At 43.2% G+C, this 72,089-nt stretch overlaps 2 protein-coding genes across 2 annotated transcripts; one reads left to right on the forward strand and one right to left on the reverse strand.

The window, feature by feature from the left end:
* Positions 1-8,704: 8,704 nt before the first annotated feature.
* On the forward strand, positions 8,705-28,904 carry LOC132874785 (renin receptor-like). The gene is made up of 8 exons (XM_060911184.1): positions 8,705-9,107; positions 17,706-17,831; positions 18,169-18,296; positions 20,707-20,802; positions 21,682-21,735; positions 23,061-23,210; positions 23,580-23,699; positions 28,222-28,904. The coding sequence occupies exons 1-8, from the start codon at positions 8,705-8,707 to the stop codon at positions 28,414-28,416; spliced, it is 1,272 nt and encodes a 423-aa protein (XP_060767167.1). The 3' UTR covers positions 28,417-28,904.
* Positions 28,905-35,882, reverse strand: LOC132875048 (uncharacterized). The gene is made up of 5 exons (XM_060911636.1): positions 35,799-35,882; positions 35,309-35,653; positions 34,063-34,164; positions 33,457-33,539; positions 28,905-31,022 (listed from the first exon to the last, which is right to left on the reverse strand). Exons 1-5 carry the CDS (start codon positions 35,821-35,823, stop codon positions 30,942-30,944), a joined length of 636 nt encoding a protein of 211 aa, XP_060767619.1. The 5' UTR covers positions 35,824-35,882; the 3' UTR covers positions 28,905-30,941.
* Positions 35,883-72,089: the final 36,207 nt, after the last annotated feature.

A 72,089-nucleotide genomic window follows, 5' to 3' on the forward strand; every position in this document is an offset into this window, starting at 1 on the left:
AGGACACTCTCAATGGTGCCCCTGTAGAAAGAGCACATGATGGGGGGGGGGGGGGGGGGGGACTCGTGCACTCCTCAGTTTGTGGAGGAAGTAGAAGCAAGTTTGAGCTTTCTTGGCCAGCGATTTGGTGTTGTTGGACCAGGAGAGGTCCTCAGCGATGTGCACCCCTAGGAATCTGGTTATTTTATGCAGGTTAACTTATTGTGTTGACAGTGGGTGTCCCTGCAGGACACATTTTCTAACACTGTGGTGCAGGTTGTCATTCCCTGTAAGTTTAGAAAAGCAGTGTTGGAACTGGCTCATAATGGGGTACAGTGGTGCTTGAAAGTTTGTGAACCCTTTAGAATTTTCTATATTTCTGCATAAATATGACCTAAAACATCATCAGATTTTCACACAAGTCCTAAAAGTAGATAAAGAGAACCCAGTTAAACAAATGAGACAAAAATATTATACTTGGTCATTTATTTATTGAGGAAAATGATCCAATATTACATATCTGTGAGTGGCAAAAGTATGTGAACCTCTAGGATTAGCAGTTAATTTGAAGGTGAAATTAGTCAGGTGTTTTCAATCAATGGGATGACAAATCAGGTGTGAGTGGGCATCCTGTTTTATTTAAAGAACAGGGATTTATCAAAATCTGATCTTCACAGCACATGTTTGTGGAAGTGTATCATGGCACGAACAAAGGAGATTTCTGAGATCCTCAGAAAAAGCATTGTTGATGCTCATCAGGCTGGAAAAGGTTGCAAAACCATCTCTAAAGAGTTTGGACTCTACCAATCCACAGTCAGACAGATTGTGTACAAATGGAGGAAATTCAAGACCATTGTTACCCTCCCCAGGAGTGGTTGACCAACAAAGATCACTCCAAAAGCAAGGTGTGTAATAGTTGGTGAGGTCACAAAGGACCCCAGGGTAACTTGTAAGCAACTGAAGGCCTCTTTCACATTGGCTAATGTTCATGAGTCCACCATCAGCAGAACACTGAACAACAATGGTGTGTATGGCAGGGTTGCAGGGAGAGAGCTACTGCTCTCCAAAAAGAACATTGCTGCTCATCTACAGTTTGCTAAAGATCATGTGGACAAGCCAGAAGGCTATTGGAAAAATGTTTTGTGGATGGATGAGACCAAAATGGAACTTTTTGGTTTAAATGAGAAGCGTTATGTTTGGAGAAAGGAAAACACTGCATTCTAGCAGAAGAACCTTATCCCATCTGTGAAACATGGTGGTGGTAGTATCATAGTTTGGGCCTGTTTTGCTCCACCTGAGCCAGGACGGCTTGCCATCATTGATAGAACAATGAATTCTGAATTATACCAGGGAATTCTAAAGGAAATGTCAGGGCATCTGTCCATGAACTGAATCTCAAGAGAAGGTGGGTCATGCAGCAAGACAACGACCCTAAGCACACAAGTCATTCTACCAAAGAATGGTTAAAGAAGAATAAAATGAATGTTTTGGAATGGCCAAGTCAAAGTCCTGACCTTAATCCAATCGAAATGTTGTGGAAGGACCTGAAGTGAGCAGTTCATGTGAGGAAACCTACCAACATCCCAGAGTTGAAGCTGTTCTGTATTGAGGAATGGGCTAAAATTCCTCCAAGCCGGTGTGCAGGACTGATCAACAGTTACCAGAAATGTTTAGTTGCAGTTATTGCTGCACAAGGGGGTCACACCAGATACTGAAAGCAAAGGTTCACATACTTTTGCCACTGACAGATATGTAATATTGGATCATTTTCCTCAATAAATAAATGACCAAGTATAATATTTTTGTCTCATTTATTTAACTGGGTTCTCTTTATCTACTTTTAGGACTTGTGTGAAAATCTGGTGATGTTTTAGGTCATATTTATGCAGAAATATAGAAAATTCTAAAGGGTTCACAAACTTTCAAGCACTTCATGTTCCTCTTTTGACATTGCACATCCATAAAAGCATGGCTCTTTCTTTACACTCAAGCCATTTTTGGTCATCTCTTTAGCATGCCCAACATTCAGAACCGTAGCCTATAACATGGTGCTACACACACAACTGCTGTATAGTTGACCATGGGTATGAAGTGAGACAGCTTTGCAGGTTAACAATGGCAGCAGCTCTCTAAACTTTCCCCAAGCAGAACGAGTTCTGATAATCGTTGCCAGTTCACAACCACCTCCTGGGCAGATACCGTCACCAAGGTATATGAAGTTTTCGATGACCTCTTAGACTGGTACCAAAATTCAAAAAAGTGCTTATTTAAGGAGTTAAAGGCATTTTTGAGACAAAGTCGGCAAACAGTCTTATTTTGTCAATTTGGGTGTGCCGAATTCAAATCTGCAATATGCCAAGCTCTATCTGACCTCTGTTGACCTCTAGAGGTCAGTGAACTTTGGGCCTGTAAACATCTCAGCTGAACCCAGTTTCTCAGCTTTCTAAGGAATGAAATGTACTAAAATGATTAATGAAGTTAGCAAATGGCCTTGTTTCTTAAATGTTTGGGTACTGAATTCATTTTTCATTTGTAAAACAACATATGACCTCTGATAAGCTCAAGGTCATTAAACTTGGCCTATAGGCCTATGCATTTAACGGCATTTTTAAACTGACTTTACTCCCCCAAAAAGAATATGAACAAACAAAAAACAAATAGAAAGGAACAAATACAACATTAAATGCCAGTCCATGTACATGTGACTTACTTTTCACAATGAGAATGCCTAGGCGATCACCTTACATAACATTGCATTACATTTAGCAGTTATTGTTTATACAAAGCTACTGAAAAAAGGACAGATTCAGCAGCATACAAAATGTGGGGGCATACAGGGTAATCAGGGTTAGTATATATGAGAGTTTTTTTTCTTTGTTTTTTGTAAAGGCTTTACCCCGTTTAAAACAAAACACAAACAAAAAAAACTCTCATATATACACACACTAACCCTGATTAACCTGTATACCCTGTATGCCCCCACATTTTGTATGCTGCTGAATCTGTCTTTTTTTCAGTAGCTTTGTATAAACAATAACCGCTAAATGTAATGCAATGTTATGTAAGGTGATCGCCTAGGCATTCTCATTGTGAAAAGTAAGTCTGTCAGGACAAACAGACGAGGACCCAAGAGCGCAAGTTAAATTATGAATTTATTGATAACAGGGGAAAGGGAGGATGTGTGTGTGAAGTTCAGTGGCAGGAAGACAGAGGCAGGGATGGCTGGTGGTAGCGTGGTGGTGACGTCTGTGGTCTCCCATCGAAGTACTAACCAGGCCCAACCCTGCTTAGCAGCTGAGATCAGACGGGATCAGGCATTGTCAGAGTAGTTTGGCTGCAAGCTGACAGCCCTTGGTGTTCAGGCGGTCTCCCAGCAAGCAGGCTCTCAGCAGGCAGACAGGACAGCACAACAGACAGGAGTTTGGGAACAGGCTGAAACACAGAGTCACAGGTCAGGTAGCGAGAATGGAGATAGAAATGCAGGGTCAGGTTACCAGGGCTGAAGAGTTGTCAGAGTCGATGCCTTGAAAGACGATCTGACACTAAAGCTTGGGAGGACTGCAGTTTAAATATACACAGGGAAGGGAGCAGGTGATAGGAACCAGCCAATGACAGCCACTGAAAGTCAAATGAGGGTTAATGATGGTAATTGACAGCAGGTGAGCCTGATGGGGAAGGAGCATGCGGGCGTGGCAGGTAATACAGAGTGGGGAGGAGTGGAATGTTACCTGAAGAGAGGAAACCACAGGTAGGACCATGACAAAGTCACATGTACATGGACTGGCATTTAATGTTGTATTTGTTCCTTTCTATTTGTTTTTTGTCTGTTCATATTCTTTTTGGGGGAGTAAAGTCAGTTTAAAAATGCCATTAAATGCATAGGCCTATAGGCCAAGTTTAATGACCTTGAGGTTATCAGAGGTCATATGTCATTTTACAAATGAAAAATGAATTCAGCACCCAAACATTTAACAAACAAGGCCATTTGCTAACTTCATTAATCATTTTAGTACATTTCATTCCTTAGAAAGCTGAGAAACTGGGTTCAGCTGAGACGTTTACAGGCCCAAAGTTCAATGACCTCTAGAGGTCATATAGAGCTTGGCATATTGCAGATTTGAATTCAGCACACCCAAATTGACAAAATAAGACTGTTTGCCGACTTTGTCTCAAAAATGCCTTTGGGTGTCACAATTCTGGATTTTGGTACCAGTCTATCTAGTTTGTCACCTGCCAACATTAACTCACTGTATGGTCTTGCATCAATCGGCCGAGCTCCTCCAAGACAACGCTAACACTTGTAATCTGGGTTTTCAACTAACCTCCCCTGCACACCAGAACATCTTTTGTGTACCCACATTTTGCAACCACTACAGAGAATTGAATTCTGGCCAACCCCTTTTCTGCGCACACCACAAGGATATTTTCCAGAGATTCTCAGTGTGATTAGGTCATTACCAGAGATGGATCTGGTGCCCCCTTTATAATGAGATCAGTCAGCAGGCTGGTGACGTCTGAATAGTTAGGCACAAACCTGCAATAATAGCCAGCCAGACCCAGGAACTGCCTCACCCCCTTTTTGGTCTTGGACAAGTCACAATGGCTGCACTCTTGTCAATTTGGGGATGCACCCGCCCATGACCCAAGTGGAAGCCCAGATACCATACTTCCACCCATCAAACTGCACACTTCTTTGGGTTAGTCTTGAGCCCCGTGCACCTCAACAACTCTAGAACAGCCCTAAGATATTTCATGTACTGTGGCCAATCATTACTATATATTATGATGTTGTCTAGGTAGGCCACAGCATTTGCAGCATTTGGCTGCAGGACTTTGTCCATGCACCACTGGAATGTTGCCAGGGCCCTGAATAACCTGAACGGAAGGGTGACAAACTGGTGTAAACTGAATGGGGTAGAAAAGGCCATTTTTTTCACAGGATAGGGGAGTCAAGAGGATCTGCCAATATCCTTTCGTTAAATCCAGTGTTGAATAAAAACGAGCCATGTCTAACCGATCGAGCAATTCATCAATGTAAGGCACTGGGTACGTGCCAAATTTGGACATAGCATTGATTTTTCTTTAGTTCGTACAGAACCGGACCAACACGTCAGCCTTGGGGACCAAGACTACCAGGTTGCTCCAGTTCTCGACTATCTCCATTTCGAGCATGGCCTTGAATTCGTCCTGAACTACTTTTTTTTGTGTGTGTGTTCAGGTGAATGGTATGGGTGGCTATGCACAGCCACCTCTGGGGGCATCTCAGTGTGATGTTCTATGAGGTGGGTGCAACCAGGAAGGGGTGAGAATGCATCAGAAAATTCTGCTTGCAACTTGGCAAACTCCGTGAGTTGGGATGGTGAGAGGTGGTCTCCACAGGGGACTGGGTTGGATTGAGTGGCTACATTTGTTTTTATCTCTGACCCCAGCTCCTCCTTTGGCAGAACTACTGTTGCCAACACCATAGGGACCCCCTTGTTCCATAGTTTAAGCAGACTTGGGGCGTATTCACACCTATGTTGTTTGGTCCGGACCAAACGAACCAAATTTCCCTTGGTCCGGACCTTTTGGGTTGGTCTGAATACAAACCACCGAACTCTGGTCCGGACCAAACAAGCGGACCGAGACCGAGCTGCAAGGTCGGACTCGGTCCGGACCAAAGGAACCCTGGTGCGGATCTTTTGGAGGTGTGAAAACAGACCGGACCTAATCTGACAGTTTTGCTTTTTTGTACCTCGGGAGCTTCCGTTGTTTGTCGAGCATTATGGGAAACAGAGTCTTGACACTCCACCGCAAAGTGCAAACACTGTTTCGGTTGTCAAGGGTCGTTCAGTCACCAGTGGTAGGCGAGTACAAAAAATGAGTAGGGGGCAAACGTGGGCCGAGGAAGAAACGCGCACCCTTGTGGATATATGGGCAGATGTCCACATATCTGAGCTTTTGGAGAGAACACACAAAAATGCCGACGTGTTTGCTGTATTCAGTGAGAAAATGGAGAAGGGGTTCACGCGCTTCCGAGAACAATGTCGGCTAAAAGTGAAGAAACTCCGTCAGACCTACATTAAAATCAGGGACATTCTTTCAAAAAGTGGCAGTACTAGCGACGCAAAAAAGAAATTCATCTATTGCGTGAAGAGCCAGAACTGTCACAACATGATGTGCGCTCATCAGCGCTATCCTCCGTAGCCGCCTTGCCCTTTGTCGTCGTCGTTGATAAATTACTTGTACAACAGCATAGTAATCGCACAATTGTGAAAACTGGAAAAAACATATAGCTTTGATGACATTAAAAAGAATAACAGCATGGAAAGCCTCCATGACTACTTTTGAACTTAACGCTTTGTGCGCGTGTCGTCTCTGACCAATAGCTGAACGACCTCAGGGCACGTGGCTTTGTTGACAGATTTTGGTCCGCTTACTAAAATGTACAGTGTGAAAGCGAACCGCACCAAAATGAAAAAATAAAAAAAAACATTTGGTTCGGACCAAAGCAAGTGAACTATCGAACTATCCTGGTCTGAATACACCCTTAGGTGGTATATCTGCCGCACCTGACCCCTATCCATTTGCTTCATCTCAGAGTTGATGTCCCCAACTCGCCATGTGACCTCGAAGGGCCCTTGCCACTTAGCAAATAATTTAGAGCTTGATGTGGGCAATAATATGAGAACTTTATCTCCCAGTTTGAGCTCGTGCAAGTGCACATCCCTGTTATACAGCTGGGACTGACATTCCTGCGCCTGCTGCAAATTCTCCTGGGTTAGGTGACTGAGTGTGTGGAGTTTTGCGTGCAGGTCGAGGACGTATTGAATTTCGTTTTCACGATTAGAAGGTCCACTCCTTCCAATTTTCGCTTATGACATCTAGGATGCCACACGGTTTATGCCTGTAGAATAATTCAAACAGGGAAAACCCCGTGGAGGCTTCTGGAACCTCTTGTACTGCAAATAACAGTGACTTCAGCCATTTATCCCACTTATGAGTGTCTTCGCACACAGACTTATAGATTCAGTTGTTTAGAGTTTGGTTAAATCGCTCGACCAAGCGGTCTGTTTGTGGATCATAAACACTTGTGCAGATTGATTAACCCCCAATAACTTGTAGAGTTCGCGAAGGGTGCATGACATAAATGTAGTGCTTTGGTCAGTCAGGATTTCTTTCAGAATCCTGACTTGGAACATAATTTTAAACAGTTCCTTTGCAACATCTCATCTCATTATCTCTAGCCGCTTTATCCTTCTACAGGGTTGCAGGCAAGCTGGAGCCTATCCCAGCTGACTACGGGCGAAAGGCAGGGTACACCCTGGACAAGTCGCCAGGTCATCACAGGGCTGACACAGACAACCATTCACACTCACGGTCAATTTAGAGTCACCAGTTAACCTAACCTGCATGTCTTTGGACTGTGGGGGAAACCGGAGCACCCGGAGGAAACCCACGCGGACAACATGCAAACTCTGCACAGAAAGGCCCTTGCTGGCCACGGGGCTCGAACCCGGACCTTCTTGCTGTGAGGCGACAGCGCTAACCACTACACCACCGTGCCGCCTTATTATTATTATCTTCCTTTAAAAAAAAAAAAAAAAGAGTAGATTCAAGACAATTTGCATTTTCAGAATTATATTTCTTGGAATTTATCATCACCTTGACCAGGAGAGAATCTCTAAGCATGTTCTGTTGGCAAAGTATGTGGATTGACACTGACCCTAATTGCTGAAGATTTATAGCTGTTAAACTGTGAAAATAATAAGAATAATAAATCAGATTGGCTTTCCTGTAGATTCCGTGCACAAAACATCACTTTAAACCGGGGGCGTGTCTACGGGGGGCAGGGGTGGGCAGTGCCCACCCTGAGATAAGCCTTGCCCACCCTGATAAATTGATTGCCCATCCTATAAAAAACGCCTGTGAATATCATCACAATATGCGCGATTTTGCTCGGAGGTGGCGTCTTGTGTTCTCCTTTAAATCCATTTTGCACTCTACTGCTTTCTCATTGGCCATTTCGAAAGGGAAGGGGAGGGGGGGTGCCCTGCCCACCCTATATATAAAAAAGCTGCGTGCGTGCTCGCTCTACGCACATGCGGTAGTAGCAAAGTCAGTGTGTACGGCAGTACTGTAGATTCCGAGTTAATAGTTAACAGTAATACATTGCTTACTTTCCCTTCTGATAGTCATGCATAGGTTTCTCATTAAAAAGCAGACACCCTCACCCCCCGTGCCCAGCACTTCCTCCGATACTGAGGACGTTTCTCAGCCCAGCACCTCTGCCCTCAACCAAAGTTGCCTCAACACCGTGCTAAGCGCTGCATCTTTGTCGGTGGATGCTAACATCGTACATGTCTCTGTTCCCGTTGACGCTAGCACCTCTGCTACAACAGATATTACCGATAAAGATGCATTGCTCTGCACAAACGTTACAGGCATACAGTCTTCCGTTCCCCTTGATTTAAACACGGATAGCCCATCTCAGCCCATTCTAAAAATTTATCCAAAACGCCTTTTTGGCCAAACCTACCGGTCATTTAGTGCAGGCTGGTTTCAGTCACGGCCATGGTTGGAATATTCAGTCTTGCAAGATGCCAGCTTTTGCTTTGCCTGTCGCAAATTTAGTTTAAATTCGGACAACATATTCACCAAACGTGGGTACACTAATTGGAAAAAGGCTCTGGAAAAAGACGGTGGCTTTAACAAGCACGCTTCCAGCCTTGTGCACATTAGGGCGATGTCTGCCTGGCAGGAGTGTCAACGCCGTGGAGAGACAGGAGAAAGTATCGTTCACCTTCTCGGTCAAACTCAGATTGAAAAGAACAGATACTATGTGAAAAGTGTAGGTGAAGTCATACAATTCCTCTCAGTAAATGAACTGGCTTTTCGGGGGCACACTCACGGGGCTGAGAATGAGGAAGGGCTTTTAATCCGGCTGTTCGAGTATACACTCCTCAAAGATCAAAAACTGAAGGATATCGCAAAATGCATCCCCGAAAATGCTAAATACACGTCTAACACCATCCAAAACGAGATAATTGAAACTCTGGCAAAAATGGTTCTAAAAGAAATCAAAAGGAAATATGATGAGGCTGACACCCCTGGCATGAGCATCAAGTGTGATGGCACCAGGGACCGCTGTAACATTGAGAACCTGTCAATAATAATTCGATTTGTCCGGAATTCCATTCCAGAGGAACATTTAATTGGCTTAGTTGAATTGGACCAGCTTAATGCTGAATATATGTGCAATCAAATCCTTTCACATTTGTCTGATCTGGGTTACAGTGCAAATAATTTGGTCTCCCAATGCTATGATGGTGCTTCTGTTATGTCAGGAGTGAGGGGTGGTGTCCAGGCCTTGCTACAGAGCAAAGTTGGCAAAGACATCCCTTATGTCCACTGTTACAATCACCAACTACATCTGGCAGTGGTACATGCAATGCAGTCTGAGCCTCTAGCAAAGAAGTTCTTTGACTGGTCTGGTGCAATGAACACATTTTGTCACAGACATTATGTTGTACATAGATATGACAACCCCACACTGAAAAGACTCATTGAAATCTGATGGACCAGTCATCATGATGTCACAAAATCAATTGTTGACAATGAGGATGCCATCAGGCAGCTTCTGTCTGACGTAGCAGACGATAACACTGCTCCTTTTGACCTCTGTACAGAAGCGTGTGGTCTTCTGACCCAGCTGAACTGCCTGAACTTCTTTGACACTGGTAGATTTCTCCTTTGTGTGCTTGGTGCACTGAAGCCAGCCAATTCAATTCTCCAGTCACAAACAGTAGATTTATGCACTGCAGGAGAGGTGGTGGCAGCCTCACTGAGTACACTGAAGGAGTTACGTTGCGACTCCTTCTGGGAGGAGCATTTCTCTCACTGTGGAAGCACTCCTAATCCACCTAAAAGGAGACGGACAGTTAACTCCCAGCTTGATGGTAGCATTATTTTGTCAAGTATAGGGCATGGTGACTCCAACAACCTAGCAAGTGCTCCTAATCAGGCATTTAAAAGGGCTATGTACAACATTCTTGACAGAGCTATTGTGGAAATGGAGACAAGGTTCTGTCAAAAAAATGTTGACTTAATGAAGGCGACATCATTCCTCTTGCCCAAATCTGTGTCTTTTCTTGACCCCTCTCTCCTACAGCCACTTCAAGTGCTTGCAGGCCAGGAACAAATGCCGCTTTTCCACTACAAACGCGGCTGAGTCGGGCTGAGCCGTGCCGTGCTGAGTCGGGCTGAGCGGGGCTGTTGGAGTTGCATTTCGACTACAACCGCGCTGAACCGTGCTGGCTGGAAGTGGGTGGACACATTGGGTGGAGTTAGCGAAAGTGGGTGGACGTCAGGTGATGTCGTTAAGCAGCGCAAACAGTGACATCAGTGATCTTTTAAGCGGTAGTCTCACGACCCGAATAGTAAACAATAAACATGGAGGACATGGAGTCGTTAGTGTTGCTGGTCTTGGTGCTGTGGCTTGTTGTCACCGACAACGCCAACAGATAGATCTATACAAGAGCGTATAGATGAGGCGAGGCGCATAAGGCTTCAGAAATTCTCGTAATTCGTAATTATTCTCCTTCCGGGTTTACGGTGTTTACAGATCCCAGCGCGCTCGCGGGGCGTGTGTGGGCATGTGAGGACACTCCTCCTCATCAATCAGTGCACAGGGGAGTGTCTGCTCACGCCCCCAGCCTCACTCAGCTCGCTTTGGCTCGCTTCAGCCCCACTCCAAAACGGTACGACTTTTAGGGGCTAAACAGGGCTGAAGCGAGCTGAGTCGTGCTGGTTTTTGGTAGTCGAAACGCGAGCCGTGTCGGGCTGAAGTGAGCTGAAGCGAGCTGAAGTGAGCTGAAAAAGGGTAGTGGAAAAGGGCCATTAATGATGTGGGCTTACAAAATGAAATTGCTGTGGCAAAAACACTGTTAGTCAATAATCTAAGCACAGATGCTAACCTCTCTGAAGTGTGCAAATACATCCAGCAGTACAAGGAGGCCTTCCCCATGCTGCATAAACTGTATGTCACCGCACTCATCATTGGTGTGTCATCAGCTGCATGTGAAAGCTCTTTTTCTACTCTGACTCGCATTCTCACACCTCTCCGAAGAACAATGCTGCATTCAAGGAAGACACATTTAGTCATTCTGGCACATGAAAAACAAATAACAAAGAATTTGGATATGAATGAATTTGTTTTAGAATTTTCCAAATCTAACTGCAGACTAATACTGTAGATATTCCAGGTTATACACTAGAAACTGATCACTTATCTAACTAGACTGAGAGCAATTTTCCACTATTCTTGTTCTCTAGTAGGTATAGTTCTTTAATACACCTATATTGCAGCCTATAAGTTCTGTTTGTATTCATAAAGGGAAAAAAAATATTGATATAAAAATGTTCCATTGCTTCTATTAATCACACAAGTCCATGTAATGACAGGTCCTTTCCTTTTATCACTAGATGCAGATATGGTGCATAATGAAGCCCAACCTTTTTTTCATGTGTCTGTTTTTTTCATGTTTGACCCTCTGAATGTTTATGTGTGAGTATGGATCTCAACTTACACTACATTCCAAATTATTATGCAAATGCCTTTTTTCACTGATTTTCCTGAAGAGTCAATAGAAATGACAGTCGTCCTAATTTTCAAGTCATCAACCGTCAGTGTACAAATCAACTGTTTTTGAACGAACCTTCTAATGCTAACTGTATTTTTTTAAATAAAAAAAAACTAAAAATGGACTGTTCCAAATTATTACGCAAAATAGAGTTTCAAAAGATTTTTGTTCTTGTAAAGAACTAAAAATGGCCATTTGTGAAATTGGAAGCATTAGTAGGTGATAATTACTGGAATCAAAACCTAGTTCAATCAAAACATCTTATAGTTCAAATTGCATTACTGGATTTGTAGCAGATTCAGAGCCCAGTGGGGCTACCCAACTCCCTGGGGTCAAGCAGATGATGATGGTGAGGACGATGATAAAAAGTAGCAAATGTCACAAGAGCAATAAACAAAACCTCTTCCAAGCAGTGCAGATTTCCCACCATTATGTTATTTTATCCACTTTGCTTCAACCAATCACCAGCAACTGGGTGAATATCATTGGGGAGTGCCTTTTCAGGCCCAGGATTTCCATAAATTCAAATCTTAATTTCCCTTTCTTTTTAGGTCCCATTAGAAATAATTGACATTCAACATTATGAAATGAGTATTTACTGAGCTCCTGCACATTTTTTAAATTAATTATGGGATATTAATTAGAGCGTAAACCATATAATGCGTCCACCCTGTCATGGACATATGCAATTCTGTTAAAATGTGTTTTCATTATAATAGTAACATAAAAATAGACTTTTCTGATAGGTATAATGTCCCCTTTTCCTAGTGAGGGTTATTAATTTCATTTTTTTAATTATGAATTAATAAAACTCTGTGCAAACTGTCAATTTTAAAGGAACTCTTACCATCCGCAGATATGTTTGTCAATTTTGATAAAACGGTGATATTTGGATGGAATTCTTACTTCCATGTTATTGCCCTGAACTTAACTACAGAACACATTTGATTAAATATACAATATTTAACAGGATAAACTAATTATAATCTAAAAATATCAATATGACAGGGTGGACCAGTGCATGACAGGGAGGACCGGCAGACGACAGGGTGGACACATAGGCTAATCAAGTTTGGCAAAACATGAAAATTTATTAAAATGAAATTGTTTCTGTTTTATTTGGTCATTAGTCTTTTTAACAAGAAATACAAAGTAGGACACAAGACAAACAAAACATAAGAGATTCAATTCATATCAATTCAATTCATTTAAGATCTCCTGAACATACAGCCATGACTCCCTGTCCACTTGTAGGGAGCGTTTATTGACGGGTTGTGGCTCCTGAATAAAACAGATAATCTGTTGGTCTGGCGGCACGGTGGTGTAGTGGTTAGCGCTGTCGCCTCACAGCAAGAAGGTCCGGGTTCGAGCCCTGTGGCCGGCGAGGGCCCTTCTGTGTGGAGTTTGCATGTTCTCCCCGTGTCCGTGTGGGTTTCCTCCGGGTGCTCTGGTTTCCCCCACAGTCCAAAGACATGCAGGTTAGGTTAACTGGTGACTCTAAATTGACCATAGGTGTGAATGTGAGTGTGAATGGTTGTCTGTGTCTATGTGTCAGCCCTGTGATGACCTGGCGACTTGTCCAGGGTGTACCCCGCCTTTCGCCCGTAGTCAGCTGGGATAGGCTCCAGCTTGCCTGCGACCCTGTAGAAGGATAAAGCAGCTAGAGATAATGAGATGAGATGAGATCTGTTGGTCTGCATACCAGTTGATGTCTTCCCGTGGGCTGGGCCAGTAGAATTTATTAATACCATTACGGCCCATGCACTTCACTAAAACACTCTGCTCAGATTCTACTTCAAGAATAATGCCTGGATATGCATCATCGTCATAGCTTATGACACACCATTGTCCAGTGTGTTTTGGCTCGATTTGTTCAGGGCGCCATTTGGTCTGACTAGTGCCAGCGTTCTCTATACCGCCGTGCAACTTCTGCTGCACTCAGAGGCATGTCCTGAATGAAGGCACAGATTACATGCAAATGTAAATAATTACTAACTTACGTTAGACTATTTATTATTAAAATGTTCTTTTATTTCCACCTCAATATTTCAAATTAAACATACCATACACACATAGTATAACCTGCAATGTCCACCCTGTCGCATGTATGTCCACCCTATCAGAGCTAAGTGAACGACAGGGTGGACATTTTCAGAGAACGACAGGGTGGACATTTTAGCTGTTAGCATTTCAGGTCACTACACTCTGTCCTTAGCTAACTAGCTAGTATGTCCTTGAAGAGAATTTTATGTACATAAACCTGCATATTTTGTAAATAATAAACATTTAACACATCCTTCAATATTATGCTGATAGGGTGGACATGGTAAGCTTAGTTAGGTGAAGAAAACACACTTAAACCAACAACAAAGATCAACACAGAGGTCATCAGACACACTCACCTCAGCAGTTAAATGTCCCGCCACTGAGTAGAGAAAAAAATGTTGTTGTGATGTCACTGCAGTAGAGGACCTCTTCTTAAAGGGACAGATTTCTCAATACGACAGGGTGGACAATTGTTTCGGGGACATCTAAAATCTTTTCATTTTTTATGAAATTAATTATTATTTTTACTACCAAATGATAAATGACCTTGAAGTGGGCAAGGTATTACTTACCAAAATAACAATTTAAAAGAAAATCTAAGGAAAAACAAATGTGATATATATATTTTTTCATATTGAAATCTACTGAGTGGTGTAGGGGACATGCCAAAATAGCATGCGTCCTATCACATAAAACTGAAAAAGTCTTTAATATGAATGTAAATTGCTAAGAAATGGTGTTTTGTGAATGCAACACATGAAGCTCAGTACAATGCACCCTTTATCAATTAACTTTATATTATATCAACAGTGCAAATGGCTTGTTTTATGTCCAGGACAGCAAAAGGCACCGCTCAGTGATATTCACCCAACTATCATTTAGGAAATCTTTGTCCTATTAATTTGCTCATACCCGTCTGAATGCGCTATTAATCATGGGAAACACGTCTGATCACGAAAATGGGGGACTTATACACACATACATACACATACACTACAATAAGAAATGTAATTTGTGGGGGCGTCGTGGCTCAGGTGGTTAAGGCGCCATGCCATGAGTGCGGGCGACCCGGGTTCGTTTCCAGCCCGGGGTCATTTCCCGATCCCTTCCCGTCTCTCTCTCTCCCGCTCATTTTCTGTCTCTGCACTGTCCTATCCAATAAAGGTGCAAAAAGCCCAAAAAAATATCTTAAAAAAAAGAAATGTAATTTGTTGCCCCCCCAAATAAACCAAATGCCCACCCAAGCATGACATCCTGGCAACGCCTCTGCTTTACACTGAAACTCACTTTTACAGCTTTCAGTCACCACCCAGGTGTATCCGCTAGGTGGGGATATAGATAAACTTTTTCTTCAGCACGTCCTCACGTTCTGCGTAATAGTCAACGTCATCACGTACAGCGTAGCGCAGTGACGGTCAGCTGATTCTTGGTGCGCGAGGAAAGTGTTGTCGTTTCTCTAAAGTCGGCAGATGATGAAGAGCGCGGTAGTTTTCGTTACACTTGCGGTTTTAGCAGGTAAACATTCAGCGATTTAGAACTGATTTTGTAAACAAAATAAAATAAAAGGGTGCATATTTATATATCATTGTCTAAACGCGTCAGAGTGTGTCAGTGAGATGAACTCTTGAGGTTAGCATAGGATGCTAATACAGCCGGCTGAAGGGTTAAATCCCAAATAGCTTCATGTTCACTCTGTAAGTGCACTATATATTATACACGTTATGAGAGAATGCAGGTTACAGCCTGTGAAGTGCACTATATAGTCATTATACAGGGTTTTGGGGATTCAGCCATGTCTTCTCAGCTCGATAGGGCAAGGCAAGTTTATTTATATAGCACATTTCATACACAATGGCAGTTCAATGTGCTTTACAGAAGTAAAAACAAAAACAGTAAACAATAGAGAAATAAAATTACATAAAATAATTTTATTTTATTCTAAAAGAATTAAAAGAAAAATAATAAGAATTAAACAATAGTAGAAATAAAATATTAAAATGCCAAAAAGAAAAAGGAGAAAAAGAAAGAAAAAAAAGAAACTAGCAGAATAAAATAGAATAAAGTTAAAGTAAATTTAAAACATGCAGAGAAAGTAAAGATTATAAAAAATGTAAAGAAGACAATATTAATTATTTAACAGAACGCATCTGAAAACAGCTTGGTCTTTAACCTAGATTTGAAGCTGCCAACAGCAGGAGCATTTTTAATGTCCTCTGGCAGTTGGTTCCATAGCTGTACTGCATAGTAGCTAAAAGCTGCTTCACCACACTTTGTTTTAACAACAGGTTTTAATAGTAAATTTTTCTGTTGCGATCTGGTAGATCTGATTGGGTTAGGCCGCTGCAACATATCAGAGAGGTAATTGGGCCCTGTACCATTTAGAGATTTGTACACCAGCAGCAATACTTTAAAGTCAATTCTGTAGCTTACTGGAAGCCAGTGAAGGGACCTTAGAATTGGAGTAATGTGCTCTGTTCTTTTTGTTCGTGTGAGAACCCTCGCCGCTGCATTTTGAACCAGCTGAAGTCGTTTGATGGTCTTTTTTGGCAGGCCTGTGAAAAGGCCATTGCAGTAATCAACCCTACTAGAGATGAAGGCATGCATAAGTTTTTCCAGATCATTTTTTGACATAAGTCCTCTTAGTTTGGAAATGTTTTTTAGGTGATAAAATGCCGTTTTAGTGATTGCTTTCATGTGACTGTCAAAGTTTAGCTCGCTGTCAATGAAAACGCCAAGATTTTTAACCATTTCTTTAGTTTTAATCCCTTTTGTGTCAAGAATAGTGGTAATCCTGAGTCTTTCATCTTTTTTTCCAAATAGAATTACTTCTGTTTTATCTATGTTCAGTTGAAGAAAATTTTGTGACATCCAGCTATTGATTTGATCGATACACTGGTAGAGACATTCAAGGGGGGCATAATCATTTGGTGATGGAGCAAAATAAATTTGGGTATCATCTGCATAGCAGTGATACAAAATTGAATTTTTATTGATAATTTGCCCAAGTGGGAGCATATAAAGGTTGAAGAGTAATGGTCCAAGAATCGACCCCTGGGGGACACCACAGGTCAAGGGCATTGACGTTGAGGAACAATTTCCCAGGGTAACAAAGAAGCTTCTATCTTTTAAGTATGATTTTAACCAATTGATAACTTTACCAGTCAATCCAACCCAGTGTTCAAGTCGATATAGCGGTATGTTGTGATCAACAGTATCAAAAGCTGCACTGAGGTCCAGTAATACCAGGACCGATGTTTTGCCTGCATCAGTATTAAGACGTATGTCATTTATAACTTTAATCAGCGCTGTTTCAGTGCTATGATTGGCACGAAATCCTGACTGAAAAATATCAAAACGGCTGTTTGATATCAAGAAGGCAGTTAATTGATTGAAGACAATTTTTTCCAGGATTTTCCCGATGAATGTCGTTTGATGGTCTTTTTTGGCAGGCCTGTGAAAAGGCCATTGCAGTAATCAACCCTACTAAAGATGAAGGCATGTATTAGATAGGGGTAGATTAAATATTCGTTCTCATATCTTTACTGACGACAAATGCTTTTTAAAATGGACTTTTTTATATTTCAACAATTTGTGAAAAACTAAATACAATTTTAAACGTTAAAGAGTGAAATATCACCCGCTTTCGGAGTAACGAAACGCATGCGGTGTCACGTGACTGCTCTGATCACATGACGTGCCTTCAGTCAGGCCTGAGCAGGAGCTGCTTTTTTAAAAATTTTTTTTTTTTAATTTTCTGGTTTTGTTAAAATTATTATTTTTTAATTAGAACGCAATAAGTGATCTGATGTTCTGTTAGCACAATAACTGGGCCTGTAAAGAGAGAGACTGAAAGAACTCCTTTAAAGACTACTTTGCTTTTTTGGGAGATTTTTACCCAGAACATTTTTTGTATTAAGGAGTGCAATTCACACATGGAAATACCTTATACATGAAAAATAGTATATTATACACAGTTCATAAAATGTATCGAATCTAATCAGTCCAGTTGCATTAAACTGTAAAAGATTAAAATTGTGTGGGGTTTTTTTTTTTTTGCAGGTGTTTTTGGAGACCAGCTGACGGTGCTGCGTAGCCCTCAGTATGTGAACTTCAGGTCGGGACAATGGCCGCTAGCGGGAGAGAAGATCCCGGACCTGGTAGCTCTCACCATGGGCTTCTCCGTCCGTGAGGTATGCAGGATCGAAACTGTTAAAAGTGGACCAACGTTTATTATTCCAGACTTAATCCAGATGTGCTCATGTTGTTCATCTCTTGATAATTGCTTAAATACTCAGACTGTGTTATGGTTTGGTGAACATCAGCATGGATATCTTGTTCAAACTCTGGGGAACTTCTTTTGCTAAAGGTGTTGTGTAACTGTCTCTGTCTTGTTTTGATATCCACACTTCATATTTGATGAAAGAACATTTCAAATGAATTTTCTTGGAACTAACGTGACCATGTTTGAATTGTCTTTGTGAGATTTAAGTTGATATTTGCGTGATTTCTGTGTGTGTGTAAGATCTCGAATGGCCAGGCTTAGCAGCAGGTTCCCTGTTCCAGCGTCCTCGTGCCAATGCTCTGATTGCCGTCCATGACATTGATGGTTTCGATCTTCCCTCTAACATCTCTTCTTATCCTCTGGAAAATGTAAGTGTCTTAATCCCATGGATTAAAGTTTTCCGTCGCTACGACGGATTTCCGTCAACTGGGAGCGCTAAAGGTCAGTAATGAGAGTGATGCAGATCCGAGGGGAAAAAAAGGGGGTAGGCCAATAGGTCTGACCCCGATGTGATTTAGAACTTCACCAAGCTGCTATGATTGCCTGTTGTTGAACCCTTTCTTGTGCTATGTTTGAGTATATGTAAAGGAATAAGTTGTTGCGCTAGATAGGCATAAATAAATAAATGCAGCCTCCGCTACTGTCTAGTCCCGGGGAGGCTCGGCGTAGGCCACTGATGAAACTATTTGGCTGTCCGACTACTAGGCAACTAGGTTACTTGTCTACTACTAATACTAGGCCTTTTGTAGTCGTAGTAATAATGATATTTGCCTACTGAAAGGTGATCAGGTGAAAAAGTTGAAGCCGCAGCAAGATCTATGCTATTAAGCCTTTTGTAGGTTAAACAGGCTTCGGCAAACAACGTTCTGGAAAGGCTGTGTTTTTCTTTGGTTTGATTAGCCTACGATTTAATCTTTAAACATTATGGCTTCAGCAGTTCGCTTAAACATTGGAGGCTGTAGAGTCGGGCTGCAAGATTTCCCGACACTTGTTTAAGATGCCAAACTTCATAGTAAGGAGAAAATAATTCCACAGTATTTAGTGCCTCGCCAGTCTCAAAAATTAATAGTGAAGGACCAACGCGAATTAAGTCCCAAAAAAACATCTCGTAGGCCTATATTTTACATTTTCAAAAAAGTCCGGAATTGGAAGTCGGTCAGTGGAGTGTAATGAAGTGTCTCATTCACTAAGCACAAAAGGGCAGAAAACAGTGGAGAAAAAGCTATTGCTTAAATAGGCTACGAATGTTTTACATTAAATTACTAATGTATGTGACAAATAAATTCATTGATTAAATAGACAAAGAAGCCAATACCCCGAAGCTCAAAGTTCAGGAAAGTGGCTCCGGTGTCGCAAGTGCACAAGAACAGTTATTTGAAAGTTAACCGAATGAATTTGTGCGTGCGCGTGCGATTTCATGAAGAACCGGGACAATTGGCATTCAGTGAAAGATTCACACCTGTGACTCATTATATTCATGCGCGCCCTCTCGCCCACTGCTGCTTCGTTTTCCTGATTTACACGTGTGTCTGAAATGGAGTTTTCAGAAATCTCCACTCTGCCCCGAGTTTGCAAAAGTAGCTGTTTTCAGTGACTGAAACCTCCGTATAGGTGTGAATGAGAGGTGCAACCGAATAAATAAATATGCGTCTTTTTTATCCGGCTACATGTAGGCTATCACTGCGCAAAGCCTCTAATGTTGAAATGGTAGTAATATTTGTTAAAATAATAGTAGGCTAATTTCCACATTAATCGGTAAAGGATGTGATGGGGGGGGATGGCCGTTTTATAAGGGGAATGATTTGAGATTTTTATTTCAGAAGGGGGATGCCTCCCCCCACATCCCCCTCCCCCTCAACTTGAGTACTGCGTATAAGGCCACCGGATATAGGCCCTTCGATTTCCATCACTAGAGCGCGTCAAATTACTTTCGGTTTTGCCAGCATGGACGCGCTTCTTTTAAATGAAGGCACAGATGTGTCAGACATCGACAAAACGGTAAAGAATAAGTGGAGATGGGCTTGGCGAAATGAAATGGGCGATAATGGCAAGCCATTTAGTTCATGGTGCAAAAAGATGAAAATGGCAGGTGTGTGCTTTTGTGTAGTTTGCCATAAAAAAAGTCTATGGAAGCAATGGCAAAAAAACTAGATGCCTTTGGCTTCACTGCGAAGAAGCAGAAAAAGTGAACTTTCACTTTACTTTTCTTGCAAGTTTTTTCTGTTCCACTCTTTTGAAAGCATGGTTCAAGTTCAACTGCACTTGCACTTTTTGAAATTGTTGAAATAAATTTGCACTTTGCGCTGAAAATTTGATGTTTCATCATTTATAGCCAGTAATGACAATGGTCAAGTCTTGCCTTAGCTTTAGTAATTGTTAAAATTATGTAAATGTACTATGAGTAGGGGCCTAGGGGATAATGGACAACACGGCGTTTAAAATTTGACGCATCGCTGATGTGGTAGGGGCCAACGACATGGAGCTTTTTTTTCAGTCAGATGATTTTTTTTTTTTTGCTTTAATCCATGTAATCCTTAATGCTTCTTTGGAATCTTTTGTCTATTCTGTACAAAAAGGAAGTGGCTAGATGGTTATTTTTTATTTTTTGTAAATGAGTGCTCTTGAAAGTTCAACTTCCTCTGCAGTTATTTTAACATTGCACACTTGTGAAATTGAGCTTCCTTTATTTTATGGTCATGAGACTCTCAGCATGTGTGCCTGTAGATTCCCCCCTTCTGTGTCTTATTAACTTCCCCCCCCTGCTCTGTCTCATCTCAGACGGTGCCGTTTACCCTGGACAGCGTTGCAAACTCCATCCACACTCTGTTTGCTGAGAGCACACCTGTGGTTCTGCAGCTCGCCCCCAGCGAGGAGGTAAACACTCCTGCTACAGTGTGTGCAGCTCTAACACATGCGTGTGCGCACACACGCTGCACATGGCCTCCTGTCTCGACTTAACTGCTTACCTCACTCTGGTTTTTAGTGAAACAGAACTATAAAGAAAAAAAAAACGATACTGGAAATAAGCAGTGGAAAACAAACACTCGGTGGATGAACACAGACATGGATCTAACGATTTGATTTTTGTGCACGTTTTAAAAACGAGGTGTTCTTGCGTAATATCTCCTCCATGGCTGCTCAGTATTAGACAACTTCCTGTGGTAGGAAAATTTGGTTTCAGACAATTCAAGGACACAGAAAAAAGAAAACCTGTATGTAAAAGTAAGCGATACCGAAAGCAAATCATTCTGTGCTGCTCGTTTGTGGGCATGTCCTGTTTTTCGTTTTTGCTCGGTTACTATGATTTCACTGGGAGCTGCGAACTAGTAAGCAAATGTCGTATCCATACAAGTTAGCTCCAGACCGCATACTAAAAATAAGTCTTTTTCTGAAAATTGAACCTTGGCATGAACGTGCGTCCCTGAACGATCAGATCACGTGTGGACCAGTGAGACACACCGCCACTCAGACCTGGCATTATGAATCACGTGTCCTATGTTGGCCGTGCCACTCGTGTGTTGCGTGACTCGACGCACCCCGCCCACATCATGTTGCGAATCAGCATCACTGAAAATGAACGACCTGTTTCGGCTCTGTTTTGCGCTGGGTGGAGCGTACGGTTACCATAAGGTTAGAGCGGTTGCCATAGAAACAGGCTTGATGTTTGACATTGACTGTTCTTAGTAAGTTAGACTCCTTTGGCTGATTTGAAATTTTTTTTTAATGTCATTTCTTTTGCGCTTTCTTGTCCAGGCTGATCTGCTCTTCCTGTCCGAGATTCAAGTGTTGCATGATATTTCTGCTCTGGTAAGTTAACATCAGAGACTCTAGTAACTACTACAGCCTTCTGGTGCGGAAAGTTCCTTGAACCTTCTGACGGTTCCTTGTAAATTATATTTAGTTTGTAGTGTAATCAACAACTAATGTCGAGTGTAATTTGGCCTTTGAAGATGACAGAAATGTGCCTGGAAATAGCTGAGAAGCATCTCTAGGCATCTAAAGCCCTTCAGCTTCTGGGGCCTGAAGGTGGGCCCCGGACCCCTGGCCGCATTGTTCTGGGCCTTTGGCCTGTCATTCAGACAGACTGAAACTTGGGTGGATGGAACATTTCAGACTTGTCTGTCCTGTGACAGTCTGCTTAAAATTCCTTATTTCCCCACACTGTAATAACATCCTGTATTCCTGGACTGCGCTGTAGACTCCATGTAAAGGGTGTGCGCCATCCTTTTGTGTTTATGGTATCGTTAATGCGCATGTTCACAAGCCAAAATGATAAGACGCTGCAGCAGGCTGACTGCATACACACACCTGTCAGCTGTCTGGCTACTGCTCGTATTCATTAATAGGGTCTCCTTGCACTCACTCTACCCTGTGTATGTACGTAGTACACGTGCTGTTTTGGGGCGGAGCCTCACTTTGATTTTTACGACAACAGCTGGATGGGTCTATGAGATGTTGATTTTTGCAACAGCTCTGAAGAAAATCTGCTTGAAATCCTCTGATGCCCCTTTTCCACCAAAGCAGTTCCAGGGCTGGTTCGGGGCCAGTGCTTAGTTTGGAACCGGGTTTTCTGTTTCCACTGACAAAGAACTGGCTCTGGGGCCAGAAAAACCGGTTCCAGGCTAGCACCAACTCTCTGCTGGGCCAGAGGAAAGAACCGCTTACGTCAGTGGGGGGGCGGAGTTGTTAAGACCAACAACAATAACAAGACCGCGAAAGATCGCCATTTTTAAGCGGCGAGAAGCCGCAGCTGTACAAACGCGAAGTCATCCATTATTATTATTATTATTATTATTGTTGTTGTTGCTGCTGCTGCTTCTTCCGTGTTGTTTTTGCTTCGATATTTGCGCCAAGGTTTAAGCAAACGTAGTGACGTAACTGACGTATACAGCGACGTAATGATGTATACAGCGATGTAATGACGTGGCACCGCGAGCGATGGAAAAGCAAACTGGTTCTCAGCTGGCTCGCAAGTTGAACGAGTTGTGAACCAGCACTGGCTCCGAACCAGCCCTGGAACTGATTTGGTGTAAAAGGGGTATGAGTCTTGGGAACTGAGCCTCTGGCCATGAATGAAACATTGACCACCTCTCCTCCCCCCTTCTTCTCTCTGTCCCTCCCCCTCTCTCTAGCTGATGAGACACAAGCACTTGGCTAAGGACCAGGCTCCTGATCTGTTCTCTCTGGAGCTGGCTGGGATGGAGGAGCTCACCCGGCGCTACGGCCCGGACTCCCCTCAGTTCCAAGACGCCCGGCAGATTCTGGTAGCTGCGCTGCAGAAGGTGAAAAACCACACCACACGTTTTCAGCAAACAGATCCTATTGCATGTGGTTAAATGGGGGAAACTCTTCCTAAACCTGCACCTGTGCACCATCACGTTCACCACAAACACCTTTTGAAAGTGTCAGAAAAGAGTAAAAAAAAAAAAATTGTAAACTGACTTTCACTTGCGTAGAGGCTCTGTAGCAACGTCACTCTTGCACACATTGCATATATAAATAATATACATTTGTATACAGCTGTAGTAAACACGTTTTAATGATGGCAGCAAATACAAATCTCGGATTGACGAGGAGAGATTTAACGCCAGTAGTGACGGCTTATGTTTTACGTCATTAAACCCTTTCTTCATCTCCGTCATGTTCTCTAGTTTGCTGATGATGTCTTCGGCGTTTATGGCAGCAATGCGGTGGTGGAGGTGGTGACGTTGAAGACGTTTGAGACTCCGCTAACCAGGAAGTCGCGCTCCATCCTGGAGGCGAAGCAGATTGTGAGTTTTTAAATTCAGCACTTTTGATGTCTGCATATTTGCATGATGCTTTACGCAGGGTCACGGTGTTCACACAAGGGTCTGTTAAGGAGGCGGCGTGTTTATTTTCAGCTGTGGTCATAAGCACTATTTCTTTTACCAGAAGCTAAAACACTCGGCCAGATCACGCTGCCTGCTAGAATGAAGGACTAGTGGAAATGGACATGATGGCTTTATAAATTTGGATTTCTAAAATTGAAATTCAGTGTTAAATTGTTAGCTCCTGTACTGCACTTTCTCCTTTAGTGAAACTTAAACGCTTTAAAGAATTAATCTCTTGTTATGAAGAGCCATATAAAGGCTGGGTATTTTCTGTTCTGCCCCTCATCTTGTGCATCACAAACATGTGACGTCCTTCGCAGCTGTATTTTCTCTGCTCTGAACTTTATCCCCCGTGACCCATTTGACTTTGCTAAGATTCATGATGTATGCAAGGGTCTTTTTAAAAAAGCATGCATGCTATACCTTGGAAAAAAAAAAAAAAGGGCCTCAGAGCCCACCCTCAACAAAGACCAGCCAGAGAGACAAACACACAGTTTAACACTTAAAACGCTGGTTCTGGATACACACAAGCCTCGTTCCTATTTAATCACACACTGAACAGGATTTAAAGTGTATGTAATGCCTTACAATGAATATTACTAGTAACAACCAAAATGAATTAGTTAAAGCAGGGGGGAGAAATTATCAAGCACAAAACTATCGATAAATCACGGCTTCCGGATAAAGGCAGCTTTGCCTCAGGGTTAATCTTGCATGACGTCACGTGTGGAAACCCGGTTATCTGAGTCATTTCGGTTCATCTGACGCCGTGCTTGTTTACGCGCTGAAATTGGACATTGTTGTTGGAATCTTACAAAAATAACGATGGGAAAGCACTGCGTTGTGTTTGGATGTTCAAATCCCGATACAACAGGACATTCAGTTCACAATTTTTTGAGAAATGCTCCTCATCTAAAGCAACAGTGGGTGAGGTTTGCAAACAAAGGGGGCAGATTTTGTGTCGCCGACTAATAATAAATCTGATTCATCAAGTGTCCATCACCACCAGAGCGACCACATGGGAATTACTAGAGCAAAAAAGAAACCCATTTATTTAATAAATGACATTTGGACAGTTTGTCAATTCCCCTATCATCACTTCATATTTTCAATAATTACACTGAATAAGTGTATGTTTTAAAGGTGCCAATTCCACCAAAAACGTTTAATACTGGCTCTTTTTGAAATACCATAGTTCACTCCGAGTTGCATATGCATGCTGCATGTGAAAATGTAATTCTACCCCCATTCCCTGTATTAGCTTATGGAAGAAAATAGTCGGAAAAACGAGCGAATCAGAAAAAGCCCTACGAACTTGCGTAAGTTCGAAAATTAGTAGTCATGGCCTCGCCCACCTTGGCTTGCGACCGCCCACGGGAAGGAAGTTCAGCTTTAAGCGCAAGGAGAGATAGCAGAGCCCATCTCGTCAGTAGCTAATGAAGAGGACCTAACAGCTAGCTGAAAACATGTCTGAACAAGTTCGTGCCTGTGTTATTTGTGGCAGTAACACATCGTTGCATTTCTTGCCCAAGATAGAAGAGGTGAAGAAGAAATGGTTGGAATTTATCTTTGGAACACCACCAGCGAAGTATAATGCAGCGTTAGTACTGTGTTCTGATCATTTCAACCACAGTGACTTTTCAAACTTCGGTGCCTTCAGTAGTGGTTTTGCTTCGAGGTTGTTTTTAATCCCTGGATCTGTACCGTCAAGACGATCGACCACCAGCTCACAAGCTGTAAGCAAAGCATGAACTTTTTGTTCGAAGGTTTTTGTTACAAAATAGCATGTTCGTATTCTCCACATTAGCATGCATGACATGGTCACAAGCTCGGCAGGGATGAGGGATTTCCGCTTTTTCTGAGTAAAAAAGACCTTTTTATATTATGCCAAATCCGTTGAGAATTTTTTTTTATTATTAATAATTTCGGGGGGTTGGGGTATGTTCCTCCATGCTGTTCAAACTTTATTAACTCCAACGATGTTTACACATTATTTGTAAGTCGCCATCTTTAGTCTCGTTTAAATCTTGTTGAATGTGATGTAAAATTCGTGTTATCTACATTGTTATTGGTCAAAACATCGATGTTGAGACCATAATGGCCAATCAAAACAGTTTTTACAAAGACACCCACATCCGCTTGTTCTGACCCGCTGGAGGTAGCGTCACAGTGCTGTTAGCCAATCAGAGGTAACACGTTTACATGTCATGAATATTAATAAATAAGAGCTGAAATCCTGTCGTTCTCCCGCCACCCACTCCTCCACCAAACTAGAACAGCCTGAAACAGGAGAACCACAGCATTTTTTTCACCAAAACCGGCTCACGGCATTCATTCATACTAGAGACCACCGCACAATTAATGAAAAAACGATGCAATGAGACCTTTAAAGATAATATTTCTATATTTATTGAGGTACATGTAAATATTTTCCATCGACCATCTTAGAATAAAAATCCACTAAGCATCTGTGATTCCAGTTCTCTCTGGCTGGTGGTGCTGAGTGGGATGGTCGTGAACTGGCAGTTTCTTGTCTTGGTGGTTTGAGAAGAGAACCATTTACTCTGGAATATCCTTGATAATTATCTGCCCCTTCAGCCGACATATAAGAATCCCAGTCACTATCAGAATTCTCTCCAAAACCTGATTCCATATTGGGACTGGTCTAACCACTGCTGCACACATGAACAAAATCGATACCTGGATTGTTACACACGTGACGTCACGCACCCCTTCAGGATCAGGTGATTCCGTGAAATCGTCTGATCTTATTGATTTTCCATTAATTTATGGCCTTTTGGATCTGCTATGGTTTGAAAACACATGGTCAGTCAACATAATGAGTGTTGCTTTGTACGAGGAAAAAAGTGTGGTTTCTGGACATTGAATGAATATTGAAACTTATTTCCAACAACTTGCACTTTTATCGTTTCCTCACTGTGTACGCTGAGCTGTGGGATTCTATGTAGGTAAATCTTTCCTTCTGAGCATTTAGAGATTAGAAGATTAGGCATGTGCCTGGAGGAAGAGCTTGTGGTTTAATGGACCAGATACAAAAACGCTGAACTTGCTTGCCGCTGAAGCAGCAACACAATGCCAATGTAAACTGACTAGTGAGACTCCAGAACCAGTGGAATTAAGCATGTAGCTCATGTGACCTTAAAGGAACAGTGAATAAATACCTGCCTGGGGTATCTGAAAGGTCATACAACCGCTGCTCACCACTAAAGGGGGCTTAACTATGTCAAATGTGTATTTTGTGGCTTCGTCAGAGTGGGACTGACTTCTGCGATAAACGGTGCGGCTCACCGACAAACCCAACTCCAGGACTTTCCACATCGTGGCTGAGCGCGTCTCACTTTCTTGTCGTAACTCTGGGAGGAGTTTCTCTGGAGGTTATCAGGCAATGACAGGATGCACACACACATTAAAATACTCCTTGTGATTCATATAAACACTTCAGAGACCACCCGTCTCATTCAATGTTTATTACGTTACATTAAAGGCATTTAGCAGATACTCTTACAACAACGGGGTATGTGACCATGGTCCTGGAGCAGAAAGGGTTAAGAGGCTTGCTCAAGGGCCCGACAGTGGCAGCTTGTCAGTGCTGGGGATTGAACCCATGACCTTCAGGCCTGAGTTTCCCAAAAGCATCACAGCACAAAGATCATCGTTAAATGGTAGAGCGAGCATCACAATGAACACTCGCTCTCCTAGTTAAGATGCTCTTAGCACTAAGAGGCTTTTGGGAAACTCACCCCAGAGTCTTAACTGTTGAGTCACATAAAGATATTTGGGTGGAGCTACAAAATGGCGTCAGCCATCAATTTGTCAAATCTAATAACCACAGATGTGTTGACTTCATACTACATTGTGTACAAAGATATATGAGTTTCAGGTGGTTTCCAGAGCTCAAACATTTACACCTCTCACTAGCCACAAAGCTAGGAAGTAATGAGTGAGCTGTAAATAGAAACATTGGTCAGAGCGTGCTAACCTCCAGCAAGCAGCTCTCACAAACAAGCGCACTCGTTTCTCTCCATCCTCTGATAACGTGTGAAACCCACACCAAAGCTGACCTCATTTCTGATTTATAAGACGCAGAAGCTTGCACACAGTCAGACGTGTTCACTGCACAGTGTGTTAATTACAGCCATGATGGACTGAGCCCATGCACGCAGACTGTCCAACACGTGGTCAGTGCAGCACCATGAGAAACTGCTTCGAGTTTCAAAACGCTTATTGCAACACGCCGCCCGCTATTTAGAGCTTTAAGATGAATGCACCCTTTTTGATATCATTCTAGGTGATAAGCGCACTCTGCCTTTTTGGTAAATCAGAGCATCTTCTTTTTAAAACCAAAAGAGGATTAGTAAAATAAAACCACGTTGCCCCGTATTAACCCCAAGTGTTTGTGATTGACTTGTTTTGGTTCCAGAGTAACCCAGGAAGCCCCTACAATCTGGCCGACAAGTACAACTTTGAATACGCTGTCGTGTTCAACATCGTGCTGTGGCTCATGATCGCGTTGGCTCTCGCCGTCATCGTCATCTCGTACAACTTGTGGAACATGGACCCGGGCTACGACAGCATCATCTACAGGATGACCAATCAGAAGATCCGCATGGACTAATCATGCATTACATTCCGTCGCAGTGTTGTGTGTAGACAGGTTTCTCACTTCCATTCCTCCCCTGCGTATGTGTATATATCGCTCTGAAATTTCAGTTTGTGAATAAGTAGGATGAAGAATATTTATTGACCCCTGCTGTTTTGCTGAAAAATCTAAATGAGAACGGGACGCATGTATTTCGCCTTTGTTAATAGCACGCTGGGTGTGGTTTCGTTGAGTAAGTGCACTGCTGTGGAATTGTGTGAAGTCGTCACGCTAGTGTCGTAATGGTGTTCTGTGTCGTGTTCCTGCTCGAGTGACATGTTGAATCATGTGTTTTTGTTTTTATTCCTGATACACTGGACTACATAATATGATGGCGATTGTAGAGAGGTGGGACGATAAACTAAAATTGCATGTGGTAAAACTTCACCCAGGTGTGATGTTAAAACATGGAGATCAGACATGATTTTATTTGGAAATAAAAATATACATCCAAAATCAGACAATTGGTTACAACTGATGATGTTTATTTTATGACATGTAGTAGTGAGTCACGGTGACAAAAGAACAAAATGATTGAGGAGATATTTTATGAAATGTTTGATCTTGATTAGTTTCTCAGCTCTCCTCCGTCCCCGGCTATGTTCATCTGAAACTTTTTTTTTTTTCCCCTGTTCTCCTCCATCAATCATATGACTGAAGTTCAGCCGAAATAAAACTTCCTGATGAATTACAGATAAAAGTGGAGAATGGCTTCTGTCAGGGTCACATGCTATTTATTGTCTAAAAGGAACTTTGGTTTTCGAGGACAAGCTCGTACCAAACCCACAAACACACTACAGCCCTTTTCCACCAGTCATCATGTCTAAGAATCTGATCTTTTGAAGTGAGAATTCTCAGAAACTGTTATCACTTTTCACTAATATATTCTGGAGAGTTTGTGGTTGAATCACGTGACTTGACATGAATTCTCATGAGTACGACTCAGTGGTGTGTTCAAACGAGCCTGACTCAAAGAATCACTTTTTTTTTTAAACTCATGTTCAGTAAAAGATTAAGAAATGAATGAGAAACTATTCAAAAAGGAGACTCAATACACTTCAGCCACAATTCACACGTAGCAAAGCCCTTTCTGCCACTTCCTCCAAGGCCAGACTGCCTTCAACTCAATCTTGCGCAGTGGTGCAAAAACCACAGATGAGTGGGGAAAAAAAGACCGAGCTGAGCACAATGCACGAATCTTTAACAATACCCATATCACAGACTCACAATGTTTAGAGTAATTGTTTCCCAGTTATAAAGGTTACAGTAGGTGAGGTTTCAGTATAATTTCCCATTAAAAGCATTTAATTTAGATTTGCTTCATCTCACCTTGAAACAAAATATTTTAAAATAGTCAGTGTTTAAAAATCTTAGTTGAAAATGCTAATATATTACCTGCATCACTGCTGCAGTTCAAACTTTGGGAGGCGGGGCTTGGGTTGTGTAATCAAGTAACCAGTTAACTGACTCCGCCTCTTTCCGTCATGATACCAAAAGGTGGGGGTGAGAACGACATTCCACGTTGGCCGCTCATATAACGTTCCAGTGTTCAATCACTGAAGAGCTGCATGTAGCTCCATACAACCGAAGGGAATTTAATAAATTAGTTTTTTTTTTTTTAAATATTTTTACAGGATGTGACTTGTGCTCAATAAGAAAACGAGAACAATATAAGTAGCTTGTCTCAACTCTGCAGGATGAACAGAACAAGTGAGCAAAAGGTGTAACGCCAATGCTGAGTGATGACCTTTAGTCAAAGACATCATTTCTAATCTCTGACTAAGGAAAACGTTCCTCGACTCAATTCCATCTCCTGGACCTCGAGTTTAGCAAGTAACAGCAAATCAAAATGGCAGCTTCAGCAAACAAATTCTTACTTTTAAATGAGTGTATACAGGTATTTACTTTAGATCAATTTGTTAAATCTATAACACTATACATTGCTTTACATTGCAGTTAGCTGGCATGGAGACGTCTGTGGTTTCTTCCCAACTTTGTAGCTCAAACGCACAGAAGTCTGAAATGATGTAACTTCCCACACTATCGAGGCCAGTCGAACCGCAGGATAACGGTACCTCAGGGTTTAAACTGAAACACTGTTAGTGCATTCTGGGAAATCTCATGGCCAGCGGGACCACAACGCTCGCCCCCTCCTTCCTTTTTTTATGTTTCTCAAAATGGCTGACATTCTACTCGGAACCCTTAAGTGTCTGAATCACGACTCACTTCAGTCCAATGACTCACTTATTCAAATCTTCCAGATCGTCTCCTTAAGTGACTCCAGGTTTAATTCACAACTCGAAAAGCACTTTAGGCCTCTTCTATAAATTTAGGCCTCCAAAAAGTCTAAAAAGGTTTGTTCATGCTTTTGAATCAATTCGTCTGGTTTTACAAAATGACTCGTGTGAATTGTCCATTACATATCAGTAGCTGTAGGAGCGGGGCTTCTTTCTGCCTGTGATGACCTTCGTGAAGTCCACGTGTTGCGTCGGGTCACGGGTTCACGGGCTGCAGGAGCGCGTGCTGTTGAGTTCAGTTGTCCTGATGCACCCTTTCATCAGTACGTACTGCACCTGAGTATACTGAAAGGATAACAGGATGTGACTGGATTAATAAACGTGTTAAAATTGTATTTAAGATTAAAAAAAAAAAAAAACTTAAATGCAGTGTGTTAATTGTGTGAAAGTGTAGTATGAGCCAGTTCCCTGATGAAACGAGAGCAGAGCTGTCCCGGTGTGTGTGTGCTGTATGAACACCACAGCACAGGAATTAAGTTCTATCTGACAATTCTGTGACTAAAGCCCAGCGCACACGGGCGATTTTTTTTTTTTTTGACGCAAGCGAAAAACTGGTTTCTGTGCGGATATTTGCGATGGTGATTTTTTTTGTTGCTTGCGACAGATCGCAGGTATCAAACATGCTTGACAGACCAAAAAAAAAAATTTGTCAGTCGCTGACTTGTTGCAGAGATATCGCCACGTGTGCGTGTCTTTGCGACAACGAAGCGATCACCTCCAAAAGCTAAGTCAATCCCTGCCTGTGAAGTCATGTGATTTCCACATGACTTACATCCTCCTCCCCAAATTGCCCACTGGTCGCAGATAACACGCACATGAGAGGGGAAACTCGCATCTAAAAATTGCAATACGCTTGTGACGGAAAATCGCCCGTGTACACCGGGCTTAAGATATTAAACCATAATAGTTTTATCCTCAGTAAGGTCAAAGAACAAACAGCTGCTTCATGTTGTATGTTTATACTCTCTATTTTTTATACATAAGAAGTACATTAAATTACACACTTTGATATTGCAGCATGTGTACAAATCATTAAATGGATGCAATTCTAGTTGAACTAGTAATAGGATTATTTCCAAACAGACACCAAATCCTTATTTTCAGTTCATATTCATTTATTTATTAACTCTTTATATGAGCACGTTTCAGTCCTCTAAACCATTTTTAATGAGTGTATTATCCAGTGTTAGCAGAGAAGTACATTTACTTGAGTTCTGTACTTAAGTACACTTTGAGTATCTGTACTTTATTATTATTATTATTTATTTATTTATTTTTGAAATATATGACTAACTTCACTACGTTTGAAAGACAAATATCGTACTTTTCACTCCACTACATTTCTATCCAGGTCCTCGTTACTCATTCCTATGAAGCAGCTTTGAAAGTGGATGTTTTTTTTCTTTTCTTTTCTAAAACGTGATTGGTTTTTTCACAGCTGACACAGAGAGACGATCAGTAATCACTAGGGTCACGTCACATCCACAGACTGGATAAAATCAAGATCAGTGAGTTCTCAGCAGCGTTATTTAACACGATCAGTTGATGGCAGAATGGAAGGAGGCGGTTCTTCTGGAGAACGCACGCACTCATGCTCCTACCAAGAACCCATGTTTCAGTTTTCTGTACGGATTAAAGTGTCATTTTGTTTTAATTGTTATTGTTTGCTGAAAACGAACCACATCACAGCCTACAAAAACTCGCTGCCCAATCTGCAGAAGCATATTTAAGTATATAAATGTTTTATTCCAAGAGAAAGCTTGCAATGAAGTTGTCGGTGCTTTTAGAGCTAGCGATAACGTCGCAATAGCTGTGCAGTCTGGTTAGTCAAATGACTTTCTATAGATTTACACCAAGTTGCCATCGCCTTGTCCACAGCTAATGATAACACAGCTAGTTAACTTGCACACTGTTAGTTAGCATGTAAAAATGGAGTTACGCTAACATGAATAATGTTAACTTATCTGAAGTCCTTTCAGAAATATGTTTTACCATAATCTTGCCAACTAAACAGAATGTAGAAATGTGTGTTTAAAGGTTTTTATTCTACAGGTTCTACAAGTTCGTCAGTAAATCCATTTGGTGGTTTCAGAGGCGCTAGGTTTTGTAAGCGTTGTGGCAATAATACAACGACGCATTGACAGAAAATGTACTTTTAATACTTAAGTATTTTTAAAAGCAAGTACTTCAGTACTTAAGTAAAAATTTGACTGGACAACTTTCACTTGTATCGGAGTCACATTTGTTGCTCCGATACATTAAAGTGGATGTCTTCTATTTTTTTTATTTTTTAGTAAGCTGACTTACACTGATGATCTCCAATATCACTGGTGCACTCATCGCTTTGTTAATGTATTCTAAAGTGTAAACGCAAAACTGTAATAAAGCAAATCAGGGCGCTCTATACCATAGATTTTAAAACGTTTTACCAACTTGCATCGCTTTCTCACACACGTTAATGCATTTTGATCTGTGCAGCACGGTACATCTTTTGCATGTGGGACTTTCCGTCTTTGCAACAGTCGACACCGTGCCCACATCTACAGTGACTCAAACACCTCATTTATCTCTTCATGTCAATGATGAAAAATGAAAAACACTCATAGACACACAACAGACTTTAGCACATGTCCTGACTGCAGAAGCGTTTTAGATTCACAAAATCATTTTAAGTATTGTTTAAAAAAAAAAGCAGCAAAAGAGTGAGGAGTTATCCTACCACAAGGCTGGCGTCCTGACACAGTTGTAAACCAGGATCTGGAGCTTGTGCTGGAGCTTTTGGAGATCTTCTGCAGTGACGAACTGTAAAAATTAAAATGGAAAAATAGGAAGTTAACCCAGCGAGAGCCAGGACTGCATTAGCCTGTCCTTATTATACACATGAACAAGCCCTGTGTGTCAATAACTATTAATAATACATTATATGAATTAGAACACTGATTAAGCAGTGACGCATATCTAGCGGTAAAATGGTAATGTGATATACATTTCTTGTATCCCTGTATAAAGAATAAACACATCACTTAGCCACAGGCAGTTTAGAATTCTAGGCCTATCGGACAGGACAAAATAACACGTTTTAACTACAGAAATATATCACAAGCATGCAATTAAAAAGAGATCACTTTGGCACTTGTAGACTGTCTATCTGAATATGGTGCCCATGAACCTTTTAGGAATTTCATTTAAGGTCAATAGACAACATGAAGACTATTAGAACAACCAGAAGACCAGATTTGTATTTTCAGTTGTGCAGGAGTAAACTATACTCACACTACATTCTTTATTTTACACGTCATGAGAATATACAGTAAATAAAACCCACCTGTAACTGTAACAGCCAGAGCCAGGTTCATTATTACTGATATGGTGAGAATGGGAACGAAGGTTTTCCAGGTTTCTTCAGGTGTACTGATTGACTGATTCTCTGGAAACAGTTTGAAAAACAACAAATAGTTGGAACGTTAAACAAACCACATTAAACATGTTTTGTCTTGTAGGTTTTATATCAGACGTGGTTGAAGGTCCGGGGGTTCTCAAACTTTTTACACAGACTTAAATTCCACAGACGCCTGCAATATAGATTTAATTAATTTTACACTTATTAAATATGTGTACAATAATATTTAATCTGTTTCTTAGCACTGTTGAGATTTGTATTATTTAACTTTGCACAGACAAAACCTTTAGAATGAAGATAACAGCTGTTCCTTAAGCATGTAACGATGTATCGTGTGATGATAAATCACTATACAAATTTATGATGATTCAAATAGATGAAAAAAAATCAATCATGATTATCAGTTTGCATAACCTCAGTTTTTCCTGACTGTAGTTGTGCTGTTCAGACTGCAGAGGATCTACAGTAGCGGATTGTGCAATTGACTGTACAAATAGATTTAAGAAGAAATCGGAGCTCTATTTTTACAGACTGCTGAAAGATTAAAAAACAGAAGCAGCAAATGGAGGAAATACAAATGTTCATAAATTTATTAAGAAAAGGCCTATTTGTTTGTTTTCTTTTTTTTTGCAAAACAAATATTTTAATTAACAGTCTATTATATTTTACTTCAGCCTTTACAAATGTGGGTAAATAATTATTGACTTAAGAAAATGAAAAGTTTTTTTCTAAACAAAAGTATTATTTAAGTTGAAAAAGAATAGGAAAAACGTTGCTTTTTTTGGTAATAAAATTTTCTTCATTTAAATTTTTTTTTTAAATATCATGGGAACATTGAATCCTGAACCAAATATTGGGAATCAAACTGAATTATGAATTGAATCATTACATGCCGACGAGTAAGACAATAATGAATATAACAACAACTCTGATAATGGGAGTTGTAATTTAAAAATAATCACATTTTCATTATCACAGACCTCAAAAATCACCCTATAATTTTATAACTAGAAGACATGTTTGTGTTTTTGCCTGGTCACAAAAGAAATTTATCCAAAAACAAATCATTTATACATTCAAATGAAAACAAAACAAAAGTTGCTTCAATTCAAAACCTGTTCAACACGACTATTAAAGGATATTATTTTAATTTTGGTTTAAATAAACTCACCAGCTGAGTGATTCTGGATGTAAAGTCTGATTCCACTGCTGATGTTGGGAGGTGAACCAGACTGAATGCAATAATACACTCCTAATTCATTCATACTGATATTGTGAATAAATAAACTGCTGTTATATTGCAGTGAGAAAGTCTTGCTGAAGGTTGTGTTACTGTATTGTGCATCCGGGGACAGCCTTGAGAAAGAGCGTAATATATAAACTGGAGGTTCTGGCGGCTTCATCAGGAACCAGAACACATAATTTATAGACACCTCACACTTTAGAGTCACATTTTGTCCCAAATCCACCGACTTCTCGATGAAACCTTCTGCAGCTCCACAGCACACAAGTAGATCTAGATAAGAAATAAACACACACACACACACACACACACACAGGTTAAAATTATTAGAACACCATACAAATATTCCAGAAGACAAAGTAATGCAGTTACAGGATGGAAAGTTCGAACTGAATCTGAAACTTGTGAATCTACTCACAAACGTGAAGCTGAAAGATCCTCATGATGACATTTGAACGCTGTCCAGAAGCTCGAAACAGCGAGTCTGATTTAGTCAGGAAGCACGCCTGCTGATGTTCAGATGCAGAAGTGTGCGGAAGTGCATGTTGACGTTTTGACCACAACTTTTATCCCCTCCTTCATTCATCTCCTCCAGAGTTTAAAGGTGCTTCAAAAAGCAACCTTGCATTAATTCCATCAGTGTGAAATTTTATAAGACTTTACAAAAGAATTCAAGCAAGACAGCAGTCAGATTCCCGAACTGGGTTCATTTTCTACAGCAGCAGCTCTGGGAGGAGTTCAAAATAATTTCTATAGTAACAGGGACTAATACAGAGGACATTTGAGATAATCCAAGGCTAATAATAAACTCATTTAAAATGTGTGTATTAAGCCTCAGGTGGGACGACTTTGTAAAAGGTTGTAAGGTCACTGACACAGGAAAGTTTTAGCACAGAAGAGTTTCACAAGCTGAGTTTTTTTGTCTTAATTCAATTAAATTTTTGTCAAACTGCTGTGGTATTAGAGAAATAAAACTCTTCAGATGGTGCTGTTGGGAACTCTGCTTTATCACACCACCCCACTCTGATTGTTGATTATTGTGTAACAGCTCAACACCAACTGCTTTCCTGCTTACTTAGCCATTTACTCTTAGTCATGAATCACAACTATTACAACATTCCAAGTCATTGTTTTTCATTCCCTGTACACATTTACTTCATCTATACACTCAAGTACAGAATCAGAATGGAGCCTTGGATTCATTTGATGAAAATATTTTACTCCAAGTAAAATATCAAAGGCAAGGAGAGGTGTGTATTAAAGCTATAGCCATCTTCCATTTTTAAACTTTACACTCTGAGCATTATTATCGATATACAGGGCAAAATATTTCCTTTAACTATTTATTTAAATAAAGATTTAATCCACAACAATCACAACTTGAGAGTGAAAATCAGTATCACTCCATCTCAGAGCTCAGAGTCAGCTGCATGCAGACAAAACCACAGCCCTCTAACAGAAAAGAAAAAAAAGGGTGATGTGTTTATAACAGATGTAAATTTCACCACATTAAAGCTAATTATTCTGCACTAATTTGGAAGACAGACTTATGCTTTTTGATTATCACCCCAAACTGTCCAGATTGGTTTGAGCTGCCAGGAAGGATATAGTAACTCAATCACTCTTTACAACCGTGATGAGCAGAAAAGCATCTCAGTGTGTACAAAACATCAAACCTTGAGGTGGATTAGCTACAACAGCAGAAGACCACATCAGGTTCCACATCTGTCAGTCAAGAACAGGGGTTTGAGGCAATCAAGGGCACAGACTCACCCCAACTGGACTGTTGAATATCAGGGGGAAAAAAATCCACCCAGTCTTTTTCCAGTCTTTAAATGTTCTTTGCGTTTATGTACAGGGGTGCTTGAAAGTTTGTGAACCCTTTAGAATTTTCTATATTTCTGCATAAATATGACCTAAAACATCATCAGATTTTCACACAAGTCCTAAAAGTAGATAAAAAGAACCCAGTTAAACAAATGAGACAAAAATATTATACTTGGTCATTTATTAATTGATGATGATCGTTTATTTTGAACATGCAAACAAACAATGAATAAATAAACAGAAAACAAGAAAAGCAAAACAGCATTTGCAACAAGAACACGTAAAAAGCCACTAAATTAGAAAATAAACTAGAAATAATATAGGTAATAATATCAAAACAAACAAGGACGCACTAAGCAGTTTTGAGTTTACATGTCCAAAAAGGAGTGGGCTGAAGTAAAAATTTATTTAATCCCACCCACTTCATAAGTAAATATAAATTGATTATCTAGCTTCCTTATATATATATATATATATATATATACACATACAGCGCCCTCCACAATTATTGGCACCCCTCGTTAAGATATGTTCTTCGGCTTCGAATAAATTCATTTTTTAAAAATAATATAGGACAACAGTGCAAAAAAAAAAGAGAAAAATCCAACCTTTAATTCAAGTGCATTTATTCAGTGGGAAAAAAATCCCACATTAAGAAATAATTCTTTTACATGAAATCATGTGTGCCACAATTATTGGCACCCCTGATGTTAATACTTTGTACAACTCCCTTTTGCCAACAAGACAGCACTTAATATTCTCATATAACATTTCACAAAATGGGAGAATACAGAGAGAGGGATATTCAACCATTCCTCTTTGCACAATCTCTCTAAATCATCCAGAGTCCTGGGTCCTCTCCAGCTCACCCCACAGGTTTTCAATTGGGTTGAGGTCTGGGGACTGAGATGGCCATGGGAGGAGCTTGATTTTGTGTCTGGTGAACCATTTTTGTGTAGATTTGGCCGTGTTTAGGGTCATTATCTTGCTGAAAGACCCAGTGACGACCCATCTTCAGCTTTCGGGCAGAGGCCACCAGATTTTGATTTAAAATGTCCTGGTATTTCAAAGAGTTCATGATGCTATGCATCCTAACAAGGTTCCCGGGGCCTTTGAAAGAGAAACAGGCCCACAGCATCACCGATCCTCCCCCATACTTCACAGTGGGCATGAGGTGCTTTTCCGCATACTCATCTTTTGTGATGTATTAGAGTGTTTGTTGCCAAAAAGCTCTATTTTAGTTTCATCTGACCAAAGCACACGGTCCCAGTTGAAGTCCCAGTACCGCTTAGCGAACTCCAGATGTTTATATTTATGCTTGCAAGTGAGAAAAGGCTTTTTCCATGCATGCCTCCCAAACAGCTTGTTGGCATGTAGATAGCGCCTGATGGTTGTTATGGAGACTTTGTGACCCCAAGATGCTACTCTTTGATGCAATTCTCTAACAGTGAGCTTTGGAGAACTTTTTACTTCTCTTACCATCCTCCTCACTGTGCGTGGTGGCAAGATAAACTTGCATTCTCGTCCAGGCTTGTTTGCCACTGTTCCAGTTGTTTTAAACTTCTTGATGATTCCTCTGACTGTAGATATGGGCAGGTGTAGGCGAGTGGCTATTTTCTTGTAGCCATTGCCTGACTTATGAAGGTCGACACACATCTGCCTTACTTGAATGGTGTGTTCTCTTGTCTTTCCCATTTTGAAGAGTGGATAAGAGAAATAGGCCTCTGTGTCACATCCAGGGAAACAGGATGTGATGAATTACTAATTAAAGGTTCCTAGATACTCTGATCAACTTTATAAACTACAGTAGAAATGACAGAAATGCTTCAATTACATTTATTTTCTAGGAATTGTTATGGGTGCCAATAATTGTGGAACGGGTGATTTTATGAAAAATATTTTAGTCAGGGATTTTTTATTTTTAATTCACTTGAGTTAAGTCACTTGACTTCCTCACCAACAGATCCCATAGAGTGAGAGTAAATGGCCACTGGTCTGGATTATCCTTTACATCTACAGGCTCTCCTCAGGGCTGTATTCTTTCTCCTCTCCATCCTTTACACGGACGACTGTCGATCTGGGATGGACAGCCAACATTTTGTAAAGCTTGCAGATGACAGTGTCATTGTGAGTTTGCTGAAGGACAATGAGACATCACATGGCCCCATCATAGACTACTTTGTGAACTGGTGTCAGGAAGCTTTTCTGGAGTTAAATGTGACTAAGGACGTGTATTGATTTTAGGCACAAAGACTGTAACCACACCAAAACAATCATCAATGGGCAGGACATTGAAATAGTCCAACAATACAAGTATTTGGGTTTCATTACTGATAAGTTAAGTTTTAATGGTAACACAGAGATGTTGTGTAAAAAAGGACAGCAATGTCTGTACTGCCTCTGGAAGCTGGCAAGGTTTAATGTAGATAAATCTCTAATGACACTTTTCTACAGATCTTTCACTGAGTCAATACTGACTTTTTCAGCCATCTGTTGGTATGCCCTGCTTAATGTGAAACAGAAAAACACCATATCTAAGGTTATTAAGGTGTGTAGTAGTGTTACTGGTGTTCAACAGAAAAGTATGTCCGCACTGTATGAGGAACAGGTAATTAAGAAGGTTAAATCCATCCTGGTCTCCCAAAGTCCAACCCCTCATCCTCGTCGTGGGAGATGGTAACAGATGGAGTTTGGACAGCCCACAACATCGCCACACCGACCCATCTGGCTAACGGGGCTCTGGTGAAGCTGCGACAGGCCCAGCAAGCCAGCAGTGGCTTACATTGCTCGTAGAAACAAAAGGAGATGTAAACGGATGGACCAGAATGGAAAGACCCGGAACGGACAGGCTTTGACGAAGATAGGAACATGGAATGTATGTGGTCTAAGGGACAAGGAGCCAGAGATTGTAGAGTTTATGGAAAAGCACAACATCCCAGTTATGGGTATATCAGACTGCAGAAGGAAGGGGAAAGGATGTAAAGAAATCCACCCGAACTTTGTCCTAGTGTGGAGTGGAGTGGAGTGGAGTGGAGCAAAATCAAAGGGCAACCCATGGAGTAGGGTTCATCCTGCACCCTGACACAGCAAAGAATCTCTCAGACACCGTCTACATCTCAGAGAGGATCATCAAGATCACGATCAGGGAAAAAATACAGCTGTGGCAGTTCGTATGGGCGGGTGGAGCACAGAAGGACGGCAGGCCAGAACTGAGTTCACAAAACACTTTTATTTTCACTTTTCAGTGCAAATTTTACTCTCCCAGCCACACACGCACACACACACTCAAGTCGTCTGGTTGGGGAGAGAGCTCCCTCTGCTCTCGCTGTCTCTCTTAAATAGGGCGCGGTCACTGGGGAAGACACACAAACACATTAACATCAGGTGCAGTGATTCTGCCACTTACCTTCCCTGACTCCGCCCTCCGGTCACAGACCGACACTTGACCACGCCCCCGCTGCCACATACCCCCACCGCCCGACTCAGGCTGGGCGGCTGTCCGACCTGCAGCCGACTCCCCCCCCCGACGGGAGAGGAAGTCCGCCACGACCATCTGTGCCCCCGGCCTGTGGATCACCTTGAAGTTAAAGGGTTGGAGTCCCAGATACCAACAGGTGATCCGCGCGTTGGCATCCTTCATGCGGTGCAGCCACTGGAGGGGCGCATGGTCCAAACAGAGGGTGAAAGGGCGTCCCAGCAGGTAGTAACGGAGGGCGAGGACCGCCCACTTGATCGCTAGGCACTCCTTTTCAATGGTGCTGTAGTGCCCCTCACGCACTGACAGCTTCCTACTGATATACAACACTGGACGGTCCTCCCCCTCCACCTCCTGGGACAAAACAGCCCCCAGCCCTCTGTCCAACACATCCGTCTGTAACATAAAGGGGAGAGAAAAGTCAGGGGAGTGTAAAAGTGGCCCCCCACACAGTGCAGCCTTTACCTCAGAAAAAGCCCGCTGGCATTGCTCCATCCACTGGACCGGATCTGGTGCCCCCTTTTTAGTCAGATCAGTCAGCGGGCTGGTGACGTCCGAATAATTAGGTATAAACCTACGATAATAGCCAGCCAGCCCCAGGAACTGTCTCACCCCCTTTTTGGTCTTGGGCCTCAGGCAGGCCGCAATTGCTGCTGTCTTGTTAATTTGGGGACGCACCTGCCCATTGCCCAAGTGGAAGCCCAGATACCGTACTTCCACCCGCCCAATCGCACACTTCTTCGGGTTGGCTGTGAGACCCGCTTGCCTCAGCGACCTAAGGACGGCCCTCAGGTGTTGGAGGTGCCTCGGCCAGTCATTGCTATAGATAATGATGTCGTCAAGGTAGGCGGCCACATAGGTGGCGTGGGGGCGGAGGACCCTATCCATCAGCCGCTAAACGTAGCGGGCGCCCCAAACAGCCCAAAAGGAAGTGTGACAAACTGGTGTAAGCCGAACGGTGTGGAAAAGGCCGTTTTCTCTCGGGATAATGGAGTCAAGGGGATCTGCCAATAACCCTTTTTTAAATCCAGTGTCGAGTAAAAGTGAGCCGTGCCTCATCGATCGAGCAACTCATCAATACGAGGCATTGGATACGCGTTGAATTTAGACACCGCGTTGACTTTTCTATAGTCCACACAGAACCAGAACGACCCGTCGGCCTTGGGTACTGTAGGTATCATGCCGCCATCTTGTGTCAGAACTACAATTCCCAGGCAACTTCCGCGTGACCCACGTCACGCGTGGGCGGGATCATCTACGTCAGTCCGACATGCGCGTATAAGTCCAGGCGGAAGCTCTGCCATTTTGTCTCTCGTGTCTGGGTTTCAATAAATCTAGACACACCAAAAGAGGCGCTCTCCACCCAAAAAGACGTCTTCTTTCTTGCAAGATCCATCACTCAGTGCGATTTTCTTTCTTACCCTTGGCAAAGGTAAATGCTAGAGTCGCGCGATCTTTAAACTCAACCTGAGTTACAACCGGTTTACTTGCATTAGAAGTGACGTCACGACTGCAGCCCAGGCAGTTAAAAGTTAAGAAGCGATTGAATCCTTTTTAACTCAAAAGCGCTGTGCATCTTATTCTGATCAGAGACTTTTCCTCACGAACGCTGAGGTTCGGACCAAGAATCCTCTGCTTTCCACGGGAACCACCCAAGTGCTCCGCTGGACCCGAAAGTTTTCTACGCCTCCATCACGAGCGGCTCACGTGCTCCCACGGCGAGGCCCGAAACTACACCGGCGAATAGTTCTTCATATCTTGCTAAAGGCAGGATTAAGTAAGATTTTGGCATTTGGGCATAATTAGGATAGTCTTAGGAATTTGCTTTTATTGAAATAGTGTGAATTTAAACCCAGGTTTATCTGTTACACTGTTAGACACGCAGTGTGTTGATTTATTTTGGTTCTATGTTCTCTCAATTGTTTAATAGATAGGCTGCGCATGCTTTTCTTTGCTTGCTAACATTTTAATTTCCTTATCATACATTTTGACCTTATCAAGGTTTCAGTGAGTTTGGTAATGTTATGAGTGTGGAATCTTTTTGTTACTGAGAAAACACGTGCTCAACAGACCTGACCAGGCCTGATACACTTTAGATAGCTTCCCTTTGTCTTTAGCAACACGTGCTCAGTAGGCCTCACCAGGCCTAACAAACACACTTTAGCTAGGCCATAGGGCCTTTAACAAACACACAAGGCTAATCTAGGCCTCCACCACGTGTAGTTAGCTACACGAGGCTAAACACATGGTCAAGCCCTCACACACACACACAAGCACACGTTAGCAACAGCTAATCCTTTATTCTATTTAGATAACATTCTTTTGTTTTGGCTAGCAACAAGCTAGGCCTCCACCACGTGTAGTTAGCTACACGAGGCTAAACACATGGTCAAGTCCTACACACACACACACACACACACACCTCACTGCTTGTATATATTGATTTATTTTTATCTTTGTATAATAAATTAATTTATTAAACAAACTGTGTTTATCTGTGTGAACAATATATGAAGTCCCCAATCTCCCTCGAATTCAAAAGGGTGCATATAAAAATTGTGATGTGGTAAGTGATTGTAATAATTTGGAAATATACCATAATTTAGCTGTTTGATAATTTATTATTAAGCACCAGGATTAATGGTATGATTCACTAAGTGATTCATTGAACGATTCACTAAATGATTCACTAAACGATTCACTGAATGAGACTGATTCTATGGTATGATTCAATTCAAATGAGTCAAAGTAAACGATTCAATGGGATTGATTCATTTTAATTATTAACCAAATTTAATGAGACTGATTTAACGAGATTGATCACTTAATATCAATAATTAACTGATTGCACCCACAGTTAAATTGGTGCCCCGTGTGAGGTGGATTGGTTTGTTGACTTCTGGAATATTGTTCAACAACAAATAAACTATCAGTTTAATTCAGCAACTGCTAAGGTGTATATCCCCAGGTGTGTTAAAACGGTTAACAGTAGTGTGATAACCATATCACAAATACTCATAACCTATTTAACTTAGGATAAGAGAGTATTTCCAAATAAACCTTATTAATTAATTACATAGGTAATTAATAATGATTAAATTAATAATTAACTCATTGATTAGTTATCTAGTTTCCAGCCTAAGTAAATTGGCATCCCCTCGCATCTCAAAAATGGAAGACAATGCTCAAGACGTGTCTCTCCTTGAGGTCATGGCAGACCTCATTCACTGCTCTGCCTCCGAAAAGGCAAACATTAAGTACACGAGTGAGAGTGAATGCCAAAACAACATAGACAATTCAAACAAACATGAGAGAGATCCAAAAAGAACAACTTTTAGTGTCCAAGCGGCACTAGGTAAGCTATTCCTATCATACTTCCAAAATGCTGATTCAGAAATCAGACGCCTCTGCGGAGAGGTTGAAAGGCTGACTACCAGCAACACTGAGCTGACAGCCAATAATAATGATTTACATAGGGAGTGTGAGCTCTTGAAGACTTCCTTTGATGATTGCACCGAACGGCTAGAGAAAGCCGAAATGGTTGCTAAGAGGGCTGCCCAGGAGCAGACCCCCCAAGAGCAGCGCGAGGGGCGTGAAAGACCCCCAACAATGCGCCAAAGCTCAGAGCGGGAAGAGGCGTCCGAACCGGACACCGTAAATGATCTGGTCGAGGACCAGGCACCCCGCCAAACTCCATCAACTCGCTACTCGACTCAGTCGTTTAGCCAGGATGGAGCCATCCTGCGCTCATCCCGAGCCCAGGCCCGTAGCACACCTAGGTCAGTGCACTTCAGTTTCCCTGATCCATCTTCAGATGAATCAGACCACGAATCTAGTGCAAAACAGGAACAACACCAGAGTAGCTTAGATAGTGAGTGCTCAGAAGAGCCAAGAAGGTCGCACAAGGATGTGCACCCAACCCTTCGCTTACGGCAAATTGACCTACTTGCCAAAGATGTCGAGCGATTCGATCCCGACAATCAAAGAACTAATGTAAATAACTATTTACGAAAAATTGATCGATGCCTGATGGACCTGCCGAACGCCACAACACGTGAAAAACTTAGACTAATCTGGAAGACCTCCAGTAGTAGCGTTCGTGCCTTTTTAGAGACACTACCCCCAAACATTCGCGATAGTTATTCGAAACTTCACAATTACATGAGGGAAGAATATGCGCCATACACGGACGAAACCGCCGCGATATTGTGTGCATTACAAATCAAACAAAAACGGTCTGAGGCGCCTCGTGAATATTACAGACGGCTATGTACTGCCTACTTCCAAGGTAGTAGCGCACCAGGGTTGGAAGAAGATAGAGGTTTCATATCTCTCTTCTTACATAACCTCCACCCAAGCGTGCGGACCCATGTCACACTGACGTGTCGACAAGGTCGCTATTCGGTGAGGGAAATTAGGCGACTAGCCCAAATGACCTGGGAGACCATCATCAAAACCGCAAACGGAAACAATGATGACCCCAGAGTCCTTAGCCTCCAGGGTGAGGACAAGCCCCCGCTAACCTTAGAAGGAGGCGAAGCTCCAAAAGGGGGACCCACCTGGAAAAATTCCGGTCCAGCCCGATCCTTGCCGAGCCATCACAAGGGTGAGTGGAAAAATCGACAAGGTAAGGCCAGGAGGGACCGAGGGCGAGTCCACAGTGACTATGGCAATCGCCCATCACATGAAAAGGGTCGTTGGGAACAAAACGGTTGGCAGCAAAACCGTCATCCCCGCTCTGACCAGAAACGGCAGAAGCATTCCGACCGTAGCTCTAAACGTAAGGGTAGAGATGACCAACACATTGACTCAGACCAACCTGGTGAGTTCCACTCAGAGCTGGACTCTTTAAAAGCCCAGTTGGCTGAGATTAAAGAACTGTTACAGGAGAGGTCAGACCCCTCAACAGATAAAACAAAAGAGCCCAAGAAAAATGACAAAAAGCTATTCGCTGGCATGACTAGGCCAGGAACCACGGGTATATCTCGTGAAAGGGGGAGGAGATCCCTCTTAAACAGCAGGCGAGGGTCAGGATGTAGGGCCCCCCCTGGTGGCGAAGGCAAACACAAGTCTTCACCACCATCTTTCAGACACACGGCTCTCACAAGGCGACCCAATCCCAACCAAGCCCTGCAACATAAATGTAGTCAGCTTCATACAAAACAAAACCCCACAGTCGTTGGATCCCACAAAATATGCACAAACCCGTTGCGACGAGATTAGTGCGAACACCGATCAACCGAGCGCCACGCGAGATCAAATTTCCGATGAACTTCAGTTCACGTCTTTGTACACCGAGTCCGATGTCGAAACACCCAACATCGCGACTCCCCCTAGTGGCAAAAATCTCCCTCTATCCATCGACACAGACACCCATTTCACCGCTGGTGTAATGACTGCGCTGTAGAACATGTTAGGCGTTGAGGCGAAATTCCATATCGCGTACCACCCTCAATTCTCTGGTCAGGCTGAACGAGCCATTCAAACCATTGTGAGCATGCTGTGAAAGTATATCACAAACCATGGTAAAATTTGGGACGTGAAACTTCCCTTGGTGCTAAGGACCATTCGGTCCACCCCTCATTGCGCCACTGAAGTCACACCCTTTGGGATGATGACTGGGCGAGAGTCGATTCTTCCCCCGCATCTCCTATACAAACCAGAGGCCATGAGCGTCGCGATTGCATACACCGCACATCAACATGTCGCCGACCTACGACGCCACCTACAGTCAACCTTTACAGGTGCCCAAAAGAATCTCAATTCGAGAGTAGAAGGACACAAAGCCTACTACGCCCGAATCTCAGAGAAGTTCCTACCACCCTGGTCGAGACCTTTCGATCGTGGGAAAACCGTTCCCCGTCGCGTATCACATTAGGACATCTAGGCCTAATCAAACGCTTTCATATCGATTTCCATGACAATCGAATCAAACCTTTTGAACAGTCCTCACTCCAAAAGGGGGTGGACGACAGCTAGGCCCATCATGTCCACCTAGCTTGTACGCATCACTCAACCATAAGCATACACTAATATTCCCGGTCAGACTTCACCAACCCAATGAAGTAATAACCCTTCAGTATAACATGGTAGATAAAATACTAAAATCCGCTATTATTACTAGTGTGTATTCATCGCAAATACACCTGGCATTTAGTCTTGGCAGTGCTATCCTCATTTTTGTGAATCCACAAGACTTAGAGATATGCACCTTCACTAAAGACATCCACTGGGTCTGCCCAGGCAACCCATACATGACACTACATGCCAAGTTAGATAAGATGGTCTGTGTCCCTGACAGCTTTAGCCGCAGTAGCGCATGCTCTCTGGCCAGACCACCCACTGCCATTACCAAACACAGAAGATTTCTAGAAGATTAGGTTTGCCAACCCAAACACTAATACTTCTTTCCTTCCTTCATTTCTTCTCTTTTTTTGTTTTTTTATGCATAAGAAATTAAACACTACATGTTTCATGTTCAATGTTTAATGTTTTTTTTTTTATGTGGTTTTGATCTAGTTAGTTAGATAATGATTATATGCCCAAAATGCCCATAGTGATTATATGCCCAAAATGCCTCTGTCTCCAACTGTCTTATTGGAACTCACAAGTTTACACAGTCTTCGCAGGACGCCATGGACTGTGCAGAGCAAGGCTACCTCAAGGACTATGGACACGGCGATGATACGATACGGTGCTCTCAGTGCTACGACTCCGTCATACCCCTGAGACCAAAAGGGGGACTGTAGGTATCATGCCGCCATCTTGTGTCAGAACTACAATTCCCAGGCAACTTCCGCGTGACCCACGTCACGCGTGGGCGGGATCATCTACGTCAGTCCGACATGCGCGTATAAGTCCAGGCGGAAGCTCTGCCATTTTGTCTCTCGTGTCTGGGTTTCAATAAATCTAGACGCACCAAAAGAGGCGCTCTCCACCCAAAAAGACGTCTTCTTTCTTGCAAGATCCATCACTCAGTGCGATTTTCTTTCTTACCCTTGGCAAAGGTAAATGCTAGAGTCGCGTGATCTTTAAACTCAACCTGAGTTACAACCGGTTTACTTGCATTAGAAGTGACGTCACGACTGCAGCCCAGGCAGTTAAAAGTTAAGAAGCGATTGAATCCTTTTTAACTCAAAAGCGCTGTGCATCTTATTCTGATCAGAGACTTTTCCTCACGAACGCTGAGGTTCGGACCAAGAATCCTCTGCTTTCCACGGGAACCACCCAAGTGCTCCGCTGGACCCGAAAGTTTTCTACGCCTCCATCACGAGCGGCTCACGTGCTCCCACGGCGAGGCCCGAAACTACACCGTCGAATAGTTCTTCATATCTTGCTAAAGGCAGGATTAAGTAAGATTTTGGCATTTGGGCATAATTAGGATAGGCTTAGGAATTTGCTTTTATTGAAATAGTGTGAATTTAAACCCAGGTTTATCTGTTACACTGTTAGACACGCAGCGTGTTGATTTATTTTGGTTCTATGTTCTCTCAATTGTTTAATAGATAGGCTGCGCATGCTTTTCTTTGCTTGCTAACATTTTAATTTCCTTATCATACATTTTGACCTTATCAAGGTTTCAGTGAGTTTGGTAATGTTATGAGTGTGGAATCTTTTTGTTACTGAGAAAACACGTGCTCAACAGACCTGACCAGGCCTGATACACTTTAGATAGCTTCCCTTTGTCTTTAGCAACACGTGCTCAGTAGGCCTTACCAGGCCTAACAAACACACTTTAGCTAGGCCATAGGGCCTTTAACAAACACACAAGGCTAATCTAGGCCTCCACCACGTGTAGTTAGCTACACGAGGCTAAACACATGGTCAAGTTCTACACACACACACACACCTCACTGCTTGTATATATTGATTTATTTTTATCTTTGTATAATAAATTAATTTATTAAACAAACTGTGTTTATCTGTGTGAACAATATATGAAGTCCCCAATCTCCCTTAAATTCAAAAGGGTGCATATAAAAGTTGTGATGTGGTAAGTGATTGTAATAATTTGGAAATATACCATAATTTAGCTGTTTGATAATTTATTATTAAGCACCAGGATTAATGGTATGATTCACTAAGTGATTCATTGAACGATTCACTAAATGATTCACTAAACGATTCACTGAATGAGACTGATTCTATGGTATGATTCAATTCAAATGAGTCAAAGTAAACGATTCAATGGGATTGATTCATTTTAATTATTAACCAAATTTAATGAGACTGATTTAACGAGATTGATCACTTAATATCAATAATTAACTGATTGCACCCACAGGTACCAAGCCCACCGGGCTGCTCCAGTCATTGTGGGACTCCTCGACGATGCCCATTTCGAGCATGGCCTCGAGTTCTTCCCGAACCACTTTTTTCTTGTGTTCGGGTAACCTGTAAGGGTGGCTATGCACTACTACTCCCGGGGGCATCTCAATCTGGTGCTCTATGAGGTTGGTGCAGCCAGGCAGGGGCAAGAACATGTCCGAAAACTCGGTCTGCAACTGGGCAAGCTCCGCGAGTTGGGTCGGGGAGAGGTGGTCTCCACAGGGGACCCGAGAGGTAAATGATGCCAATGTTCCCTTTTGAACCTCCGGCCCCAGCTCCGCCTTCTCCGGAACCACCGACACCAATGCCACAGGGACCTCCTCATTCCAGAGTTTGAGCAGATTGAGGTGGTAAATCTGTAGCGCCCCACCCCTGTCCGTTCGCCTCACCTCATAGTCAACATCCCCGGCTCGCCGTGTGACCTCAAAGGGTCCTTGCCACTTGGCGACTAATTTGGAGCTCGATGTGGGCAACAGTATGAGTACTTTATCTCCCGGTGCGAACTCCCTAAGGCACGTACCCTTGTCGTACAGGCAGGTTTGTCGTTCTTGGGCCTGCCGCAAATTCTCCTGGGTTAGGTGGGTGAGTGTGTGGAGTTTTGCATGCAGGTCAATAACGTATTGGATTTCATTTTTACTTGGTGAAGGTCCCTCCTCCCAATTTTCCCACAGCACATCTAGAATGCCACGCGGCTTACGCCCATATAACAATTCAAATGGGGAGAACCCCGTGGAGGCTTGGGGGACCTCTCGCACTGCAAACAACAAGGGTTCGAGCCACTTATCCCAATTACGTGTGTCCTCACTTACAGATTTTTTAATTATATTCTTGAGGGTGCGATTGAACCGTTCAACTAAACCGTCCGTTTGTGGGTGATACACGCTGGTGCGGATCGGCTTAATACCCAACAACCCATACAGTTCATTCAGTGTACGTGACATAAATGAGGTGCCTTGGTCAGTCAGAATCTCTTTCGGGATTCCAACTCGGGAGATAATGTGGAAGAGCACTTCCGCAATACTGCGTGCTGAGATATTGCGAAGCGGCACCACTTCCGGGTATCGCATTGCATAGTCCACCAGAACTAATATAAAGCGGTACCCTTGTGTTGACCGATCTAATGGCCCGACAAGATCCATCCCAATTCTTTCGAATGGGGTCTCGATTAATGGGAGAGGGCGCAAAGGCGCTTTTGGAATGGCCGCTGGATTTACTAACTGGCATTCGCGCCACGCCGTACACCACCTACGGACATCGCCACGAATCCCTGGCCAATAGAACCGGGCCATTATTCGGGCTAGTGTTTTATCCTGCCCTAAGTGTCCAGCCATGGGATTAAAGTGAGCCACCTGGAATACCAATTCCTGTTGGCTCTTCGGAATCAAAAGCTGCGTGACTTGCTCTTTAGTCTGAGTGTCCTGCATCACTCGGTATAATCTATCCTTCATAATTGCGAAGTAGGGGAAGGACGGGGTGGAGTTTGGCTGGAGCATTTGACCATCGATTACTCTCACTTGGTCAAATGCATGCCGCAGAGTCTCGTCTCGCGACTGCTCTAATGGAAAATCCGCGAGGGATTCCCCAATAGAGAGAGGAGGAGCCGGCGGCTCCTCACTCTGACGCGGAGATGACGTAGACAGCTCTGTGACAGCTGTTCCTGCCAACGCCACACCGGGATCTCCCCTTATTAAACTACGGCAGGACCCACTCTTCACTAGATGACTCATTAATTCCCCAAATCCCAGCCAATCCGTCCCCAAAATTATTGAGTGGGTAAGGCGAGGATTAACCGCCGCCTTCACTATAAATTTTTCCCCTCGAAAAAAATGTGGACCGACACTAAAGGGTAGTTGTGAACATCCCCGTGCACACACAACACCTTCACCAATTGTGCTCCCCCCAATGCCTTGTCTTGCACCAGGTTTTGGTGGATTGAGGTCTGATTACAACCAGAATCCACCAACGCCTGATATGTATCCCCTTGGACACTCACTGGTATGCGATATGCTCCGGCCCAATCGAGGGCGGCTCCTGGTGTGTCGGGGATCTGAACCACCGCGCCCACTTCCATTACCAAGCACTGCTGTTGGAGATGGCCTGGCTCCCCGCAGCGCCAGCAAACTGGCCCGGGCTTCCTCTCTGCACTGGTGCTCTGGGGCTCACTCACCTTGGGGGGGGAGAGACAGACACAGAAGGGAGAAATGGGAGGGCACCTCGGGTGCGGCGGGCCGGCTGGGGTGGCGCCGGCCCTCGCCTCCGCAGTGGGGGAATGGGGCGAGGATGAGACACAGGAGGAGAGGGAGAGAGAGGAGAGGAGAGAAGAGGTTGTCTGGTGTCCTGCCGTCGGGACAGGCGCCAAATGGTCCTCCGCCAGCTTGATTGCCTGATCCAGCGACACCGGGTGGTGGCACTGGACCCACTCTGCGGTTCCGGCTGGTAAGCGCGCGATGAACTGCTCCAGTACCACCTGCTCAATGATTCCCTCGGTGTCGCGGTTGTCGGCCCTCAACCACCGCCAGCAGGCGTCCCGGAGTTGCTGGCCAAACGCGAATGGCTGGCTGACTTCCTCCAAGCGCAAAGCTCGGAAGCGCTGCCGTTGTTGCTCGGGGGTGCGCCCCACACGTTGGAGGATGGCCCGGCAAAGGTCTGCGTAGGCCAGCCGGCGGTCGGCGGGGAGCTGTAGCGTGGCCAGCTGCACCTCTCCCGTTAGCAGGGGAAGGAGGCACGCCGCGCGCTGTTCCACCGGCCACCCCAAGGTCTCTGCTACCTGCTCAAAGAGCGTGAGGAAGGCCTCGGGGTCATCCTGCGGGCCCATCTTCGTTAGGGTGAGGGGGGAAGGGCCCGCGGCGGTGGAGTTGGTGGACCCCGCCGACACGAGGAAGTGCCGGAACGCCTGTCGATCTTCCTGCTAAGCCAACACCAGGGCCTCGAACCGCTGTTCCTGCTCCTTCCGGAGGGCGACTAGCGTCTGGTGCTGGCTTTGCTGGGCTGTGGCGAGGGTGTGGACCAGGTCGGCGAAAGGGGAGGACTCCATGGTGCTGTTCTGCTTCTGCGCTCCAAGTCCCGGGTTTCGGCACCACTGTGGCAGTTCGTATGGGTGGGTGGAGCACAGAAGGATGGCAGGCCAGAACTGAGTTCACAAAACACTTTTATTTTCACTTTTCAGTGCAAATTTTACTCTCCCAGCCACACATGCACGCACACACTCAAGTCGTCTGGTTGGGGAGAGAGCTCCCTCTGCTCTCGCTCTCTCTCCTTAAATAGGGCACGGTCACTGGGGAAGACACACAAACACATTAATTAACATCAGGTGCAGTGATTCTGCCACTTACCTTCCCTGACTCCACCCTCTGGTCACAGACTGACACTTGACCACGCCCCCGCTGCCACAACAGCATAACCAATTACTTCCAAGTATATGCATCATGCAATGACTCCTACACAGAAGAGGAGAAGGACAGGTTCTTTGAACAACTCTCTGACAGTCTTTCTCTAGTGGCTGATGGGGAGGAAATAGTTGTCATGGGTTACTTCAATGGAAGAGTAGGAAGAAGGAGAGACCCATGGACAGCACATCTTGGCCCCCACAGTGACAAAAACACAGAATGCAACTACAATGGACATCAACTCCTGAGTCTATGTGCAGAGTACGATCTGGTCATCACCAACACTCTCTTTCAACATCGCCCCAGCCACACCCAGACCTGGTATCGGTGGAGCGACATGACAGTCTCATCCCAGATAGACTTCATCCTCACCAGAGCATCCAGGAGGACCACAGTCCATGATGCACGGGTGATACCAAATGCCAGGCTGGACACAGATCACAGACCAGTGCTGATGAGTATGAGAGGGAAGAAAAATGGGAACCACAGATGAAAGGTGCCACATGAGCCACAGATTAACTTACACAAACTTCGGAAGAACATGGACACACAAGAAGAGATAAAATGGAGAGTCACAGAGAGACTAGAGCAAGAAGACACATGGGACAAGAGCATAGAAGAAACATGGTGTATCTTCAGAGACACACTCCTTGACTGCCTCAAGAACACATGTGGGACGAAGAGATATGGAAGAGGTCAGAGAAAAGCCACAAAGTGGTGGAATGACGAGGTGAAAGAGGCAGTATGGGAAAAGAAGAGACTACAAAGTATGGGTAAAATCACAGGCACACGAAGACTATGTGAACTACAGAATAGCCAGAAGGAAGAGCAAGAGAGAGGTGAGACATGCAAAGGACGCCTCATGGAAGGCTTACAGACAGGTACTGAGTGAACTCTGCAAACGGTCACCACGAGAGTTCTATAGGAGTGTCAGAGCCATGCGACTCAGAGACGAACCCTACAACCCCACCCCTGTGATAAACGACCAGGATGGAAACCCCATATATGAGGAGGACAAGATTAAACAGTGATGGGAGCAATACTTCATAGATCTCCTCAACCCGGTTGACGAGAACAACAGTCACATCCAGTTCAACCCCAGCTACCCAGAGCACACGGAACCCAGCATACTAGAGGAAGAGGTATGGAGAGCAGTGAAGACCAGTCCAAAGAACAAGGCTGTAGGGGTTGACGGGATCCCTGTAGAAGCCATCACAGCGTGTGGCGAGACTGGCATCAGACGGCTCACTAGTATCTTCCAGAGAGTATGGGTGGAACAGTGTGTGCCGGAGGACTGGAGGAAATCGATTGTCATACCGATATGGAAGAAGAAAGGGAACAAGAAAGAATGCAGCACATACCGAGGCATCTCCCTCATCAGTCACACGGGTAAAATATTTGCAAAAATTCTTGAACAACGCACAAGAGCAATTGTAGACCCGATGCTCAGTGAAGCCCAGTTTGGCTTTCGGAAAGGGAGGGGCTGCACGGACACAATTTTTGCACTCACACAACTCTGTGAGAAGGCTTGCGAGTACCAAAAGCATCTCCGCCTTGTCTTTGTTGATCAGGAAAAAGCTTTCGATCGGGAACAGTACGGTCTAAAGGGCCAACTTCTAGAGAACATAAGAGCACTTTACCATAACAGTCAGAGTGCAGTACAAACACCAAATGGTCTCTCCAGCTGGTTCCAGATAAGGTCCAAAGTGAGACAAGGATGCGTACTCTCACCTCTACTGTTCATAGTGTACATGGATAAAATCACAAAGGAAGCTAACCCAGATCCAGAGTCCTTGAACGAACTGCTTTTTGCTGATGATCAAGGTATCCTGAACGAGAGCAAGGAGGAACTCCAGCACCACACAGATGAGCTAAACAGTGCATGCGATCGTCACGAGATGAAGATCAGCATTGGGAAGACAGAATCCATGTCAGTTGGCCGCTGCCCAGAGAGACTGGAGATCACAGTTAATGGACAACTCCTCAAACAGACCATGGAGTTTAAATACCTGGGGAGCATCTTTACAGAGGATGGGAAATTAGACAGAGAGATAGAGACAAGAATAAAGAAAGCAAACTCTGTCAACTACCAGCTAGCACCTCTACTAAGGCACCCAAGTATTCCTATGGAGACCAAGGCCAGACTGATCAATGCCATCTTCGTTCCGACACTCACATACCAGTGCCAAACCTGGACCCTGAACAGAGCACAGGAGAGAAAACTCACAAGCTGTGAGATGAGGGTCCTGAGAAGAGCAGCTGGAAAGACAAGGAGAGACAGGTTGAGGAACGAAGTGGTTAGAGAGATGGTTGGAACCAAACCTGTCCTACAGTTCATCGCCAAGCAGAGAGTACAGTGGTTTGGTCACCTGACGAGAATGCCAACCACACAGCCAGCCTTAAGAGCCTACACCGCCGGACACTCAGGTGTCAGGGCCAGAGGGAGACCACGCCGCAGATGGATAGAGGGAGTAGCAGAGACCCTCCATGCACATGGCCTGACTCTCCAGGAGGCTACTCACCTGGCTGCAGAGAGACGTCTACATCTCCCCGCGACGCCCCCCCAGGCACAAGCAGAAGGATAAAGTAAGTAAGTAAGTAAGTAAGTAAGTAAGTAAGTAAGTAAGTAATCCATCCTGTCAAATTACACCCACCCTCTGCACAGCGAATTTCAGGCTTTGCCCTCTGGCTCCCATTTCAAATATCCATTAGCCCGAACCAACAGATATAAACACTCCTTTATACCATCTGCTGTCCAGTTACTGAACTCTACTAGGAAACAGAGATAACCTCTATACCCCCCCAACCACTTCTTATTCTATAAATTTTTTTTAAATTCTGTGTTTTGAAATGTTCTGTGGAAGTGTGTGTGTGTAAATATGGATGCTATCACTGCAAAATAATTGCCCTATTGGGACAAATAAAGTATTACTACTACTACTACTACTACTACTACAACAACACACATACACACACACATTTTATATATATATCAAAGTCTTTTACGTCCTGTCGGACGGTCTGTTCAGCGCCGATGGTCACGACCGTGGGCAGCTTGCCGTAGGTTTCACAGATGAATTCCGTTGTTTGGCAAGGTTCATGTCTCTTATGTCTTCTGTCAGACTCCTTTGTCACCAGATCATTTTCAAGTTTTTTGGCACCTTGGTGGAGCTTGTGCCACCAAGAAATATGATCTTGGGCGAGGTTCTCCCAATCAGCTCCAATGTTGAATAATTTCAGGTCACGCTTGCAAATGTTGACGAAGCAAAAGCTTTGGATGCCCCCGTTGCGTTTGCCACCTGCAAGCTGACTGTACAAAATTTGGTGGGGGAGACGAGAGTGGGCCATGTGGGACACATGGCCCAACCAACGCAGCCTACATTGTTTCAGGATTGGATACAGGCTTGTGGTGCCACATCTTTTGTGGATCTCCAAGTTTGGAACTTTATCCATCCATGTAACCCCACAGATTTTTCTGAGGCATCTAACGTGGAAGCTGTTAAGTTTCCTTTCAACGTGGGCATGAGAAGCCCATGTCTCACTACTGTAGAGCAGAGCGGACAGTACGCAAGTTTGGTATATGCACACTTTGGTATGGATTGTAAGATACTTGCTGTCCCAAACACGACTTTTCAGTTTCCAGAACAGATAGGCAGCTTGGCCAATACGTGAGTCAACTTCACGGTTTAGATTTCCAGAAGACGAGACCGTGGAACCTATGTAACGGAAGTCTTTGATCGTGTCAAGAGGGCTCTCATTGATGGTGATGTGAAGAGGGGGTGCATTTGTTGAGAAGGCAACTGTCTTCTTCACACTAATCGTTTGGCCAAATTTGTTACAGGTATTGCTGAATGCATCACACATGCCTTGTAGCTTGGCTTCACTATGAGAGCAAAACGTGGCATCATCAGCGAACATTAGTTCGTGTATCAGGACTGTGCTGGTTTTCAACTTTGCCCTGAGGCGCGCAAGATTGAAAAGTTTGCCATCACTCCAGGTACTGAGGGCTATGCCTTCAGGGTTTGGAACAGCGATATGTAGCAGGGTGGATAAGAAGATGCCAAACAGAGTTGGTGCCATCACACATCCCTGTTTAACTCCGCAATTCACTGTGAAGGCTTCTGATAGGTCACCATCAAAATCTACGCAAGCAGACATTCCGTCATGAAATGCCTTGATGATAGCTAGGAGTTTAGGTGGACAGCCTAACTTGTGTAGTACCAGATACAGACCTTCACGGCTGACTGAGTCAAAGGGTTTGGTTAGGTCTATGAAAACAGCCAGCAAAGGTTTGTTTTGCTCAGTGCATTTCTCCTGAAACAGACAGAGAGTGAAGACCATGTCAATGGTGGATCGATGCCTTCAGAAGCCGCACTGAGATTCAGGATAAATTCTGTCTGCAAGAACCTGTAATCTCTTCAGAATTACATGGGCGAAGAGTTTACCGACCAGACTGAGCAAAGCAATGGCTCTATAGTTGTCCCAGACTTGTCTAGACCCCTTGTTCTTAAAGAGGGTCATCAGCTTTGTCTCTTTGAGCTCCTGTGGGACATGGCCTTCACGCCAGCATGATAACAACGGGTCGAGCAGGTGTTCTTTCAAGACAGGGACATCAAGTTTAAGATGATCTGGAGGTATACCATCACTCCCAGGTGCCTTGCCTCTTTTCATGTCCTTTAGGGTGCTCTCAATTTCTTGCAAGGTGGGATCTTTGTCAAGGTACGTCAGTTCTGGGAGTTGTTCTATGCAGTCCAGCGCGGATTCATCAAAAGGTACGGGATTGCTGTAGAGAGAGCTAAAGTAATCAACTCAGCGTTTGAGTTGGTCAAGTTTCTCCAACAAAATGTTACCATCAGAGTCTTCCAAAGGCACAGTCAGTTGAGGTGGTGGCCCTAGAACAAACTTCAGGGTCGTGTGGACACCTGTGATGTCACCACGGTCATCGCACCTCTGAACATTTTCCCAAACGTTGTCCCAGAACTCCCTCTGTGTCTCTCTGAGAACGCATTGTGCATTGGCATGAGCTTTTTTCATAGTTGCTTCATTCACTGGGTTGGGTGCATTGACATAGGTCAGTCTGGAATTCCTCTTTTTGTCCAAAACTGGACCAATCTTGTCTAGAATGTCCCTCACACCATCAGACTGTACAACTCCTCTCTGAGGGGGAGGAGGGGTAACAGGAGGACAGAGGACGGGAAGGAGCAGTAGTAGCCTAGCCTAACAATAAGCAATACTGGACAATATGCAATATAAAGTGCAATACCTCTCCTACCGCCGCCCCCCCCACACCTTTTTTCCCCCTCCTTCCCCCCCTCTTCCCCATACCTTATTTTTTTAAATATATTTGTATATGTAAATACTTAATTTATTTTAATTTATCAAGAAGTTTCTCTATTTCTTTTCTCTGTTTATCTGTAATGATGCTGCTGGAATCTTAATTTCCCTGAGGGAACCCACCCAAAGGGATCAGTAAAGTTTTATCTAATCTAATCTAATCTAATCTAATCTAATCTAATCTAGTCTAGTCTAGTCTAGTCTAGTCTAGTCTAGTCTAGTCTAGTCTAGTCTAGTCTAGATTGGCCTGAAACAAATCTGGCCGCTTCCTAGTTCAGAGACCAAACGTGTCTTTCCCTACTTGCTGCAAGGTGCCACGCAGCTTTGACCATTTGTCGTCACAAGATGTTGTGCCGTTGGCTGAAGGGGAATCAAGAGCCTCCAATAGGTCGTCTCTAAATCGCTCAAACAGTCCCGGATCACTCATGTTGTGAGTTTCCATTTTTGGGATGCGGCGCTTCTAGGGGGTATTGATCTTTGGTCTCGTTGGCTTAGAAAGTCGGACTATGCACTGGATAAGAGTGTGATCTGTGTCACAGTAAGCACTGTGCATCGACACGGTGTGATGGATGCTTTGGAGCAACCGTCGACGGGGTAGTACGAGGTCATGTTGATGCCAGTGACCGGATCGGGGATGGTGCCAAGACACCTTCATCTTATGGCCACTGAAATACGTGTTAGTCACACAGAGGTCTAATTCTGCACATAGCTCTAGCACTCTCTGACTGTTTTCGTTTACCTTGCCTATGCCATGGATCTGACGGGGCCAAGAATCATGATCAGCCCCAACTCTAGCATTGAAATCCCCAAGAACATACACGGGATGCTTCCAGGGAATGTTCACAAGGGTGTTTTGGAGGAGATCATAGAAGGAATCCTTTACTTCATCAGGAGCCTGTAGAGTGGGTGCGTTGACACTGATCAGATGGACCGGTCCCGAGCAGGTGTTGAGTTTCATTGTCATGAGTCTTTCATTTGTGGAAGTCGGGGTGTCGATGAAGGGTAAGAGGCTATTCTTGACAGCAAAGCCTACCCCATGGAGCCTTTGATCTTCAGCGGCTAGACCACGCCAGAAGACCGTATATTCGTTTTCGCGGATGTATCCCGACTCAGTGAGGTGGGGTTCCAAGAGAGCGCAAATGTCGATGTTAAGTCTAGCGAGCTCTCTATCCAACTCAGCTGTTTTTCGAGTTGAGGTTTGTGCACTGGGTAAGGTATTGAAGCCCAGGCAGTGTGCGCACATTCCAGCACGCAATGTTTAATTTGTTAAATAATGTTTTTGTATGACCAGGAGAAAAGGGGTGACCGGTGACTTTTTAGCCCACATTTTCTAGGGCCTTACCTTTGCTTGAGCGAGCAGGCCATCCCTAAATAGGGCTGCTCGGATGCATGACACCCTACCGAAGGACCCCTATCCGATCATTTGTAGTCCAGCAGCTGACGGGGTCAAGCCCCCAGCACGAACACCTAGGCAAAATATAGTAGTGACAGCTTGCCCTAGGACTGTCACCACTCTCTCCTCCATCCATCAGCGAGCAGAAGACAGAAAAGAGCTGACATCCTGGCCAAGTTGGATGGCCGCATTTGTTGGCTGAACCGGCATGCAATACAAGATCCGGAGCGCCCTAACCGACACGAAGGGCGGGTGCAGTTCATTCGCTCTCAGTTGAGACCATTGACCGTCTACTATTTAACCCTTAGTCAAGTAGCTAGGTTGTTCTTGTGTGCCACCGTTGGCCAGGAAATAAAACCAGCTCATCCGCTGACACAACACAATCCATCTCACTGAGCCAAAACTAGGCTAAACTAAATGTACTATTTGACCCATAGTTGGAGCCCTTACAGATGCTGCTGCTCCAGGCCAGAGCGGGCCTGGGAGTAGTGATAGCTAAGGGATCACTCCACACACCCCACAACCAAATGGTGGTCCCATCACTGGTTGCAGTTTAACGTCATACCCAGGACCCATATACATACACACACAATTTATATATATATATATATATATATATATAATCTCATTATCTCTAGCCGCTTTATCCTTCTACAGGGTCGCAGGCAAGCTGGAGCCTATCCCAGCTGACTACGGGCGAAAGGCGGGGTACACCCTGGACAAGTTGCCAGGTCATCACAGGGCTGACACATAGACACAGACAACCATTCACACTCACATTCACACCTACGGTCAATTTAGAGTCACCAGTTAACCTAACCTGCATGTCTTTGGACTGTGGGGGAAACCGGAGCACCCGGAGGAAACCCACGCGGACACGGGGAGAACATGCAAACTCCACACAGAAAGGCCCTCGCCGGCCACGGGGCTCGAACCCGGACCTTCTTGCTGTGAGGCGACAGCGCTAACCACTACACCACCGTTCCGCCCTTATTTATATATATATATATATATATATATATATATATATATATATATATATATTTTTTTTTCCGAGGTCTGGTTATAGGGGACTCTATCATAGGGCACGTGAAATTAGCTCAGCCTTTAGGGGCACCAGCAGCTTTAGTCAGGTGTATACCGGGAGCCAGGGCGCCGGACATAGCAGGTAATCTAAGGGTCCTAGGCAAGCACAGGTTCTCAAAGATAGTTATCCATGCAGGAGCCAATGATATATGCCTTCATCAGTCTGAGGTTACTAAGAGTAACTTTGTAGAGGTGTTTAAATTAGCGAAGGTGATGTCCGATGCTGTAGTATGCTCTGGCCCCATCCCAATGCGGCGTGGCGATGTAGCTTACAGTAGGTTATGGTCGCTGAACTGCTGGTTGTCCAGGTGGTGCTTTGAAAACAGTGTGGGCTTTATAGATAATTGGGCTAACTTTGAGGGTACTGCTGGCCTGTTAGGGCGGGACGGTATCCATCCCACTCGGGAAGGTGCTGCTCTCATTTCCTGCAGCATAGGTCATAGTCTCACAACAGGCCTAGTTAATTTCTGACAATCCAGAGCCAAGGCCAGGGAGCAGACGAACAGGCTAAACCGACTGTCTGTTAGCTGCACAGAGTCGTCACTCAGGGTCCACTACATCGAGACTGTGTCTGTTCCCTGAGCTCAACAAAAAGGTAGAAATATTCAGAGAGTTTGTTCCAGTAACCTAATCAATATAAAATTAGATCATTCTGACTGTACAGCTGCTGCCAGCACCTTTGATCTAAAGGTGGGGCTATTAAATATTAGATCTCTTACATCTAAAGCGCTAATGGTTAATGAACTCATTACTGATCAGGAGTTTAATGTACTTTGTTTAACTGAAACATGGATTAAGCCAAATGAATATATAGCATTAAATGAAGCGAGTCCTCTGGATACAGTTATATACACCAGCCTCGTCTCACTGGCAGAGGAGGAGGCATCATGGTTATTTATGATGATTATCTAGGTGTAACGCAAAAACCTGGTTATAAATTTAATACATTTGAAGTTCTTCATACTCATATAATGTATGTAGCCTCTAAAAATAAGTCTACCCAGTTAATTCCATTACTTATTATTTACAGGCCCCCGGGGCCATATTCTGAGTTTCTTTCTGAATTTGCAGATTTTATCTCAGATCTGGTTATTTCCTTAGACAAAGCTTTAGTTGTCGGAGATTTTAATATTCACTTCGATAACCCAGAAGACCCTTTGAAAACAGCGTTTGTGTCCATTTTAGATTCAGTAGGAATTAATCAGAATGTCATAGGACCGACCCATAATGGTGGTCACACCCTCGATTTAATACTAACATTTGGGTTAAACGTAGAAAATATAGTCACACTTCCACAGTCTGAAGTTCTCTCAGATCATTATCTCCTCTCATTCAAAATATGTCTGAGTAATAATATATGCACCTCACCACGCTACTGTATTAAACGTACATACACGTTGTAGGTGCAGTTGATAATTAGTGATCAACCTCATTAAATCAGTCTCATTAAATAATTGAATCAGTCTCATTGAATAATTTAAATTGAATCATTTTCATTGAATCGTTTAAATTGAATCAGTCTCATTGAATCAGTCTCATTGAATTGTACCATTAATTTTGGTGCTTAATAATAAATTACCAAACAGTTAAATTATGGCATATTTCAAATTATTATGATCACTTACCATATTACATCACTCATATGCACCTTTTAGAATTCTTTTGAGATTGGGCAACTTCGAGTATATTATTAGGCACAACAAATAAAGACACACAGTTTCAATAATAATGGAATTTATTATAACAAAGATAAAAATGGATAATAACAGTTGAAATCATTATATACAAATATGATATGGTGTGTGTGTGTGTGTGTGTGTGTGTGTGTGTGTGTGTGAAAGGCCCTATGGCCTGAGCAGAAGGCTAGCGTGGGATGCTAGCTAGGTATGTTCGTGTGTGTCCACGTGGTGTAGGGATCACCACGTGGGATTTGAGGAGAACAAAGGAGTTAGCATGGATTGCTAGCTAAGGTGTGTTGGCCACATGTGGAGACAAAGATTAGCCTTGTGTTGCTAAGCTGAGACAAAGGAATGCTAGCTAAGGTGTGTTTGTGAGTGGCCATGTGGCCTGAACAAAAAGAGTTAGCATGGATTGCTAGCTAAGGTGTGTTTGTGTGTGTCAGGCCTGGTGAGGCCTGGTGACCACGTGTTTGTATAGGCCTAGATTAGCCTCGTGTGGCTAAGCTAAGACAAAGGGAAGCTAGCTCATAACACTACTAAATCCACTGAAATCTTGATGAGGTCAAGATACATATAAGAATGGAATTAAGGTGTTAGAAAAGATAGAGAAGCATGCACAGCCTGTCTATTCAACAATTGAGAGATTAAACAATAATTAATTCAACACGCTCTGTGTCTACAGTGTAAACAATTAAGCCATTCCTGAGTTTAAATTCACACTAGTTCAATAAAAGCTAATTCCTAAGACTAGGTTTAATTATGCCTAAAAATGCCAGTCTTACTTCCGTATTTCGCTTCTACGCGAGATTATGAGAAGATGTCCTGAGACTTTTGGAGTTTTCACAATTGTGGAGATCTCCATGAAGCACAGGGAATTTCTTGGAGAGGCTGAGTTCCACGGGAGCCCATAGAGACTTCTGTAGAAAAACAAAGAATTCTTGGTCCGACGCTTCATAGCTCGTGGGAAGGAAATCTTTGTAGAACAAGGTGCACAGCGCTTCAGTTAAAAAAGAAAGGGTCCAGCTGCTTTCCTAACTTTGAATTAAAACTGCTTGGGCGGCAGTCGTGACGTCACTTCTAATACGAATAAAACCGGTTGTAACTTGACTGAGTTAAAGATCACGTGACTCTGGAGTCTACCTTGGCCAAGGGTAAGAAAGAAATCGCGCTAAATCATGGATCTTGCAAGAAAGAGGTCTTTTTCTGGTTTGCTCGGGTGAGCAGCCTCTTTGTGTCCAGACAGCTTGAAGTCCGGGATGGAAAAGAGGAAGACGGAAGCGTTGTTCCATTATTTATGCCTTCAGAGAGGAAGTAACGTTGGTGCTCCCGCCCAGGCGTGACGCAGGTCAACGTGGAAGTTGGCTGATGGGAAATGTAGTTTCTTAAAAGGGACTGTACCTACAACATCAACTACTGCACAGAGCTTTATAAATGATCTCCCAGAGTTATCAGCTTTGATTGGGTCACTGTCAGCCCCTGCAGAACTTAATCAGGCAACTGAATGCTTAGAGTCAACGTTCCGCCATACTTTAGATAATGTAGCTCCTCTAAAAAGGAAAATGGTCAGAGACAAAAAATTAGCACCCTGGTATAATGATGACACTCACACATTAAAACAGACCAATCAAAAATTGGAACGTAAATGGCATCAAACAAAATTGGTAGCGTTCAAATTAGCGTGGAAGGAGAGCTTCCTGAAGTATAGAAAAGCTCTTAGTGCTGCTAGATCAACATATCTCTCCTCCCTAATAGAAGATAACAAAAATAATCCTAGATTCCTATTTAATACTGTAGCAAAATTAACCAGGAATAAGTCCACTATAGACACATGCACACCTGCAGTATGTAGTAGCAACGACTTCATGAATTTTTTTAATGACAAAACTGAGAATATCCGACAAAAAATTCAAACTATTAATTTAGGGTCAGACAATGTAAGTGACCCTGGAGTTAACAATATAACTGTATCAGATCAGCAATTAGAATGTTTTACTCCCCTTAGAGAAACTGAATTACTTTCATTAATCTCGGCATCAAAAGCCTCTAGTTCAGGGGTTTTCAAAGTGTGGGAGAGTCAGCCCCCCCTCAGAGAGCAAATAAACAACAGTGCCCCCCCCCCTTACAATTTTTGTTGTTGCTATATGAGATGAGACATCTAACCCCTGGGATTTCTGCCCATTCCTCAAGGCAAAACTGCTCCAACTCTCAAGTTAGATGGGTTGCATTGGTGTACAGCAATCTTCAAGTTATGCCACAGATTCTCAATTGGATTGAGGTCTGGGCTTTGATTAGGCCATTCCAAGACATTTAAATGTTTTTCCTTTAAGCCAGGATTTATGGCTTTTTTCTGGCCATTCTTCTATAAAGCCCCACTCTGTGGAGTGTACGGCTTCAAGTGATCCTCTGGACAGACACTCCCATCTCCCCTGTGGATCTTTGCAACTCCTTCAGTGTTCTCTTTGGTGTCTTTGTTGCATCTCTGATTAATGTCCTCATTGCCCGGTCTGTGAGTTTTGGTGAGAGGAGCCTTCTCTTGTCAGGTTTGTAGTGGTGCTATATTCTTTCCATTTTGCTGTAATGGATTTAATGGTGCTCCCTGAGATGTTCAAAGTTTGGGATATTTTTTATGACCCAACCCTGATCTATACTTCTCCACAACTTTGTCTCTGACCTGTTTGGAGGCTCCTTGGTTTTCATGTTGCTTGCTTAGTAGTATTGCAGAGTCAGGGTCCTTCCAGAACAGGTTGATTTATACAGACATCATCTGACAGATTGTGTGACACTTTGATTGCACACAGGTGGATCTTAATCAACTAATTATGGGACTTATGAAGTGAATTGGTTGGACCAGCTTTTATTTAGAGGTTTCATATGAAAGGGGGTGAATACCTATGCACACTCCAGATTTCTGTTTTTTCATCTTAATTATTGTTTGTGTCACAATAAAACAATTTTCACCTTTAAAGTGGTAGGCATATTGTGTAAATCAAATGGTGCTAACCCCCGAAAAAGCCATTTTAATTCCAGCTTGTAATGCAATAAAACAGGACAAACACCAAGGGGGTGAATACTTTTGCAAGACACTGTATAGACTGTAAGCAGAAACCATGAATTTCTGAAGTTGTCTGAGGTTATAAAGTTGTTTGCTTGCTTTCTTTATTGTGTTCTGGGTGGAGTGTGACCAAGAGACATCTTTGGTGATGTGCACACCAAAGTATTTGAAGCTGACCGTCCTGTCCACAGGAATCCTGTGTCGTTTCCAGTCTGCTGAAGTCCACAACTATATCTTTGGTTTTATTGACACTGACTGCAAGGTTATTACCCCAGCACCACTGAGCTAGGTCATCCATCTTCTTCAGGTAGGCCTGCTTGTCACTGTTCAGATCAATCTTCATTGTGTCATCAGTGACTGTGATAACGGAATTAGGAGTCATGCATTTGTGGAAAACAGTCAGGGCCTCAGCACACAGCCTTGGAGGATGGTGATGATGATGGACTGAATGTATAGCAACCCACCTTTACCACCTGTGTTTGGCTGGTGAAGAAATTGTTTAGCTCAAGAATCTCATTTTCATGACCAGGAGATGAGGGAACATGGGTATTGAAAGCCGAACTGTAGTTGATGAATAGCAGTCTCGTAAAGTTCCCCTTCTCCTTGTCTAGGTGGGATAAAGTGGAGTGTAGCAGGTAGAAGATGGACTCCTTGGTGGTACTTTTGGGTCTGTAGGCAAAATAGTGAGGTGCAGATGAGCTGTAAAGGGAGCAGTGGATGCAGTCCTTCACGAGCCTTTCAAAGAACTTCACCACCATGACCATCACTTCATCAGGGCTACATGATGGTAGTCATTCCAGTCCCATGAGATGAAACGTCCCCACAACTTAATCATATAAGAATAACATCCTTTTAAAAACAGCCAAATGAACAATCAATAATTAATGTGCTTTTTTAAATTTATTTACAGGGGTGCTTGAAAGTTTGTGAACCCTTTAAAATGTTCTATATTTCTGCATAAATATGACCTAAAACATCATCAGATTTTCACACAAGTCCTAAAAGTAGATAAAGAGAACCCAGTTAAACAAATGAGACAAAAAATATTATACTTGGTCATTTATTTATTGAGGAAAATGATCCAATATTACATATCTGTGAGTGGCAAAAGTATGTGAACCTCTAGGATTAGCAGTTAATTTGAAGGTGAAATTAGAGTCAGGTGTTTTCAATCAATGGGATGACAATCAGGTGTGAGTGGGCACCCTGTTTTATTTAAAGAACAGGGATCTATCGAAGTCTGATCTTCACAACACATGTTTATGGAAGTGTATCATGGCACAAACAAAGGAGATTTCTGAGGACCTCAGAAAAAGCGTTGTTGATGCTCATCAGGCTGGAAATGGTTACAAAACCATCTCTAAAGAGTTTGGATTCCACCAATCCACAGTCAGACAGATTGTGTACAAATGGAGGAAATTCAAGAACATTGTTCCCCTCCCCAGGAGTGGTCAACCAACAAAGATCACTCCAAGAGAAAGGCGTGTAATAGTCGGCGAGGTCACAAAGGACCCCAGGGTAACTTCTAAGGGCATCTGCATGCTCTTGCGACAAGGCTTTCACAGATAGCTTTTCACAGACAGTTGTAATTTATCGTTGAGCGGGGAGTAATAGGCGTGCACGATGTTATTCACTGCCACAACGCAAGGGGGCGCGAAGTCACGAAATCGCTAGGAGTAGTTGGTGGGTGTGGTTAGTGGAGTGTTTATCCTCCGGTTACTTATAATGACTAGAACTGGAGTCGTATAGATGTACATACTTCCTCACTTCCTTGATCAACCGCTCTTCGTGCTGCTCCATCTTCGCTTGTGTTTATAAAAATGGCGGTCGTGAAAACAAAACAAACCGGGAAAGTAGGCAAGCGGAAGTGCGTGTACAGCGGATGTAGAGTGGACCAATCAGAGCCCTCTTGTCTGCGACGCTGTCTGTGAGGCTTCTGCAGTGGTCACAATTTTTGGGAGGTGCGCGCAGAGCGTCTGCGAAGGTGGGGGGGCTATGCAGACGCTATCTGTGGCGCAGTCTGTGAGGACTGGGTTGTCAGCATAAATTGGCCTTAAGCAACTGAAGGCCTCTCTCACATTGGCTAATGTTAATGTTCATGAGTCCACCATCAGGAGAACATTGAATAACAATGGTGTGCATGGTAGGGTTGCAAGGAGAAAGCCACTGCTCTCCACAAAGAACATTGCTGCTCGTCTGCAGTTTGCTAAAGATCATGTGGACAAGCCAGAAGGCTATTGGAAAAATGTTTTGTGGACAGATGAGACCAAAATAGAACTTTTTGGTTTAAATGAGAAGCGTTCTGTTTGGAGAAAGGAAAACACTGCATTCCAGCATAATAACCTTGTACCATCTGTGAAACATGGTGGTGGTAGTATCATGGTTTGGGCCTGTTTTGCTGCATCTGGACCAGGACGGCTTGCCATCATTGATGGAACAATGAATTCTGAATAATACCAGCGAATTCTAAAGGAAAATGTCAGGGCATCTGTCCATGAACTGAATCTCAAGAGAAGGTGGGTCATGCAGCAAGACAACAACCCTAAGCACACAAGTTGTTCTACCAAAGAATGGTTAAAGAAGAATAAGTTAATGTTTTGGAATGGCCAAGTCAAAGTCCTGACCTTAATCCAATTGAAATGTTGTGGTGAGCAGTTCATGTGAGGAAACCCACCAACATCCCAGAGTTGAAGCTGTTCTGTACGGAGGAATGGGCTAAAATTCCTCCAAGCCGGTGTGCAGGACTGATCAACAGTTACCGCAAACGTTTAGTTGCAGTTATTGCTGCACAAGGAGGTCACACCAGATACTGAAAGCAAAGGTTCACATACTTTTGTCATTCACAGATATGTAATATTGGATCATTTTCCTCAATAAACAGGCTAACAGCTGAGCGGCAAATGCTGGCTGTCCCAGCAACTTGCTACCAGGCTACATGGGTCCAAAGAAGATCCCCACTGCTGAGGAAGTCGATGAGATAAAAAAAAGTCACTCGACTTCATAACTGAAGAAGTTTCTGTGGTCAGGCTGCAGCAGAAGAGCATATTGGACTTGGTGGAGGAAGTGAAAATGCTACGGATCCAGAATGCGGAGAAAGACAAGCGGATTGCCTACCTTGAAAGCCGAGTGGCCAACCTGGAGAAATACTCCAGAATGAACGATGTTGTCGTTACCGGGCTCCAGGTAAAACCTCGGTCATACGCTCGGGCAGTGACCGCTATCAATGGGGGGGAGCCCGGGGAGCTGGATGTGAGCTCCACGGAGCAGCAGGTAGCTGCTTTCCTGCAGTCCAAGGGAATTCACCTAGACTGCGATAACATAGAGTCTTGCCACCCGCTACCAAGGAGGAACACCAGCGACAAGCAGACCATCATCATGAGGTTTGTCAACAGGAAACATAAGACCACACTATTAAAGCAAGGGTACAAGCTAAAGGGATCCAGCGTCTACATAAACGAGCATCTGACCAAACAAAATGCAGATATAGCCAGGAGTGCACACGTTTTAAAGAAATCGAGGAAAATTCAGAACACTTGGACTACAAACTGTAAGGTGTTTTATTAAGCTAAACGGTACACCTGAGGAGGCCAAAGTATTGGTTGTTAAAAACATTGAGGACCTGGAAAAGTACCAGTGACCATCATGAGCGGGACCATAAGCCACATATCTCAGAGGATTACGGAACAGGATTTACTGGAACTAAAATCATTTGAATATACTGATTACAAATCACAGGATTTGGAATATGATATAGACCCGGACATTAATTTCTTCTCTGCCATTAACAACTGCTGTTATTACACTGATGAACAGTTCAATCGGAGCATTAAAGCAGATGGCAAACTCTCAATTATCCACTTCAATAGCAGCAGCATGTATGCAAATTTCAATCTCATCAAGGAATATCTACGTCAGTTTTTGCAACCGTTCAGCATTGTAGCAATATCTAAAACTTGGATACATAACGTCAAAGGCACGAACTTTGAGCTGAAAGGCTATGAATTCAAGTACATGAATAGACAAAACAAGAGTGGAGGTGGAGTGGCCATATTTGTGGATAGGGCCTTGAAATTCAATGTGATGGAAGGTATATCAACAGTAATTGACAACACACTGGAATGCATAACAGGTGAAATTTGCAGAGAGAAACATAAAAATGTAATTGTTAGTTGTGTATATATAGAGCTCCAGATTCTAGTACTGAGGTCTTCAACAACTGGATAGAGGAAATGTTTTCAAAAGTGAGTCACAAAACAGTCTTCATATGCGGAGACTTCAATATTGACCTGCTCAATCCAAATAAACACAAAATGACAGACAATTTTATCAACACAATGTACAGTATGGCCTTATTCCAGAAAATTACTAGACCCAGCAGAATCACCTCACACGGAGCCACCCTCATAGACAATATATTCACTAACAGTATTAATGACAATTTAGTAAGTGGACTATTGATAAATTATTTCAGTGATCATTGACCAGTTTTCACAGTTTATGAAAATAAATTTGGGAATAATAAACTGGAAAAAACACAACTTTTCAGACAACTTGGATCGGAGGAATCAATGAACATTTTTAGACTTGCTGGCACAAAACTGGGATGAAATATACCGACTAAAAGACATAAAGCATATGAGGAATCTCATCTCATCTCATTATCTCTAGCCGCTTTATCCTTCTACAGGGTCGCAGGCAACCTGGAGCCTATCCCAGCTGACTACGGGCGAAAGGCGGGGTACACCCTGGACAAGTCGCCAGGTCATCACAGGGCTGACACATAGATACAGACAACCATTCACACTCACATTCACACCTATGGTCAATTTAGAGTCACCAGTTAACCTAACCTGCATGTCTTTGGACTGTGGGGGAAACCGGAGCACCCGGAGGAAACCCACGCGGACACAGGGAGAACATGCAAACTCCGCACAGAAAGGCCCTCGCCAGCCCCGGGGCTCGAACCCAGGACCTTCTTGCTGTGAGGCGACAGCGCTAACCACTACACCACCGTGCCACCCCCATATGAGGAATTCTTGAGGATATTTACATCATCTCATCTCATCTCATTATCTCTAGCCGCTTTATCCTGTTCCACAGGGTCTTATTATATAATAAAAATTGCCCAGTTGTTCAATGCCGTAAAAAAGTCAAACATACAGTATGTCCATGGATTACAAGGGGTTTACAAAATGCCTGTAAAAAGAAAAATACATTGTATAGAGAGTAAAGCAGAAAACTTGAGAGGCAGAGGATAGATATAAAAAATATAAAAATAAATTAACTAATATGATAAGGACTGGGGGCGGCACGGTGGTGTCGTGGTTAGCGCTGTCGCCTCACAGCAAGAAGGCCCGGGTTCGAGCCCCGTGGCCGGCGAGGGCCTTTCTGTGTGGAGTTTGCATGTTCTCCCTGTCTCCATGTGGGTTTCCTCCGGGTGCTCCGGTTTCCCCCACAGTCCAAAGACATGCAGGTTAGGTTAACTGGTGGCTCTAAATTGACTGTAGGTGTGAATGAGAGTGTGAATGGTTGTCTGTGTCTATGTGGCAGCCCTGTGATGACCTGGTGACTTGTCCAGGGTGTACCCCGCCTTTCGCCCGTAGTCAGCTGGGATAGGCTCCAGCTTGCCTGTGACCCTGTAAAACAGGATAAAGCGGCTAGAGATAATGAGATGAGATGAGATTATAAGGACTACTAAGAATATTATAATAAATTATTAGACAAAAACAGAAATAATATAAAAATAATTTGGAGCACTTTGAACAGTATTATAAAAAAAAAATAGGTCAAGACCAGGGCTTTACATTAGCACCCGCCCACCCACCAAGTGCGGGTAAAATTCAGCTTTGGTGGGTAATAACTTTAGTCTCACTAGCTACTTTGGCGGGTGGTTTATTCTGTGGTATGACAATATATTTTAATTGTAGTTTTCTCTGAAGTCATCTGATATAATAAACACGTTGCAATGTAATATTATGCGCCTACAACTTCCATCTTCCATCTTCCAACTTCCAACATTCTGACAGCATGTTAGAATTGTTTAGAACGTTCGTTAACGTCTCAGATAAAATCAGTGATACGGTAACCTGCGGTTAATGAACGAAGCAACAAAGTTGCTGACGACTGACAAGCGCATGATGTGGTGGCATATAGCTGGAGTTTCAAACCCTGCTGCTCAGGAAAAAAAGGGGCAGAGATGAGCAGGGCCAGAGCAGCATTTTAAAGTCATCGAGGTCCGTGATGCGCAAAGCGCGCGCCAAAAAATGTTTGACCTATTTAAATGAGAGGGGTAAATTACACATCACACAAGAGATCTATTCCTGAAATTACTTTTAATGGTGTTTGAACTGAATATCATCAGTTTTGGGGGAAAAAAATAATGTATGTGGCAAGAGTAAGAATAATTTAAGCTTGTTTAATGGTTTGATCTGACTCAAGCAATGAGGACAAAAGAGACCCTAACCATGTACCCTATGGAACTAAGATACATTAACAATCTGGCATCTGTTACACCTACACAAAAAAAAAAAAATTCTGGGAAAAAAAATCAGTATACACCACCATGTTTTCGGCAAAGTTATCCAAGGCAAACATAAGTTGAAACTTTCCACTCTGTTGCTTTGGCTTATCGAATTATTTATTTTTAAAATCACAAACAAGGTAGGCTATAACTGCACTGCTTCGAAAATGTAAATTTAACAGCTTGATGAAAGTGCGCTGATGGTTCCCATGAAAAAAATGGTGTCTCCTGCACTGCGTTCCTCCCCCGAGTCGCGCACTCATTCACTTTTGTGTTCTTGGTCTCAGAGCCGCGCACACGAAACAGACACAGAAGACAGAATCAGTGTTTAACATAATTAACAATTCACTTTTTACGGAGATGTTTTAATGTTATTCTTTATTTTTTTATCCAGTTGAATATTTAGCGTACAAATGTATTTTCAGCTCCTAAAAATGACTGAGGTCCGGACCGCAGGGGCCTCAGAGCTGGCTGTGGCCATGGAGATGAACAAGATGCTAATAGGAAGATAAGACAGTTCAATGAAAAATGGAAGTTTGGGCGAGATTGGCTAGTTCATAGCAAAACCGAAAATACCAGGTACTGCGAAGACTGTAGAAAGTCTGGCAAAGACAGGCACCAGTAATTTT

Source organism: Neoarius graeffei, chromosome 27 (assembly GCF_027579695.1).
Source record: "Neoarius graeffei isolate fNeoGra1 chromosome 27, fNeoGra1.pri, whole genome shotgun sequence".
NCBI classification, from domain to species: domain Eukaryota; kingdom Metazoa; phylum Chordata; class Actinopteri; order Siluriformes; family Ariidae; genus Neoarius; species Neoarius graeffei.

Coding starts and splice junctions, on each gene's coding strand:
- LOC132874785 (XM_060911184.1), top strand. CDS start 8,705: ATGTCTGCCTGGCAGGAGTGTCAACGCCGTGGAGAGACAGGAGAAAGT. Junction 18,297..20,706: donor CTTCTTATCCTCTGGAAAAT/GTAAGTGTCTTA, acceptor GTCTCATCTCAG/ACGGTGCCGTTTACCCTGGA. Junction 23,211..23,579: donor TGGTAGCTGCGCTGCAGAAG/GTGAAAAACCAC, acceptor CATGTTCTCTAG/TTTGCTGATGATGTCTTCGG.
- LOC132875048 (XM_060911636.1), bottom strand. CDS start 35,823: ATGAGGATCTTTCAGCTTCACGTTT. Junction 34,165..35,308: donor CATCCAGAATCACTCAGCTG/GTGAGTTTATTT, acceptor AACTGTTTCCAG/AGAATCAGTCAATCAGTACA. Junction 31,023..33,456: donor GTCAGGACGCCAGCCTTGTG/GTAGGATAACTC, acceptor TTATCCTTTCAG/TATACTCAGGTGCAGTACGT.